Source organism: Ursus americanus, chromosome 10 (assembly GCF_024610735.1).
Source record: "Ursus americanus isolate L20-20 chromosome 10, mUrsAme1.1.p, whole genome shotgun sequence".
NCBI classification, from domain to species: domain Eukaryota; kingdom Metazoa; phylum Chordata; class Mammalia; order Carnivora; family Ursidae; genus Ursus; species Ursus americanus.
The window spans coordinates 51,173,452-51,245,540 of record NC_142136.1 but is presented as its reverse complement, the minus strand read 5'-3'; the positions used below and the strand labels follow the sequence as shown (position 1 = coordinate 51,245,540).

The 72,089-nt window shown below is 42.6% G+C and overlaps 1 protein-coding gene across 1 annotated transcript; it reads right to left on the bottom strand.

Moving 5' to 3' along the window:
• Positions 1 to 17,437: 17,437 nt before the first annotated feature.
• Positions 17,438 to 48,044, bottom strand: TNFSF11 (TNF superfamily member 11). Its single transcript, XM_045811051.2, has 5 exons — positions 47,639 to 48,044; positions 41,335 to 41,502; positions 23,005 to 23,050; positions 22,826 to 22,924; positions 17,438 to 18,914 (listed from the first exon to the last, which is right to left on the bottom strand). The coding sequence occupies exons 1-5, from the start codon at positions 47,867 to 47,869 to the stop codon at positions 18,493 to 18,495; spliced, it is 966 nt and encodes a 321-aa protein (XP_045667007.1). The 5' UTR covers positions 47,870 to 48,044; the 3' UTR covers positions 17,438 to 18,492.
• Positions 48,045 to 72,089: the final 24,045 nt, after the last annotated feature.

Sequence of the window (72,089 nt, the reverse complement as noted above, 5' to 3'; positions counted from 1 at the left end):
CTGCTGTGAAATCCTAATCTTAACTGTGTGATGTTTTCTTACATCTTGACTTGAGGTTCCGTCAACGTGATTTGCTTTAGCCAAAAGAATGAGGTGCAAATTACAATGCAACCTTGTTTTATGGGTTTTCATGTTTCCCTCTTGGGGCTCCTCTGTCACCTCATAAACTATATGTTTGTCTATCCCACTAGGAAAAGCAAGAAGGGTGAGAGACACGTGGAGCAGGGCCACCACCAGGCACACGGACCTGCGGGGAGGAGCGGAAGTGCCCAGCCCAGCCCTGCCCCGCCTCCACAGGGCCAACTCCAGCTAACCTGCACTCCTGGGAGCTATGATATTAATGAGTCCTGTTTTAAGCCACTTAGTTCGGGGGCAGTTTTTTATTTAGCAATAGCTAAATAATACATTAGATGAGAAAACTAATTGCTCCAGGTCACAAAATTAGCATGCCAGCCCCATTTCAAACTCAGATCTGGTTGACTCCAAAAGCCTATTCTTAACCTTGAGACTATATTGTTTTTCTAATACCGTCCTTTATGCAATCATGCTTCTCCTGGATAACTAAGTTATTTTCTGTGTTTTGCAGTTGTAAATAACGATTCTTTGGTAACCATCTTTTTACATGTATGTTTATCTTCCCTTTTGATTTCTCCAGGCTAGAATTTCCCTGTCAAAGGATATGGACTTTGATGAGGAACTCGATGCATTTTGACTGTGTATTTTTTTTATAACATTTTTTAAAGATTTTATTTATTTTTATTTTAGATAGAGTGAGAGAGAGAGAGCAGAAGAGGAGCAGAGGGAGAGGGAGATAATCTCCAGCAGACTCTGCGCTGAGCACAGAACCCAAGGCAGGGCTCGATCCCACGATCCTGCGATCATGACCTGAGCCTAAACCAAGAGTTGGCCACTCAACTGACTGAGCCACCCAGGTGACCCTTGACTGTGTAATTTTTAAAACATATTTGAATCATCCAAGTAATTTTATAAATTTTAAAAAATCTTAGTAGTCAAATCACAATATATATCTGTATGAAATCATCATATTGTTTACCTTAAGCTTACGTATGTTCTATGTCAATAATATCTGAACAAAGTTAGAAAAAAAAATGAACTTCCCCAGTTCTATTAAGGATTTAAATACTATAGCTCATAGTCCACATTATAATTTTAGATGAAATATACAATGCATAAGAAATTACTCTTAAGCAATATTTATAAAATGTACACTGTGGAAGCTTATAGTTCCTTTAAAGATAACCATGCAGTTTGATGCAAGATGCACCGTATCTGTGCTTCTAAACTATACTCTGTATCATTTGCTGCACCCATAGTCAAATATAAGTTTCTTCTTACAACTGGAAAAATGCAACCCACTTCTATGGAAATTTATTTTGAGGAGCCATTTTTAACAATGAATCAGGACTAAAATTTAGTTTTTTTAAAAAATGGATCTGTCTAAACAAGACACTCCCTGAAGGTGAAGCTAGCAACAGTTGGATGGCAGCAGAGAAGTTAAAGCTGACGAGAGGCTAATGTTTTTCAGCAATCCTGTGTCTAATAAAATGCACGTCAAACACAGGGGCCCCTGAATAATGTTACTTTGCCACTGCAACCTCGGTAAAAAATATAGATAGATGTAAATGGCTCCCTAAAGCCAGCGCGTGACCCCAGGGCCTAAGGCAGGATTTATTAGTGTTTATGTTCACTTAGCATAATGACTTCAGCCCTAGAACATCAGTGCCAAACCCTTCCTCCCAAAGGGTAGTGATCAGCAAAAAGCAATGCAAGAAAGACTATCCAGGTCTCCCTACAGAGGGAGGGACGAGGAGGCCGAACGAGAAGCTCGGAGGCTGGGAACCGAATCGCCGTTGTTTTTTGTGTTTTGTTTGTTTGTTTGTTTTGTTTTTAGAATTTTTATTTATTTATTTGATGGAGAGAGAGACAGGCAGCGAGAGAGGGAACACAAGCAGGGGGAGTGGGAGAGGAAGAAGCAGACTCTCAGCATAGGAGCCTGATGCGGGGCTCGATCCCATAATGCAGGGATCACGCCCTGAGCCAAAGGCAGACGCTTCACGACTGAGCCACCCAGGTGCCCCATGAATCACCGTTGTTTTGACACTGGGACTTGGCTTGAATGTTGCCTTTCGAACAGGGCAGGGGCTGCACCCAGCCCACCCCAGCACCAAGCCCACCTTGCTTTGCAGCAGGGTGCCAGGCTCGGCCATTGTGGGGAGCGGGGCGCCCGAGAGCTGCACGGTCTCACCAGGCCCTGCACCCAGGCCCCCTGCGCTTGGGGATCAAGGCTCTGCCCGCTCAGACTTTAAGTTCTTAGTAATTGTATCTTTTAATTAATTTGTCCAACAGCTGACAGTTGATGGATCAAGGGAGCATGCGCTGGGGGCTTGGACTGTCAGCTTACCCAGGGTCCCACCTGCCACTACCTCCCCACTCCTGTCCCTTCTGCCTGCCTCATCCTTTCTGGCTCTCCACTGGAGACTCCTGCAGCCCCCACCCTGAGGACCAGGTCGAGGAAGGGGGTGGACTGGGAGGGATGGGAAGCCCACTTTTGGGCCCTGGGCCTCCACCCCAAGCAAGCATCTGGAGAGAGAAGAGGAGGTTAACTTGCCCCATTGTCATTTTGTCCTTGGCCCCTGTGTGGAAGGTTCCTGTGGCTCTCTCACCCTCTTCCCATACACGTCACTAAATTTCCCAATTTGGTATCATCCATGGTCAGAAAGGTCTGGTCTGAGTGTTGTCTTCCTCTGACTGGTCACTACCCCCTCTCTCAGTCTGTCCCAGCAGTGATGGGCCTGTCTGTTCACTCACTCTGTATCCCTCCAGCCCCACAGCACTGAAGGTAAGTCAATCACTCAGTTAAAGTACTAGGATCTTCATGTTAGAATGAGAAGACTGCACCTGGAGGTCAAATGGCATGTTCAGGGTCACAGAAGAACCATGGCAGAGCCTAGACCTAAACCAGGTCTCGTGAATAATCCAAATTGCAGATCTAGCCCTCTTCCCACTGCAGCATCTGCTGAGGCCCTTGATGTTGCTGAATGATGTCGAAGCCTGGCTTCTGCCTGACCTCTCCTGTCTAAGCATAATGACTGCATTTTGCTCTCATTAACTCCTGCTGCTGGCATTTAGCCAGGATACGCACAGAAAGTGGGAGACAGAGTATATCTGGCCATGGTATTGTACATAAGAGAGTGTTGAGTAGTGGCCTCTGGCATATAACTAACTGCCTGGGTTTGCATAAAGGCTCTGCCACTTACTGGGTGTCCTGGGCCAAGTTGCTGAACCTCTCTGGCCTCAGTTTCCCCATCTATAAGGTGAGGGGAATGATAGTAGTTATTTTGCAGAAACATTAGACTTGATGGCACTCGACAAATTTTTCAAACATGTAAATTATCATTATATAATAATATATAATTATCATTATAATACAATCTTCCACTATTTCGTAGCTTGGCGGGGATGGGTGAGTTCCCATACAGCCTTACCACATTTGAGTATGGGTATTTCCGATACTAAAATCTGACCTTGCCGCAATAACCTTCTGCTTGCTCTCCCTACGCTCTTCCCCCTCACCCACCTCTGTATCTCTACTTAGCCTCTAAAGCGATACTATGTAAGAAGTGTAACCACCCTGGGACGGCCATACGGTCAGGAAGCCTAGGCCATTTTGAGAAGGTGTTTGAAGATGCTGTAGCCAATAGCCAGCGTCAGTTGCCAGCCACGAGGGAAGATATTTCTAAATGATTCCAGCCAAGGGAGTGCTTTACACAACTAAGTTTGGGGTGGTTTGTTACACAGCAGTAATAACCAGAACAGCGGTGAAGATATTGAAGTTATCAAACACATCAAACACAGATTAAGCAGTGTAAAAAATAGATGGGGGGTGGGAGGGGGGGAAGTGCAGCAGAAAAACTAGAACTTAAGAAAAAGAATCACATAAAAATTCTGGAACTAAAAAACAAATCATTGAAACGTGCATGTTGAATGGGGTGAGCGGCAGATAAGAGGCCTCAGAGGCTAGGATCAGTGAGCTAGGTGACAGATCAGTAGGAAATGCCCAGACTGACGTGTGGGGACCAAAAAGGATGGGAAAGTACAGAAGAGCATAGGGGGTGCCTTTGGGACCAGTAAAAAGGTCTAATATACCTATAACTGGCATCCAAGAAACGGAGGGGAGAGAGAGAATACTTTAAGAAGCAGATTTGGGAGGAAAAGCCAAAAGAACACAAGAGGCTGAGCATCTGACTTCTGCATTCAGGTTCAGTGTGGTGTGCAAACAGGGGCATTCTCTGGACCTTGAGCAGTGACATGCAGAGTTCAGAAACACCCAAGAACGAACAAGGAGGGGGAATTCATGACATGAGAAAAGAATCTGGCATCTGAGTATCCAGAGGAAAAGATGGAGCTAACTAACATTGCCGGGGGCTGGGTCTAATTCATCTTTTTAAAAATGTCAGTGACACTTGGCACCTGCCTGGCACAGAAGAGATTCTCAGTAAAACATTTACTGACTAAGGAGCATCTGTTCCACAGAGAAGCGAAGGCTGTTGCTTGTCTTTAGGCTGGCTATGGAAGAGCTTCCTGGGGAGCTAGACACCCTCCAGATGCTACCTTTTGGGTCCTTTCATTACCTTTAGACTTTTTAAAAAGATTTTATTTATTTATTTATTTATTTATTTATTTATTTATTTATTTATTTATTCAAGAGAGAAAGCATGAGCAGGGGAAGGAGCAGAGGGAGAGGGAAAGAGAGAATCCCAAGCAGACTCCATAGTGAGTGCAGAGCCCTCGAAGGGGCTCAATTTCATGACCCAAGATCATGACCCGAGCTGAAACCAAGACTCAGACCCTTAAAAGACTGAGCCATTCAGGCGCCCCTGAGTACCTTTAGTCTTACTTTTTACTCTTGGCCGAAGATAATACTTGAGAGGAAGATACAGAGTGCTAGGATCTAGGAGATCATATTGACCAGATTCCTTCATTCTCCTTCCCTTCGTCCCTTCCTCCTTCCCTCCTTCTCTTATGAAATATTTTTGGTTCACTGCGCTAGGTCCCATGCCCACAAAGATGCATAAGACACAGCAATCACCATAGTAGTGAGGGGAACACACAGGTACATAAATAACTACAATTCAGGCTTTGAGCACTAAAGTCCCATGGGGGCCCAGAGAAGGGGCTGACTGATGGATGGCCCTGAGAGTAAAGAAAGCTTAGAGCTGTAGCCTCAAGGATGAGGAGCAGGTGTGAGACAGGGATGGGGGAAAGTCCGGCCGGAGCAGCGCACGCTCACAGAGGTGTGGACATGGCTGTGAGCTCCACAGAGCAACAGCCGGGGCTTTGGTATGACTGGGGCACAGTATGGAGAGGCCACAGGGTAGAGATTCCAGGAGAAAAGCTAGCAGAGAGAGGTTGATGCCAGTAGCTATTTTGCACTTAGTCTGTTGGTGCAGAGAAATGGTATGAGGCTTTGGGAAGAGTGAATGACATGACTGTAACTGTGTTTTAGAAAATTATCCTGCCCGGCACCGTGGAGGAGGATTGGGAGCAGCACGGGGGTGGAGGTGGTGTAGGAAGAACACACTAGGGCTTGGCCACATCCACCTGCTGACCCGAAATTGACTGTTGTGCCTTTGAAACTCATTTCTTAGCCATTTTAATGACCAGTTTTTGCAGTCGTTCAGGGCAGTCGTGCAGCTGACCCAAAGCAGTTAAGTCATCTAGGAAGGCATCGTGGCTGTCGACCTCATGTTATAAGTAGCCAAACAAGTTTGGAAGAACAAATCCTGAATAGGGCTGGTGTTGAAAGACCGGAAAGCTTTTATACTGGATCCTCAGTGTATTGGCTTGAGCAGAAAATTTAAGGAGGATTTCAGATTTCAGAAACATGTGTGCATATCAGAAATCCAGCCCCAAAGTAGTACTTGCAAGCCAAGTAAGCAGAGTAGCAAAGGTTCAGGTGAGGGTCACACAGCTGTGAGCAGATAGTGCCCAATGGAGTTTGCTGCAGAGAAATCTTCCAGTTTGAGTTCTGCACACAAAAGTGGCATGAAAATCCTTAACAATATAAGCTAAGCATATAGCTCCCTCTGCTCTCGTCTGACTTCTGTCTAGAAGCCGGTTTGTGGGAATTGTAAAACTTACTCTCTGTGCCCCTGGGAGCCCCTCAAGGGCACTGGTGGAGCCTGGGCCAGTTATGCTTATTATTCCTTCCCTTAACATTGTTGTATTGGAATTTGACACCTGGATCTGCTGTGAATGTTTTGCCAACAGCAAGAGGGTGAAGTCAACACACGAAGGAGAACAGATCAAAGGGAACCAGAGGAAGCAAATTTGGAGCCCTGATGGACCACACCTGAAGCCTGATTCACCACTGGATTTCTTATTATGCAAGGAAACAAATTTCCTAATCTCCTGATTGTTCAAGCCACTTTGAGTTCAGGTTGTCTGTTATTTACAGCTACAAGCATCCAAAGTTATACCCACCCAAATACACATAGTAACACATGCACACAAAATATCTCTTCCCTAACCAACCCTTGCTGTCTGAAATGCTTCCCTTAGTGAGCCATTCTTTTCACTGGGGAATTTTCTCTCTGCAAAATACACATACCTCTAGTAGCTCCTCTTTAAATCTTTTCCTTTTTCTAAAAATGTGTTTAAATGTGCTTACTATTTTATTGAGTCCTTACCAAATGCTAGACCCTTGGGGCTGTGATACTTTGAGGTTAAGGGAAGGGGCCAACAGATGGGGATGGTCTTTAAAGACTTGCTTACAAAAAATGAAAGAGAATTATCTAGGTCACTGTCTTCTTGGACTTTCCTCACTTTCACCACGAGGCTCACCACAGGCTGATGGGCTCCACCAGGAGGAAAGAAGAAAACAGAGAAGTGCCCAGTGGAAAGGGAGAGCAAGGTGGGTTTGGCCCTGAGACTCTAATTCATTGCTACTTGCCTGCAGGAAAGAGAAAGTGATCCATTGCCACTGTGATTAAGGTGTACTTTTTTTGCCTTTCCCCTTTCTCTTCCACTTTAGAAAAGGGAAAGGTTGAAAGAGATAAACTCAGTCTTTAGAATGTGAAACCAGAGTTCAACAGGAGAAAGAAATTTTGAAATGTCAGATGCAAGTAGGGTTAATTTAAAGACTAATGTGTCACCATTGAGAGCAGGGCATGCGTTGAGCCCATGACCACTAAAATCTTACCCAGAAATGCTTGTTCATGTGGGGATGGCACCAGAAGGGGTATGCATGAGCTGGAGGAGGAAAGCAGCTTCAGGGAAGGTACTAGATGCCAATGTGGTCAAATTGTGTAATTGGTCTGAGTAACTTCAAGAACAATGACCCTATCCAATCCATATTGCAATGTATTCTTCCTGACATGTTTCCACATTTGTTTTACTTGAAGTCTCAAGAACACAAGACAGGTGAAATGCTATGATTATTTGAATTTGTAAATAAAGAGGTGGAGAAAGATTAAGTTATGAAACAATTGTTGAAGAGGCAAGTCTAGATCTCTATTCTCCCAACATCAAATTTGCTCACCTTTCCACTCTGTCCTACTTCCCTGCCTAGGGATGCTACGTAAGGAAGGTACTCCACCTGAAAAAGCTCATCATGCAAAAGTGGCCTCTTTGGCTCCATTTCCCTTTCCACCCCTCACCCAATTTTAGGTAGCCCCAGTGAGAATGGGGGCAAAAAATTCAAAGAGAAAAAAATTAAGAGCTAAATGACAAATACTGGGCTGTGGATGCCCACAACTGACAGAAGACACAGGTAAATTCATTGGCCACATAGTCAATAAACGTGTATTGAGTTCTTCTTTTCCCCTGTCATCTGCTAGGCACCTTTGGGAATAGAAGAGAAGCACAGAGAACACACTATCCCTATACTGAACAGCACACACTCTTCTTAGAAGGCAAGACCAAGACCTAGGAAGCAATCAAAAGGTGATGAGAGATAAGAGAAATTGGGTCATAGATTCTGTGGTTAAAATACAAAGAACAATAGAAGCTCCCAAGGAAAAGATGCCTGGTGGACTAATGGGAAGGTGGGGCTCACGAGGACTTTAAAATGGTGAGAATCTGGCCAGCTGAAAAATAGGGAGGACATTCAGGCAGAAAGAACTACATTGTCACATTGTCTGCAGCATCAGGAGCACAGAACTAAGTCTGGTAGTTCTACATGCAAATCCCAAACACATGCATGTGTGCACACACACACACACACATGCACTCACTCTGGATATCACTTATTATTTATGAATCTATAAAATGGGATGACAAGAGTCACTACCTAGAATTGTAATGAGGGTTAAAGAGATTATGTGTGAGAACAGCCCTAGCATAATGCTCAATATATAGGAAGTTCTCAAACCTTTTGGCTAAACCTGAAGGGAAAAGAAGCATGTCTTGCAACAGCTCAATCTGCGATTTTTAACCATGAGATGAATGCTGGCATTGATATCCTAAAAGAGAAAAAACAAATCTAGATATTTCATAACCATCAATCCAGGCAAAGAAAAATGCATGAAAATACCTTAATAGACTATTGATAATATTGACAATTTGATGTAATACAGTCCATCATTATTTATGGTGGGAAGACTAAAGATTACAGAGCTCTGTTTTACAGAGCCAAATTGGGTGGGCTGGCAGGGCAGGTGCCTGGGATAGTTGAAATGTAAGAAGATAGAGATGGAGAGAATATATTTACTTCTCTGTGTGCCAGGAGGGAACTCATTTTGGCCCCAACAGGCAGGTGCTTCTAACAAAAGGGAGATGATCAGCTATTTGGGGGGATTGTGATGAACTTGAAGAATCCTTTTACTGAGTGTGATATGCAAGTTTGGGCCAGATCGGAACTGTTCAGGACCACCCAGAGGAGGCTTAATGCTGCCACCAGCAGCCCCTCCTCTGCCCATTCACATACATTACTCTCCTCTCTTAAACAAAACTTGAACAGATATTTTTAGTCATTTAAGTGGGATAAATTAGTCTACCCCCTGTGGTGTGGAACCTGCAGTCTAATGCAACCAAGGTATTGAATGACTCATTCTTTCCATGTGCACCAAAGACCCCACAGATCTCTCTGAGTCCCCTATAAAAATAAGATTATGTCATATAGGACTTTAAAAAAATAATTTAAAGGCTATACACATTAATATTAACAAGGTACAACAAATTCTGAAGGATTTGATTGTAAAGCACAAACAAGAAATGTTTTCTAACCATGTTTGCTTGTTTTCCTCCTTTTAGCCATGGTGTTGGGCCAGAAGCCTACCCCTCTTTTCAGTCCAGGAGATGCGGTCGACATTATAACCTGCGTAGTTGGATTTCTATGGGCCAATACGTGAGGCTTAAATAAGAATTCCTAGGGGCGCCTGGGTGGCTCAGTCAGTTAAGTGTCTGACTGTTGATTTTAGCTCAGGTCATGATCTCAGGGTGGTGAGATCAAGCCCCATGTCAGGATCCCTGCTCAGCCAGGAGTATGCTTGTCTCCCTCTCCCTCTGCCCCTCCCCCTGCTCATCCTCTCTCTTAAATAAATAAATATTAAAAAAAAAATCCTAGGTTTCGAAACAATAAAGTTTCTATTCTAAAGGAAAGCCTTTATCACCGACCCTTATGTCACAAACAAAAATGTTCAGCTTTGGGTTCCTTTTGACATTTAAAGAGAAAAAGCAACAAAAAGCCTTATTAAACAGCCCTGCCATAAGGATACCATCTTTGCCCAAGCAGCTTGCATGCTAAGGGAACATTTCAATTAACTTGTCTCTGTCTGTCAAGCTTACTTCCTTGTTGAGGGCAGAAAACAAGGTGAACAAGTTGTCAAGTCATCTTTAAAAAATTAACTCTGAACCTCTTGGGTTTTAAGGCGTTCAGGAAAACATTCTCCTTTGAAGCTGTCCTGCTCCCTCATCTTGTCTTCTAAAAGCAGGGAGAGTGGTGAAAATACAGGTGTTAGGAGGAAATGTTGGATGCTAAACCTGGCTCCTGCAAGGTGGTAGGCCCTAATTCTGAATGCAAGCTAAGTTCAAGGCTGTGAACAGTGAAAGGCAACACTCGGGGGAGAAGTCACTTCTTCCCGTTCTACAAAGCCAGTTCCTCCAGCTGATGCACTTTCCACAAGCCTCCAGGGCTATTTCAAGAACAAACAGGCCTTACATGATGGGACCCTAGATTCATTTAGCACCAAAAGCTGCAATATCATTTCTCTTTTGCAAAGATTAGTTTTAATGCTGTTTAACATTGAATTCAGTAACAATAGTCAGGGACATTTTGAAAAGAAGAAAAACATCCATGATCCGATTTCCCTACCACAGCAACAGTCTCATACGTGTCTATCCCCTCTGGGATCTGTCTCATGCATTCACATTTTAAGAAAGTTGCATGTCTAGGGAATTTGTATCATTCTGTATTTTACTTGTTAGTTGTTTTCCCAGCTTCAGCCTTCCTGATGGCTTCCCTGTCCTTCCATGGAAGCCGTAACTCCAAAGAGAAGGATATCAGGGTGACTGGCTCCATTAATAATTGGGATTTGGAAAACACAGTAGTTCGTTGAATGGGGGCCTCAGAAAGATATGTCCACACCCTAAACCTCAGAACCTGTTAGGAAACAGGTCAGTGCAGTTATAATTAAGGATCTTGAGAGGAGATCCTTTTCTATTATCTACTATTATCCAGGAGGCCCCTAAATCCAACGACAGGTGTCCTTATAAGAAGCAGAAGCAAAGAAGACCCAGAGAGAAGAGAAGGTCACAGGAAGACAGAGGCAGAGCCTGACATTAAGGAACCACAGGAACTCGGAGAGCCACCAGAGGCTAGAAGAGGCAAGGAAGGATTCTTCCTTAGGGCCCCTGCCAGTGCCAAGACTTTAGATTTCTTTTTTTTTTTTTTAAGATTATTTATTTATTGTTTATTTGAAAGAGGGAGAGAGAGAGCACAAGCAGGCAGAGGAAGAGGGAGAAGCAGGCTTCCTGCTGAGCAGGGAGCCTGATGCGGGCTCGATCCCAGGACCCCAGGTTCACGACCTGAACTGAAGGCAGATGCTTAATGGACTGAGCCACCCAGGCACCCCTAGGTTTTAGATTTCCGATTCCAGAAATAAGTGAGAATTAGTTTCTGTTGTTTTAAGCCATCAAGTCTGTGGTAATTTGTTACAGCCCCTACAGAACACTGATGCAGTTTATTGGCCTTTCATAGTGTCAGGGACAGGACTGCATGGCAGCTTCTCAGCTCTTCCCCACAGGGGGAGCCCATCTGCCTGTCAGACCCATTCTGCCCGGGGAACGTGGACACTTGGGGTTTCTTTCCATCATAGGGCTCCCTGGTGTCTTGGCACTGCCTACCTGTCCCCCCCCACCCCCACCCCCAGGCTGCTGGGATCTAACCCTCTTCTGGGGATCCTGCCAGTCCTCTTTCAGAGCTGAATCCCTGCTTGAGCCTCTGGCCACACACTAGAATCATATCCCTGAACTGACTTGGAGTCTGACCCCAAGGTGCGTTCCTCTTTCATTCCCATGAGCCAGACACTCCTCACCACTCACACATCACTGACCTGTGCCTGAACTTGGATGCAATTTGCCTTTTGGATCACGGGCCACTTGTGTTGGCAATTTTGTAGAAGAGAAGTGGATGGAAGGTGTTACCTCTGTCCCCAGTGTATAGCTGAAGCTCTGTGGTTATCTTTTTTTCCCTTGATGTTATAGATAATGTCTCTCTGAACTTTGGGATTTAGGCAAACTCCTCTAGAGACCCCTCCCCTATTTCATGACTTATTTCCTCATTTAGGCATTTTCGATAAGTCTCACATTATTTGTGCTTTCCTTAGAGTTATGTGTAAACTTGTCTTTTTTACCTTTTAGGGTCTAAGATATTTTCCTTCTAAATTTGAACACACTACTTTTTTTTTGAACATTTCAAGTAATTTTTTATTTTTTTAGAGAGGGAGAGACAGAGAGAGAGGGAGGGGGAGGTGCAGAGGCAGAGGGATAGAGAGAATCTCAAGCAGACTTCCCGCCCAGCGCAAAGCCCAATGCAGGGCTCGATCTCACATCCCTGAGATCGTGACCTGAGTCGAAATCAAGAGTCAGACACTTAACTGACTGAGCCACCCAGGTGCCTCCATGTTATTTATCTTTTATTTTTTTTAACAAATTCCGCCCTCCTTTTTAAAATACAATTGACACACAATGTCACACTGTTGCATTAGTTTCAGGCGTACAAGATAGTCTGTAAGGCTCTGCTGTGCTCACAAGTGCAGCTACCATCTGTCGCCACACAGCACTATTACAGTATCATTGACTATACTCCCTATACCGTGCCTTTTATTCTAGTACCTTCTTCCATAGCTGGAAACCTGTGTCTCCCACTCCCCTTCATTCATTTTGCTCATCCCCCATCGGCAACCATCGGTTTGTTCTCTGTCTTTATAGGTCTGACTCTGCTTTGTGTTGAATAATATACTGCTTTAAACCTGACCTCTGTGTCCGCAGTACAGGCTTCCCTGCCCAGAGAAGGTTTAAGGACGCCACCTCAACGTGCCAGCACCTTCACCCAGAGCTCATGGCTGAGGCCGCAGGCCTCCTCTGCTCCTGCTTCTGCAGGTCCCTCCATTCTGCTTCTCACAGTGTTTGGGCAGGTGCTGCCTTTCCACTGACTCCCACCAGAAAGGCCATAAAAACAAACTCCTAAGGCTGCTGGTCACTTTAGCAAAGATTTCAGGGTCACAGATATGGTTCCGATCTCTCACCGCCCTGCCCTTCCTGCCATCACCCACGTGACTGCCTGCAGCCCCCTTGCATGCAGGCAGAGCTCCTTGCTAAACAGCAGCCCTGCACGCCTCCCTGAGCAAAGCTCCGTGAAGCTGGGCTGCCTCCCTCTGAGCTCTGAAACTTTGGGAAAGTCACGTTTTCTCCATCTTGTTCCACATGCCTCTTAACTCCTAATCCTTGAGCAAAACCACATTTTCCATTGGAAGGAAGAAGCAAATGCAAATCCTGCCGTGGCCGTTGGCAGAGACAGGCTGCCCTGGTGCATGGTTGGGAGCAGAGAGGGAGAGACGTCACAGGGAGGGGAGGTGTAAGAGGGCACGTAGCAGCCTGTTCTAATCCCAACATAGTCTCGTGAAAATCAACAGCCAACACAAACACTTCATACTTAATTGAATCCAAATATGATTTCCTTCAAATTTCAATGAAACAAACCCTCACTGTGTTAGATACATTCAGCAGCACCCTTGCGCATGCTTCTATTATGGCATTGATCTATTCTGGTTTAGTTATGGTTTGGTTTTCAGATTTTATTTCATTCTTGAACTCTATGTCCCTCGATAACTATACTGGGTTGAATAGTTTGCCAAAAAAATCATGTCCACCCAGAACCTGTGAATGTGACCTTATATGAAAATAGAGTATTTGCAAATGTCATCAAGGTAAGATGAGGTCACACTGTATTAGGGTAGGATCTAAATCCAATGACTGGTATTCTCATGAAGAGAGGATGATTTGGAGACACACAGACACATGAGGAAGAAGGTCCATATGACAATAGAAGCAGAGATTGGAGAAATGAATCTACAAGTCAAGGAATAAGACTGCTGAACCCATCAGAATTCCAGGGAAGGATTCTTCCCTAAAACCTTCAGGAAGAGCATGGCCTTACCAACACCTTGATTTCAGATATCCAGCCTCCAGAACTGTGAGCAAACAAATTTCTGTTGTTTAAAGCTACTCAGTTTGTGTAATTGTTACGTATTACAGCCCTAGATATTAATTTAATATCCATCCTAGTGTCTCCTATAATGCATAGCACAGTGCCTTGCTCTATATGACCATGCGTGGCAGCTATAGAAAAAAGATAAAATATGTGTTTGACTCTGGGGACCAGGGGTGTAGCAATTGGGATGGAAGATAATAACGGTGGCCCCAATTTGTTGAGCGCCTCCTATGGACCAATCCTTACAACCAGTCAATGCAGGTAGGCTGACTCCTGCTTCACAAGGCAGGAAACCGAAATCCAGATGATGGCCAGCTGTCCAAGGTTACCAGGCAGCAGAGCCCAGACTCCAATCCTGGGTCTAGCTGACACCCAGATTTATAATCTCTCTTCCAAAAGATGTGTACGTTTCATGAGGAGCTTTCTCTCCACCAACATGAGATTTTTTTTTTTTTAAGTGGTGTCACATGTGGGGCTTGAACTCACGACCCTGAGATCAAGACCTGAGCTAAGATCAAGATTTGGCTGCTTAACCAATTAAGCCACCCATGTGCCCCCCACCAACATAAGATTATTAAGATCAGAAATTTAAGAAAATGAAGCTTGTGCAGAATCCATAGAAAAAGGGGAAAATATGGGTTTTGCCCAAGACAGTGACATACCATGATTTTAGGACCCTCATAAGAGAGCTTAAAATATCTATTAGGTTTCTTTAGGAGAAGTTACTGTCTCTGAACCCCAGGTTCTTAGTTCTGGGTGCTACTAATGGAATAAGTAACTACTAGCTCATTCCTTTGCCAAAAGGTGGGGACACCTTCAAATTTTCAAAACAGAAGATTCTACAGGCTTTCTCTGTAAACATTGAAAGTCAGTAGCAATATAAATAGTATTATAACTGGTCCACATCTGATAATATCAAGGAGATTGTCACCACAAATAGCTGGAGTACTGGTCAAGATGTGGTTACGACAAGCTCCTGAAAAGAAAATAATCAGTCAACAAAGGAGAGGGGAGGTGAGGGTAAATGATTAGGAAATAGAATTTTTCAATTATGAGAGTAGAAGAGTAGAGGTATCATAAAAGTGTTACTAATCAAAAGGATAGAGTTCTGTTTTATAGCTAAAACCTAACATTCACTGTGTACAAATTTTTTATTGTAAAAAGTGACACAAGCCTAAATCATAATAATGTGAATCAATAACTAATTAGCATTTATAAATGCAGCTTCTGGGAAACATATTTCAATTTCATAGCAAGGAAGCTAGAGAATCGATTAACAAAGCCGAAAGTGAAGCTAGCACTTGCTGGGCATGCCCCGAATGACGCCACAGGCTAAATGTGCAACTGCAAGCCGAGTCAGAGGTGTGTCCCCAAAATGTACAATTGGAGCCCCGTGCCACTGTCCCAAGCTAAATCAACAGGCAGACACAGAAAGACAGCATGAGACATGAGATGTTCAGGTTTCCACTGGAATCACTGGGGAAACAGGTCTTCTTCCCTGGGAACTTTTCTACAATGGCCTGATGGGAACAAATGAGACAAAAGGAAGCAGAAGGAGAGGGAGGAAAGCAACTCCACCAAACAGGAATGGCAGCACGTGTCGTGTTTTGCAAAATCCAAGTGTGCGTGAATCTGGTATGTGTGTAGAAGCTGACTCAGGAAGACAGAGGACTTCAAATTTTGCATGCTTTCCTTCCTTCGGATTGGGCATGTGGTGGGAAGATGGAAAGGGGATGTTTACAATGAGCAGAAAATTCCATTAGCCAGAGCATCCAGGATGTGTTGGTTTCCTGACATGATCTTGTCAGTCCTCAGCACACTCCCTCAGTTGTTGCCAAGTGTCGACATGCTCTGGTCCCATCCCAGTCGGATGCAGCAGCCTCCTTCTTCCTCACAGGCCACCGGAGAAACCAAATGGTCCTCTGAGGCAAGGGCCAGGGGTTAGGGGAGAAAAGGAAAAGAGAAAAAGATTAAAGCACGTAAGAAAGAGTGGAAGTAGGAAAAGGGTGAGTGAGAAGAAAAAGCAGTAGTGTGTGTGGGAGTAGTGTGTGATGGGCAAAGTTGGGTATTGAATCCTGCATTTTAGATCCTCCTACTCAGATCCTGGAAAGCCTTGAGCATCACTAGAAAAGAAAGCGCCTTTTCCATACCTCCATACCCTTGGCATATCCACTTTTTACAGTTGACTCCTTCAAGGCACAAGCCAGTTCACACCAACATTTCACTAAGTCATAGATTCATTCCAGCAAAGCTCTGAAACCCCAGCCTACCAAGTTGTTAACACATGCAAATTCACATTTCAGTCAGGCTGAATTTTCAAGGCTTTCTATAGAGGGTCGCCCTTAGCATGGCCAACCATCTGCCACGTTAGTTCCCCAGTCTGGCTCATGCCACCATGTATTGTCTCACAAGATCCTAGGTTCTTTCCATCCCTAGACTTTGGATTGTAACTCGTCTTTGAGAAATTGCAAGCTAGTTGCCTCTACGTTAAAAAATAGTAATGGGTATTCTACTCTCTATCCACTTTGGGAGCCTTTCTGCCCACCTCATATTCAGCCCAATTTAATTTCTAGAACTTCTGTGATTCCCAAGGTTGGGTCCAATGGCGCTCTCTCTGATGCCACAGCCTGCTCTACATACCCTGGAGCTTACCTACCACACTCTTAGGAGGCTCCTCCCCACTAGAATGGAAACTCAAGGTCAGGAAGAATGCCGTGGGATCCCCAGTGCCTGAAACAGTGCCTAGCGCATAGTAGGTGTTCAGTGAATAATGTGGAACAAATGAATGAATATCATTCACCTGTGGAAATGACAGAATCACATTATAGGGGCCAGGGCAGCTAATAAGGTTCTTTATATAACAAGATTTTATGTCAACGGAGAGTGGAGAAATTCTGATTGCATATCAAAATTCATTTTTCCTTAAGCCAAGGCTCAGCAATGGGGCTATGCAATCATATTTTGTGCCAATCTACCTCAGATTTACTGATAGGTTTAAAACAATAGGAGTATTTTGGACAATGATTGAGTCCTACAATCACAGCTTTGCTGTTTAAAATGTATAATTTCTTCTTTAACATCTGCTATGTCTTTACTCCTTCCATTCTTCACAACCATCAAGAAACATTTACCCACGAATGTCAAGCGCCTTAAATTATGGCCTCCTGTGCCTTCCCAAGTTGCTTGTTTTCGGCTATCTCCCTCAGGCGAGTAACCAGCGTGGGTGGGGACAGCTCCCCACGTAACCTTCCATGAGGTGGAGTGTCTAGTCCGTTGTGAATGATTCCTCACTCTGGTCAGCTGTAAAATATTCAGGGGTTCCTCCAGGTCAATTGTCCTGCAGGGCATTAGAAACGCACCATTTTTATCTCATGACCTACGCATAACATAAACTTTTCTTTTTTGAGTGAAGAAGCCTCTATTTTCTATCTGGCTCCATTCTTGCATACATATCCCTTATAAATTATTTTTCAAATTCGGAGGTTCATTAATTTAATTGAATCTGTTCCTAAGTTTTAATTAAATCTGCATTTCTCCCAGTAACCTTTGGAAAGATGGAAGCCACAACAGCATATTGGAGAGAATGGGATCACAGCGTAAGACAGACATGAAAGAGAAACACAGCATCACAAGGCAGGTCTTCTTATAAATTTATTTTTGTACCAAAAAAATTTAACATTCAAAGGCAATGTTTTTACTGTACAGTATAAAATATCATCTACTATAATAAAAATGGGATTTTTTTTTTTGCTGGTAAGCCACTATTCTATTAAAAAAACACACAAAATTTACAATTTGCAGCACTTGTAGAAAAAACACCTGTTCGATAATTATATAAATACTCTTGACAGATTCCAGTAGCCCATTATGTATACTTTTTGGCAATGTCAGCTTTCTAAAGTCAATGAGCTTCTAAATTTGAAAGGCACCTGGTGGCCAACATCCTGCTTATTATTCAAGGCAGCCATTTTAATTTTTTTGCACAGACTTGACAAGTCTGAAAAATCTATTAAGTTAAAAAGAGTAAAGAAGTATAATACAGTTGATATTAGCAAACAACATTTTTTTCCCTTAGCTGCAAGTTTTCCCCAGGGGATTTACAAAGTGCACCAGTTAAATATGTCTGTACATTTAAAACATTAAATATGTCAACAGCAAGACATTTTTAAATATTTTGAATCAAATACTATGGCACAAATATAATTTACAATACTTTGCACAGAAAACATTACATCTGAAATATAACTTTAGATATTATATAAAAATACATATATTTTCTCTCCTCATTAGAAAAAGTATTTATTTGCAGGTTCCAGCATGATGTAACAATTCAAAGGAACTTCACCTTTCTGATGATCATCTATTGACAATTAGATGACACCCTCCCCACGTGAGCTGCAAAGTGGCACGTAACTACAGGCTAGATCCAGAGAATTAACCCCTCCCCTAGCCCAAATGCAGTTTCATATAAAGGCAACCATAATTGCTCTAATCTGGTATAATTTTAGGAATCCATTACAAAATTTAAAAGCCATTATGTAAGAAAGCCTTTAGACTGTAACACACTTTACTCCAACATCTCCCATCGGCTGTAAATACACATGCTCGCTACAGAGTCAAAAGCATGGAAAGAGTCTCCTTGTACCATTGTGGGTCATACCCCTTAGTAGTCTCACATCTATATACATCTTTCTTGGCTTGTTTAAAATTCTTTTCCATACATCCTAGGACATCCAGAATAATGCTCCACAAAGTGGGACTCAATCTATATCTAGAACTTTAAAAGCCCCAAAGTATGTTGCATCTTGATCTGGATCCAGTAGTGAAGGGTTGGATACCTCAATGCTTATTTCCTCACCAGATCGTAGCTTAAAAAATCCTCCAACGTTTATGGAATAAAAATGGAATTCGGAATTCCCTGACCAGTATTTGGTGCTACCTCCTTTCATCAGGGTATGGGAACTCGGGATTTTGATGCTGGTTTTAGTGACATATACCATCAGCTGAAGATACTCTGTGGCGAGGTCTCCTGAAGTTTCATGATGTCGAAAGCAAATGTTGGCATACAGGAAATAAAAGCCATCTTGGTTAACTATTAGTTTTCCATTGCTGAAAGTCATGTTGGAGATTTTGGCCCAACCTCGGTCATGGTACCAGGAGGACAGACTCACTTTGTGGGAACCTGAGGACAGGAAAGGCACATGACTTAAAATCTGCCCCTGCAATGAGAAGGACATCCTCACAATTCCATGAGGCTGGAGAAAAACATAACAGTTACTGTTCCAAAGGGAGAATACTTTCTCAGAATTTATTTTCTAAAAGGGCAGAAATGCATTAGGATATGTTTAGTGCTCTCTGCTAGGCACCTGGGAGAGTCCAAAGACAAAAACTCCATTTTCCTTCCCTCAAGGAGCCTACAGTACATGACCAATAGCTATGGTATGTGTTCAGTTAAGCAGCAAAGCATGAACCCAGAGAACAAAGGTGCAGATAATTGCTATGGGAATTCAAAGGAAAAAGAGTTTAGTTCTTCCGGAAGAATCAAGAATGACTTTGTTGAATTGTTACTGAGTCTGAGAACTTAAAATAGAACTCAAAATTCAGCCAGCAGAATCGGAAAGATCATTTAAGGTTGAAGACAGAGAATAAGCCAAAGGCAGTTGATACAGAAAAGCAAGAGACTAGTATAGGAAGAGAACTTCCAGACTTTGCTTCCTTCCAATGGTTCCAATCCCCGTCCAAGGACAGTTTATCTCCTGCACTCCAGAGGAGGGCGCTAGAGCGAGTCTGAGAAGGGATAACAGGCACCCCTGCCTCCAGGACCCACTTTTGCACACTTCTTTCTTTTTCATTGGAGGTCTTACCTCAGGGCATCCCAGATTAAAGCATCCAGAGCGTAAATATCACCCCAAATGTAAATATCATTCCAAATGTAAATATCATCCCATGGTCCCAAGTGAATCAAGAGACTGCAAGATTATTCATCAGAGCCCCACAAACACTAGTAAAGTAATTCCTCCAGGCTGGTAAACAGCCACCTAATCCATTGACAGAGCAAACAAAACTCAAGATGTTTCCCATCTAAAATTATCCCATGTTTCTCTCTTCTTACCCTCCTCCTGTATAATGGTCCTTCTCTCGATTAGTGACTTGTCCTTGAGTTTATCTCCTCTGATGACTCTTAGAGAAGCAGAATGACTAAGGTAAGGTCTACTCTCTTGGTGGGATGGATCAGTTAGTATTAGACCAAGGGCTCACAGGTATAGCCTGGAGAGGCAAGAAAGGAATAGGAAACAGGGAGGGGGAGAAAAGACAGGAACCTTCACCACATACCACTCCCACCGTTAGCTAGTGAATTGGAAGGAGTGTCCATATTCCCTACTGAACATATCTCTGTTTTTATTCATCCACTCATCCATTCACCGATTCATTTAGTTGATCAGTCATTCAGTAAATATCTGTGTGGGGTTTCCTATAGGGATTCACTCTGCCCACAATTAAGAACTTTATCACGCAGTATACCCTCGAGGCACTTAGCACTAATAGTGGAGAAAAAAAGAAATGGCATATAAAATGGAAAACATAATATTTTCATTGCTGCGTGTCACACAGCACTTGGCTTGAAGTTCAGTTAAGCAACTGCCAAGTGAATGCTGCAGCAATGAATGGCCATCAGGAGCCTCAACCCAACGGGGCGGACACAGGAGCCAGAGGACGGGGAGGAATGGGGATGGGCTGAGACAAGGGAGAGAGTAGTGTCAGCGAGGGAAACTGTTGGAGCAGAGAATGGAATGCACACAGCGTGCAGAGGAGAAAGGGAGGGAAGCTGTCAGTGTGGATGGATGTGAGGACTCAAGAATAGAGAAAAGCGGGAGACAGGGAGAGAAAAATACACTATGATCCAGTTGAGGGACCTCGCATGGCAAGCCTGGGTTTCCATGACTAACAAGGCATGCCGACGACCTTTTACCCCAGCCCCTCATCCCCTGTGGTCATAGTGGAGGTGGTAGGGAAGAGACGGCTCCAAACATTTAGCCTGAGTCACCCCCTTAAGAAAGCCATGTAGTCTGGCCTCACAAAATACTTCCCAATGCGTTTTATTCAGGAAGCTTTGCAAATCCATAAGCTAACAGACAATAGGAGGCAGATTCTGATTTTTTTCTTACGTGTAAATAAATATAAAACAGAGGCCAAAAATGAACATGCAAAATTACAGCCACCTTCCCCTGAAGAATCCAGTACTGGCCAAATCTGGGAGATAAATGGACTCAAGGAGCTGTTGGCTCAGCCGAAGGAGCAAATGCTATTTTCTTAAACGGAAGCATACACTACTTCATTTCACTCAGTCACAAACTCAATAACCGTCAGAAAATAACTAGGAGTTTTGCCTCGTTTTTTGGCAATGATTTGATGCTAGGTGCCTGAAGAGAGAGCTTTATAACTAAAACACGCCTGCTATTGCCAAACAGACTTTGGCACACAGGCTAATGTAATATTTATCATATGCCATTTAAAATGAACTGAAAAGATAAACGCAGAGTACACTCATAGCACAAACAGCTGATGTATCAGTATTAATTTGATTGCATTTGCTAATATGCAAAATAGTTTTCACTCAGAAAATTAGTGTAGCTTCAATGTAAGGCACATATACACATGTGCAGAGAGAAAATTTGTTTATAAAGCAGATATCTGGGACAGGATAGATGGTTTAGGAAAATGTGCTACCGACCACAGCATTGGTTTCTCAATTTCCATGTCTGCAGTCAGGAAATACCCGAGACCCGTGCTATGACAGTGGCTGCAAAATCGTGACTAAAACTTGGGTTTGCTTTTAACTCCAAGAAAAACTAGCCTTAAATCATTTTTAGAACAAAGTGGAATATGTAAAAACATTTAATAAAACTCAAATAATAGTAACAAGTTGCATTCATGCAGTGTTATTCGACACCAGCTTCCACGTAAGCACACTCTGACATTGCTTCGTTCAATCTCTGTGGCCACCCCATGCGGTAAATTCGACCTCCATCCCCGTAAAGAAACTGACACACAAATGATTCCAATAATTTGCATAAGGTCACACAGCCAGGACGCTTCAGACCCAGGCTGACTACGAGCCCCTGCTATTAAAACTACATTAATCTACTTCTTACAGGAAAATAAGAACATAAGAGCTCTGAATTTTTTTCCCTCTGACAAAGCCAGCTGGCCACAGGGTACTAATACAATGGCCTATACTGTAAAAACCATGCACTTGGGAATCAACTAGAGTGGAACTCAACTTCTAATCCTACCACCACTGTGACCTTGAGCACATAAACTATGTGGACCTCAGTTTCCTTGTCTGCAAATCTGAATGATAACCGCTTACCTTGCAGGGTTGTGGTAAGGAGTAGAGATAATGAATATGATGAAATGCCTGGTACCTACTGCATGTTGAACAAATGGCCGATAATGTCAATTGACATTCTATTATGGTGTTCTTTTAACCTCTTTGATGTTCACCTACCCCAAGGTAGAATCCCAATGGGGATTACATGTTGGAATAGCTGGGGCATTGGTTAGATGCAGGCAACAGAGCTCCGAGTTTCCTCATTTCTAAAAGATAATCAGCTCTCCAATGCATTGAGCTAAATTCTTATCCAGAGAAAGCGATAAGCCCTTGGAGGAGTAGAGGGCTACTGCCTCTTGAACATTACTTTGTTAAGTCCCTGCCTGGAACTCTGCAGGAGACAAAACCGTGCCCTTCATAAGTTGGCAGTGGGGATATACCAACTTTGGTTTGGGGAAATACAGATGAACATAACAAGGGATTGTCCTTTCCAGTTCTGCCACTTCAACTGGCAGTCATTAAAAATAAGCACCCATTCTGATGATCTGAAAATGAAGAATGATGACGTCCATTCTGGCAGAGTTGAGAACAACTGTTTCCACACTACAGATTATCAGCTGAATACCAAATGACCTTTCTTCTGGTCTAGAAGTTAAGGGCTCTCGAAATTTTAGTAACCGGCTAATAATAGTTTTGAGTATTCAAATGGACTGATAAAGGACTCTTGAAATCTTTTCAGGCTGGATGCAAATGGAACTTACCTGATGGGATGTCAGTGGCATTAATAGTGAGATGAGCAAAAGGCTGAGTATGAGGCCGGCCCCTCCTGGCCAGTTCTAACCACGAACCTTCCATCATAGCTGGAGACGAGAGACACCATGTTAGCCCCAAGAGTACTGACCCCATACAATTTCAAACGTTCATGCAGATCCATGCTTACCTTTCTCTGCTCTGATGTGCTGTGCTCTAACAATATGTTGTAATTCCTGAAATGAAAAGACAAAAATCTTATTTATATATTCACTCTTCCAGGCAAGCCGTAAGAATTTAGGACTGTTGGACATACGACAAATTAATCTTTCCTTCAAAATATGCCAGACATACATAGGCAGTGAAAATTCTTTGGTGTTCTAGGTAGCTATCAAGAAAAGTTCCACCTGGGGTGCCTGGGTTTCCAACTCTTGGTTTCGGCTCAGGTCATGGTCTCAGGGTGGTGAGAAACCCCGCATCAGACTCCGTGCTGAGTCTGCTTGAGATTCTCTCCCTCTGTCCCTCCCCCCACTTGAGTGCTTTCTCTCTCTAAAATAGATAAATAAATCTTTAAAAAAAGATAGAGAGAGAAGCTCATCCCAAAGAATCATGTTGATATGCTTAAAAAGTAGACCATACACATACCATCTATGGACAATAAGACGAAATAAAAGACAATGTAAATTATAAAACCTGGAATAATTAAACATAATTAAGAATTTGTAGCAGATACACAAATGAAGATGATGTTAACTAGGAAAACAACAATTACCACAAAATATATGACCCTCTTAAATCTTTAGGGAGGCTCTTTTTATGTTATTTCATTAGTGAATTCCTGTTACCACACTGAAGTTCAGCTCACAGGAAAGTGAATAATGCCTAGCTCCCAATGGTTAAGTTTTTATTTAAAAAAAATCACAGTGTATTTAAAGTACTATACGGAAGTCTAAGAGCTTTTAGAGTATCAATAATTAAGTTAAAATACAGCCACAAATAGAGGTTTAGAAACTCAATCCAGAGGTTTAAAAACTCAAATCAGACTAAGCCTGGGTGGCTCTGTTGGTTAAGCATCTGCCTTTGGCTCAAGTCATGATCCCAGGGTCCTGGGGTCAAGACCCACCCACATCGGGCTCCCTGCTGAGCGGGGAGTCTGCTCCTCCCCAACCCCTGCTCCTGCTCTCTCTTTCAAATAAATAAATAAAATCTTTAAAAAATAATAAAAAAGAAAGAAAGAAACTCAAACCAGAAAAAGAAAGAACACAAGTATGTAAAGAGCACGGGTCATTGCATATCTCGGTTTGAGCCCTGAGAATGAAGGATCCAATAGGTAAGTAATGGCATGCCCATCTGAATCAAGACCTTAGCTACCATTAAATATTAAGAGAGAGTGGGTGAAATGTCAGGTTTAACTTCAGTTCAAATCCCTTATCAGCCACCTACCTGTACTAGACGTATTAATAGCACCTCTATCGTAAGTGGGGGTTAGGATTAAATGAGGTAAACATGTAGACACTTAGCACAGTGTCTGTTAATTCAAATACCTAGATACTAGAAACACTCTTGGAGAGATTCCTAATTTCTCTATTATTAGGATGACCATCCATGCTAACCATTTCCCCCCAACCCCCCAGCCTCATTCCGTGATGTTTAAAAGATTAGCCATATAACCTAAGTTCTTTGAGTGTCTGGAGAGAAGGGCTTTGAGATAGATAGATAGAGAGAGAGAGTGAGAGAGATGATAGATGAATGGATGGATAGATAGATGATAGCTAGCTAGATAGATGGATAGATAGAGGCAAACACAACTTCAACTGTTAAGAGTTGGAAGGATTCTAGAGATAACACTGATTTTTCTCTCTGCCTTCAGGACTCCCAAGAAAGATAAGAATCTGTTCTATTTTTAAAGACCCTTGGAGGAGATAGCATAACTGTTTCCTGTTACCTAAAGAAGTCACAGTGTGAATGACTTTTACGAAGAACCCTGAAGCACTGTTTGTAGGAAATTTCTAGGCAAATTGTGGCAGCCCCTTTTGAGTCATGCAGTGCAATGGCCCTTACCAGGCCTTATTCTTCCCTCTCCATCCAAGATTTATTTTTCTCCCCTGCTGACCTCCAATCTCCCAACTCTCTTCTTATGACTTCTGGACTCCCAGTGGTACTCTGATTTCTGGAATTTCCTGGTTTAGTCTCCCCTGTATTTATAACAGAGATTTATAGATGTACAGTGTATCTTTATACATAGGGTGTATCTTTATACATTTGTATATACAATTTATCTTTATAGATGTGTATATCTTTATAGCTTTATATATATATATATATACACACAGCGTATCTTTATTCATTATATATATACATTTATAATAGAGATATAATATACCTTGTATATATATTTATACATGTACAATATATCTTTATACATAGAGAATATGTTTATACACTTACATATACAATGTTTCTTTACCTGATTGTTATCTCTTAAAAGATCCGAATAGGATCCTTGATGACAGTAATTTGGAAGTGTAAAGTTACCCTTCATTTTCCCTTTAGCCCTGATGTGCCTCATCCTCAGATGGGAGAGAGAGGAGGGGGAAAGGAAGCAAAGCTAAGTATGGCATATGTCTACAAATGTCTGCTTTGTGCTTTTTCTATTGAGAAAAGCATACCTTTTATTGAGAAAAACAAGGGCAGAGCTTCTGTGCTAGCTCCGTAGTTGTCAGACTTCAGCGCGCATAGCATAGTCTCCCAGAGGGTGCGTTGAAACAGTTTCTGACTCAGTAGGTCTTGGGTAGGGCCTGAGAATTTGCATTTCTACAAGGTTAGCTAGTGCTTCTGGCCTAGGCCTCAATTTGAGAACAGCAATCCCTCTGACATTCCAAAAGATTTCATAAATGGGCAAATCTGACGTTTGTTTGAAGGTTGAGACCCAGGCAAAAGCAGCAGCAGACTAAAGTCACTGATTAAATAGGCAGGGAAAGTTTGTTCTTTCCCACCTGGGAATAAACTTCTGCCCATTTAAACAGTAGCTTCTAGGTCAGAGCTGTCACAGAAACTTTTCATTACAAGAAAATTCAATAACCAGCACTATTCAGAAGCACTTTCAATGACTGCTAAAAAGGAAAACAAAACAAAACAAAACAAAAACCCAAATACCAAAAAAACAAAAAGAAACCCTGATGTGTCCTGACCCAGGATGAATTAGAACTCTAGCTAGAAACCCATCACGTAATGCTGCTTTCGTTATACCTATTCTTAGGTACCCCCAACTTGCAATTCCTCTCAGAAACCCTGCAGAGAAGTTTCCATGTGAAAAGGCAGTACATAATGTGTCTACATTATGAGGCTACAAAAAATGTATTCTTATTATCTATTCTTATTATCTGTTCTTGTATCCCTACCTCACCCCAATTTTTTTTTAACTCTAACTTATGTGCATAGATATCAGCCATAAACAGAACATTGTTCTAGGACTACATCTTGGGTTCCCAGGCCCCAACTCCAGCCAGTCTAATGCAATTAGTCTGATACTGACTTGCTATTTTTTTAAAGGAATCTCTCCAGGTGATTCTAATATAGCACAGCATTGACAAACATCATCACTAATTGAGTGCGCCCATGAATGGCTGTTTGGTGATGTCTGTATTTGGCCATAGATTTATTAGATTCTCACAATTTACATATATTCCATGTATTCGTGCTAAAAATTAAATAATCCCTTACATGTGTAGCTAACAGAGTATTTTCCCTTATATTATTGTATTTGATTCTTACTAGAATCAGAGGCTGGGTGACTGTCACTAACCTCATTTTTTGGACTGGGAAATGGAGGCTGAGAGAATAAGGACTGTCCTAATAAAGCCGGGACCTGAACCTCTGTCTCTGACTCCTCTTTCAGAGCTGTATACCTCTCTCCCTTTACAAGAAGTGGACATCAAATACACGCCTGAAAGCTGGCAGAAAAGTTTCAATAGTCCATCATGGGGTTCAGAACATGCGTCTCCAAAATAGAGCACCTCGGCATTTCAATATTTTAAGCTGAAGGAATTTGAGAAATGGCAGGTGCAGGAAGGACCCTCTGACCTCGTCCTCCTCTGAAGCAGGTCATAAGACCCTCATGTGAGAGGTCCTCTCCTCGGAACTGGCAGAGAGGAGCATCCTTATCTCCAAGATGTAAGGATGCTACTAAGAACCTGAAGGAACAGGCCTTGTTATGATTTCCCCAGTACACTGCCCGTAGCCCGGACCCTTTTGTCCTGTCACATTTTCCCATGCCTTTCCACTCTCCATCAAACCTAGCATAAAAACCGGTCAGGCTAACCGTTTCTTCAGCTCTTCATTTCTTTAGGGAACGTACATTCAATACATGCATATGCTTTTCTTTTATTAATCTTTCTTTTATCTGTCTAATTTACAAAGCCCCAACTGGAGAACCTAAGTGGGGAGAGGGGAAGAGATCTTTTATTTCCCCCCAGGGCCTGGGTGGCTCAGTTGGTTAAGCATCTGCCTTCTGCTCAGGTCATGATCTCAGGGTCCTGGGATCGAGTCCCACATCGGGTCAGTGGGGAAGCCTGCTTCTCCCTCGGCCCCTCTCCCCTGCTCATGATCTCTCTCACTCTCTTTCTCTCTCTCAAATAAATAAATAAAATCTTGAAAAGAAAAAAAAAAAAGATCTTTTTTTCTTCCCCTCTGCCTGTCAAGAAATCTCTAGGGGGTTTTTTCCTCCCTGAAGTAGGAAGTCTGAAAGGAGGCTTATCTTCACTGGGGATCTGACTGCGGAGTACCTGCAGGTTGCCTGGAAAATCTGACAAAAAAGAGCCTTGATATCAGGAAATATGGTCTCAGAATTCCCAGGGTCTTCAGAAAACAGGCTCAGAACTGGCTGAGTCAGGTTCAGGGGTTGGCTGGTGAGCCCAAACCAGGGCCTGCAGACGCTGGGCACGAGGGCCATCACGTCCCCAAATGTGACTCTGCCAAGTCCACTCCACACCGCGGGAGCTGCTCCGTTCTGTCATTCTTCTCAAAGAACAGATACTTTGCTATGTATATACCAAGCACGGATCTTTCTCGAATGCCCCCCTCATATTTTTAATTTTCAAGGTGATAGGAAACCCTTCTGAAGGGGTACTGAAACTTCACCCCAACTCGCAATTCCATTTATTTTCTAAGCAGCACATTTACACTGATTTTCATCCACTCTAGTCCTCTACTTCTGTCACACTAATTAGAGTGTCTTAAAATGTACAGTTCTTTACTCCCAAATCTTATCATTCAGACATTGCTTCTGGTTTCTTTGAATTCAAAAAGTTCTGATCATCTCATCTGGGGAAAACACTACAAAGGATATCCCAACTCTTTTCCTCTGAACAAATTATTCAGATGAAAGGGATCTTTTTTAGAATATTATGTGTGTTTATCTTATTTTAAATCCAGCTGTTAAGTTGTGTTTCTTTTTTTAAAAAAAAGGAAAAGTTAACTCTCCGAATATTCATCCTGTGCATATGTGGTCTACGATCACAAAGAAGGATGGGTAGCTGTGACACGCCTCCCCACACACAGCCTTTAGCACGAGCCAGAAACAGTTTCCAAGGTGAAAAAGCTGGGCAGGGAGTTTTTTTTGTGTGCAATTTTGTCTAAGGTCTTCTCTAAGAGCCACAAAAGAACCCGATGTCTGCTCCTCAGGGAGACCAGCGATCTGCCTTCTCAGAACACAGCACGCTTAGCATCTGCTACATGCAGGGGACAAAAAGAATTGCCCCCTGGTTTCTACAAACCACCCATGACAACTAGGATCATTACCTACATAAGTTACTAAGAAAACTCACATGAATGAAGGAATTTATTTTATGGTCACACTGTAACAAGTAGGTTTTTCAGCAAAATTATGCATTTTTAGATAAGCATAATTTGGGCCTCAATTATCACAGCCTCATTTAACCCTTCAAAACAAAAAGGAAAAGCGAACTACTGGTAGGCAGCCAAAGAAACTGCGGCCAATGCAAGGAAACAAGAAACCCTCTGACATACTGCCACCTAGTGGACGCTGTCCAACATTGACGAGCCTGGGATGCCGCAGCCAGGCTTGCAGATTGGAAACTGCTCCGGCCCCCGCTCCGGAGTCTAAAAACAATAGAGCTGAGGAAATTTCACAACATTTTTTAATCTTCTCATGTGGCATTTTCCTATTTAGACTGCACTAACGTTTCATCTTTGCTGTCAGAGTACATCTGAACAGACAAGAAAACAACCGATATAATTTTTTTTTCAATTTTGACTTTTATTTCACTCATAGAAAAATGTTGTGATTTCACAATTTCTCCGCCAGGAAAGAAAGCACACAAAAGATGGATGTGATTGTGTAACTGTGGTCTCTAGGATTGCTTCTTTTCAACTTCTCCCGAACTCAACATCCAAGGAGCACAATACCCAGAGTGTGGTAGGGTAAACTGGAAGAGTGCAGACCGGGTCTTCCGTCTGTTGGCACAGGCTCTTTGAAACATCTTCTAAAATATTTTAGGGTCTTTCACCAAACATAGGGAGGTGGGAGACATCTCAGACCTGGCTCAATTTTGATAAATCAAAGCCACTTAGGAGAGATTGTACTCTATAAGAATAAATACAAACACCTCTGAGTATTTTCCACTCCTTTGGGGAGTTCTGAAAATTCTGCTCCAGGTAATTTCAACATTTACAGCACATGTTAAGCCTGCTTTTGCAAACTCAATTGGACAACTGCCCCAAACAAGACTTTGATAGCCTTCCAATTCAACATCGAATGCTATTAAAATGGTCTTATTGGCTTGATTGCAGTGTTTTATTATCTTACAAAAGGACAGAGGGAGATTTAAGCTCCCACTGAGGACATTCCTATCTGCAAAAATTTCCCGAAAAGGTCAGGTTGCTGGAGGTTGGGCTTCTGAGACTGAAGATCCCACCTGTGCATTGTGACGTGAATTGTGTGATCTATGTGGTGCCTGTCAGTCATAGCATAGAAGAAGCAATTTGTACAGCCAGATGCTTGGCAAACCACTGGCACAAGCTCAGAGCTGGGTTCTCAGGTGGCTGCCTCCCTCCCCTGTACCCGCAGCAGCTGCAGGGACATCTGGCTGGTTGAACAAGGATTTAACACCCCGTTTGCCAGATATAATACAGGGTTCATACACTTGTTAACATATGTAATGCATTCATTTTAACATCTTAATGATACTCTTCCTGTAATTCTTCTCCAACCAAGTCACAAGAATAGTGTATTCATCAGGCGAGTTAACACATGAATGCCACACGTGGGTTGTTTCGGAAAATGAAGAGCCATTTCCCATTCCTGCAGAGAAGTCCTGCCGACTTCCACCTCCTGAACAGCTCAGAGAGCCATCCCCTCCTCTCCGCCAAGGACAACTGCCTTCCTGCCTTCCAGCTCTCATCGTTTCTCCTTAGGATTACAATAATAGCCTCCTACCTCCTCTCCCAGTCTCTTGCTGTCCCCAAACTGACCCACGGCTGCCGGAGCGTCCGAAAGGACATGGAGAAGCACATTCCTTCTCCTCTGACAATCCTCCAGGAGCCACCCACAGGCTTCAGGAGCAAGTACACATTCCTCACCTGCGCTTAGAAGGCCCTGCAAGATGTCCTGGTTACTGCTGCAGGCTCTCTTGCTGTTCCTCCACTGAGCCCCCAAACCCCACCGCTGAGGCCCCTGTGGGACACCCCAGGTGCCAGCCCCACAGAGCTATTTAGAGTCAGTATGCTGCCCTCTGGTTCGTACCGACTTTGGCCCCGAGTGCTCTCTCAGACAGATGTCCTGCTGTCTTATCAGTAGCTCGTCTGTATTTGTAAAGATTTTATTTGCTTGGTATTCTTGGTTTACAAGGCACAGAAAGCATCCCCACCCGCAGAAGGAATACCCAGGTGTTGTGCAGCAACTAAAGAGACAGAATTAATATAGATGTCTCAGCCTCTTGCTTTCCTCCCTCCCCTAAAGCTCACACTAACCTTCTAATCCACAGGATATGGGGGAACACTTTACAGGCACCAGGATGAAGATGGGAACCCCATAGTTCCTTACGAACTGTCCGTGGTACAGTTCAAAATAGCCTCAAAGCAAAGAACTTTGAGAGCAGGATCCATGGAGCATGCTGTCACCTAAATACAGGTTATGAAGGGGTCTAGCAGAGCCTGGGTTTCTCAACCCACAGGCCTCCAGGGCACCAGGACAGGAAAGGAGCACCAGGGAGGGGGAAGGGCAGCTCCTGGCCATCCCCACAGGGGGTGGGGGCGGGGTGGGGAGCAAGAGGAGGAGGACTGTGTCCCGTGGTCCAGTGGCCCAGCTAGCAGCAGGGAGGGGAGCCGGTGGATAGGGCACTGGGCCCACTAATCCTGAAAGGAAGAGCCATCTCTGATTCATTCGCAACTCTACATTTTGATTCTTAAAATTCTTTATTTCTTAATATAGGCTACTGATTTACAGAATTCACCCAAAGTTTTCTCAATATGGATTCTATGCACATCCCATACCCTCAGCACCCCACCTCTTAACCCCCTAATTTGTTTGCCTCCTAACTAAATCAGCCACCACCATCCGATGACCACTTCTGGACATTTCTCGGTGAAGAACTTTACCAAGATGTGCATTGGTCTCCCCCTCCCACCCAAGCACCGTCACCGGGGGCTCATTTCTCTCAAAAGAAGTCTGCTGATTGGAAAAGACAGGTCTTTGCAAACAGAAAATGTACTCTCCCCACCAAAGGGCTGAAGAAGCGCGTGCCCTTGTTTTCCTAGAACAGAGTGATGTTTCCTGGCAGCCTGCTGGCTGTGCTGGGAAGAGAAAATTAGTTTTTATTGTTTAACCTTCCTGGTTTAAATGAGGAACCTTCTGCCACAGTTAAGGGTCCCCTAGAGTTTTCATGAAGTAGCCTTATGACAGCAGTATTAGTCTTCATAAAGAGCCCAATCTCAAAATGGCTTGCACTATAGTACTCATTTAAAAAGTCTCATCTAAGGGCCTGGCAGGGTAACTGCTGTGTGACATCTTGGGTGAGGCTATTTACCCTGTCTCTGCTTTCTTCTGCCACTTGAAACAATAATGCCACCTTACACTGGCAGAGCTTTGACATTCGCAGAGCCTTGTGGCCTCTGAAGAGGGCTAACCCTCACAGACCCTCCCCCAAAGTCCTGGACTGCTAGGACTATGACTCCAAGCAGAACAGAGGTACCAGGCCAGCCACTGTGGACAAAGGAGGCCAGAGAGGAAGGGGCAGGGTGGTCAGTCAGGGTCGTCCAGCCTCAAGATCCTTTAATGTGTTCATGCCCCAAAGGCAGAAAACCACTCCCCCAACCAAGAAGCAGGACAAGCATCACAGTTGGGAACGACCTCAGCCCTGTTGTGAATCTTTCTGAGCATGTGGAATGTGGCTAGCGGCTGGCAAGAGCAAACAAATAGCCCCCTCATGACAGCAAGAGCAGAGATGAGCAGAGCTCACTCACTCCTTAAACTGGTTCTTCGAACTTTCACTGAGCACCTACTGTGTGCCTGTGACTGGGGAGAAAAACTAAACAAAAGCTCACATTTGAGGGAGTCAGCCCCACACCAAGCTCCTGCAATGGAGGCCCTGAATGACAGGAGGGAATAAAGAAGCTCTGAGCATGTACAGGAGAAGCTTCTAACCCAAAGGTGGACAGGCAGGCAACAGTGGGGGCCTCCTCTGGGAAGTAATGCCTGAGCTGAATTTTGAAAGACAGAGAACCAACTACACAGGAAAGGCCTGGAGTAACATCTAAAGGACCACACATAAACACCTGTCTTTCATTCACCCATCCATGCATTCCAGAAAGTGTTCTGATGGCTGCTGGGGGGTCAGGCATCCTATGGGGTGCTGAGGGTGTTGTGTTTCCAGGAGAGAGATCATCTTTGCCCTCACTGTGCTTCGGATCACAGCAGGGTAGCCGAGAGGGGAAGGGCTCAGCCAGGTTAGGGAACTTGTAGCATTTTACTGTGGTGGGGCCCCTGGGCACAAGCTTGGTGGGTGATGGAATGGCACGCAAGGTAATGAGCCTGGAGAGGCAGGGGTTGGAATGACGGTTTCCAGAGCACAAAAGATTCTGTGTTATGTGTTCAGCAGCTCAGACTTTGTCCTGTTGGTTCCAGGGGTCCACTGAAGGATTATTTAAGTAGGAAAGTAAGGGACACACTCAGATTCGCATTTTCAGAAGTCACTGAGCTGTGGAGAGGATGGACTAGAGGCAGTGAGACCACAGACAGGGTGGTCACCTGCAGTGACCCAGGCAAGAGACGATGCCGGTAACACCCGCATGAAGGTGACGACAGTGGGGACCAGGTAGAGAGAAGCAGTTGAAGGTTTTGTGAGGAAGTAGAATTCACGGGATGGGGGCCAAGTAAAGAGTTAATGACGGAGAGCATGAGACGATCTTCTGGCTTCTGGGTGGGGTGATGGAGATGATGGTATGGTCCTTCACCACAAAAGCGTTCGAGCAGATAAGAAGCAGGAATAGGCAACTGGGAGGAAGAGGTTCTGAGCTCACCAAAACTTTCTGATGAATATGAGCCCCCTGATTTATAGTTCTCCTGATCATATTTACCCCCACCACCCAGAGCTCTCGAAGGGCGAAGCTTGGGGGCTAGGGCAGCACCCTAGGGATGAGGAAGTGATGTGGGAACAGACCTCTCTCAGACCCTGAATCTCAAAAGGTTCAAGCAAACATTTGTCCCATCACCTTAGCTGCAGACCGCTCTCTGCAACTTTCAAAACCCACATTTCCATACCACAGCCAGCTCCTAGTCTTTCCATCCACCACTTAAACTCTCGGAAGGCTTCCCTGCATTCCGCTGGTTCTCACATCTTCTTAGGATGCTTAGCACACCTCCTTGGTCCCAGGTGCTATCTCCATTCCCACCCTGAAGCCTTCCTTTAAAGACAGACCAGTCCTTCTTGGAGAGGATTTCTTTTTTTTTTTTTTTTAAGATTTTTATTTATTTATTTGACTGAGAGAGACAGCAAGAGAGAGAACACAAGCAGGGGGAGTGGGAGAGGGAGAAGCAGGCTTCCCGCTGAGCAGGGAGCCCGATGCGGAGCTCGATCCCAGGACGCTGGGATCATGACCTGAGCCGAAGGCAGACACTTAACGACTGAGCCACCCAGGCGTCCCCTCAGAGAGGATTTCTGAAATCACAAAGTGTGCTCCTGAATTACCAAATCTTTGTGACCAATCTGGTTTATTTACTTATTTTTTAAGCAAGGTCTCCAAAGCATTCCTAAGATGAAGCAGGTTTGGGAAACACCTTTCTAGGGAGCATCACTCATTCCAGTTCCACAGGCTCTATTCCTCCTAGGATGAGCCACTCTGTGGGGAGCAATCCAATCTATCCTTTGCCACCTTCCCTTCCAGCCAAGGACCCCGAGTTTTATTCACTCCTAAAATTGTAGGTCAAGATCCCAAGCCACACAATTAGATACTCTCTTCCAGGAATATCTTTCCTTATCTCTGTTTCTTTAAGACTGTCAATCCAAAATATCTTTTCTTCCATCCTGGGACACTTCTAGCACACAGATAAGCCCACCTCTGATGATGCCACTCACTGTTATTTCCCTCTTGCAAACCCTCCTACCTTTTGCCCTGGGCCTCCCTGGGATTGAGCACATCACAGCCAATAGCCTACCGTTGGGCCAAAGGCAGTAGATGGCCTTGGTTTTGTTGGAAAATTCTGCAGGTCTTACTTCAGCTTTCCCATAAAGGCGGTTTCATAAATGGTAAATATGATTGGGGTTGATTGAATTGCAGTTCCCAAAACTGTTATGGCGCAGATGAAATCCCATTGGAAAACCACTACATGACTAACATCTTGATTTGGGAACACCAGTGCCCCCAAACCCCAAGTTTCCTTGTGGGTTTACAAGAAACTTTCTTGGGATATATACTCATATACAAAGGCAAAGTGATAATGAATGGGGTTTAATTTTTCCCCTTGTGTTTGTTATGTATGTATTTAACTAAAAAGCAAGTAAGAAATAATGGCATATGACAGCTCTATGATGACAATTTCATAAGCAGTTAAGATCTACTCAAATTTTAGTTGATTTCTTACATACTTTAGTTTTAAAAATGGGAATAGGGGCCCTGGGTGGCACAGCGGTTAAGCGTCTGCCTTCCGCTCAGGGCGTGATCCTGGTGTTGTGGGATCGAGCCCCACATCAGGCTCCTCCGCTGTGAGCCTGCTTCTTCCTCTCCCACTCCCCCTGCTTGTGTTCCCTCTCTCGCTGGCTGTCTCTCTCTGTCAAATAAACAAATAAAATCTTTAAAAAATAATAAAATAAAAAAATAAAAATAAAAAATAAAAATGGGAATAGCCTTCTTGTAATAACCGACATCAGAATTCTAAAGGATCAGCTCTCTATATGGAGAACACAATCACTTAATCTGACAAACTTTTTGGCTTTAAATTAATGTTCTTGAATCCATAAAACCTACTAAAAACTGTGCAGGCGACAAAGTTCATGCAGGCATCACAGATGTGGAGATATATATGCCTAAACAAACCTTTGAAAGTTCCTTAATAAAATGCATGCTGTTAAAGCCACTTTTAAATTTCTCTCTCTCCTGGAATCCAAATAATACTAAAGTACTTTAACTTTCAGAAAACAAAATCTGAGCCGTTCAAATTTTTCACAGACTTATATATTCACAAAGTTAACTCTGCTCAGATAGTGAGCCTACTTTCCTGCCTCACCAGGGTTTAGTGAGTATTGGAAACTGGTCACTGTCCCCCCTTCCTCAAGCCTTGGTGCAAATGGTTGCTTAGCTAGAGATACTAGTGTGCAGCCTCGCTTACAGCCGGGCGTGGTCCTATGAGTAACTCCCAGCCAAGAGGATGCTGCCAGAATCGATCGTGTCTCAGCCCCCAGGTACCACTCTCGGCCTTTTCTCTCCCTTTCTCTGTCTGGAAACGGCAACAAATGGAAAAGCCAACTTGGCCCAAGAGATGGAAGGTATGGAAGGTATGGAAGGTACCCGTTGAGGATGGAGGAGCCTCCCTGCTAGCCCTGGACGGCTTGCCCCCGGATTATTGCACGGGAGAGGAAAAACTCCGCCTTACTCAGTTCACGAATGAGGGTTCTCTGTTACAGCAGCACGGACTGTGCCAAATAACAGTGACTAATTCCTTAGGGATCAAAGCGTTGACTATCTTTGGGTACACCGTTCTTAATATAAGGAGACGGTTTTAATTTACACTGTGACTCCTGTAGGAGAGGAGATCAAATGTGCACTGATCCCCAGGGAATAAAACAAGAATTCCAGGTGAGAATTAATTGTTCAATAATGATGGCTCTGGTTTTACTCCCCATTTTCCACTAAGCCTTTGGAGGCTCAGAGGCTTCCTGCCTCCAGGAAATGCTTAGTCAAGAATATGCCAACAAAAGATAGTTATTCGTAGTCATTATCATCTTTGGCTTTTCATATTCTGTAGTGAAACTGCACAGACCAGAGGAAAACATGCCTAAAGGGAGAAGTCTGGGTGGAGATAACTTTCAACAAAAATTATCCATACTTTTGTATCTGTGCTGAGGCCTTACTGCCTGAGGCTACAATATTAATAATTATCGATAAGAACATTGGTGAAGATGTCAGATCAACGAGAAGCAGGCTACTAACACTCTGGCTTTATGAGTTGGTTGATGACCTACGTTTATTTAAGAATATTAGTTCACAGAGTTCCATAAGTCATCAATCATTTATTTGTTCTTTTCTTTCATTCTTGAGTCACAAAAACATTGTAAAAGCTAATATTTAAAAATCCGTATGCATGTGAATCTTCATGCTGCCCTCCCACACCCTGGGGGGTCAACTTGAATGCACTGAACATCGCCCATCCATCTCTCTCCTCCACGTCATTCTTTCAAATACTTTTCATAGTAAGTTTCAGGAAGTTTTTGTACTCAACGTGAAATCAACAACCGGGCATACTAAAATCACCCCGAGTCACAGCCCGGAGTGCTCAGTATGTATATTTAGTGCCTACACACATGGTTTTCCACTAAGACTGACCAAGGGATCTAAGGGCCAAGTGCCCCTGCTCAGGGCCTGAGCTCACCACTCCACTCTTCAGGCTAGCAGAGGCCAGAGAGGCTGCCAAAGCTGGAAACAAGAATTGCTTTATAAATTGGACACCATATTTGTACTAGTGTTTTCTTTATTGTCATAGACTGTTATGATAGACTTTGTAAATTGTGGTTGGTAGGGTTGGATCACTAAGAGGCTTTCAGAGTTCTGTGCTAAAGGGGAAAAAAAGCCAAGAAAGCCCAGCCACAAACAAAAAAAGAGGGGGAAAAACAGCATTACTTGTCTGACCAAAGACGGGCTGGGTAAACACCACTCTTTGCACACATATAATGTAATATTGTGCTTATGTCTAGCATTTGTTACCACGGGATGGGTTTGATCTTTCAATAATGATTGCAACCTCACATGTAATTTTGTTTTACGGGTTCACTCAATATCTATATTAGAACTAAAACTAAGATACGAACCTACTTATGAATGCCTGATACATCCATTCTATTTTCAGCATTGGCAAGAGAAATGAGAAATCTGATTATTTTGGCAAGATTTAGAGAATGTCATATTAACCAATAATTCTCATCAAAGGATAACACAGCTGGCAAATCACTCTTTGGCAAGGGTAAGAAAAGAGTAAGTCCTTGGGTACTGGAGAAGTTATGGCAACGTGCCCAGCACGGTATGCGTGCTTATTAAACATGGCTTGATTCTAATGATAAGGTATGGATAATTCTCGTCTCCTTCCTAAAGTTCCTCTTGTCTGGGGGAAGAAATGGCATCTTCTACCTCCAAACACACAAGGGTACATCACGACCACTCCTTACTCCCAAGGGTTGCCTGTGTGTAATCTTATTACCCACGAACAATGGGTAAAATCTTAGAGCCCAACAACACAAAAATGTGCTATTAGCAAAATAAAGTTCTCATCCTGTGAGTCATACCATTCTGTAAATATAATTAAAACGGTGTGCCTCTAATGAGAAGAGTTGATTATTCTTGTCTTTCTCCTCTGGCTGGCCAGGTACTGAATCTCTTAAAACGAGTGTTGCTTTTTTGGAACGCGGCACCAAGTCTGCAACACGTTCCTAAAATAGGGCAAATTCTGCCATTCTTGCTCATTTTAAGTACAAACTGGTCTGTCAGTCCTATGTAGACGGTCACTTAGAAAGGTCAAAGGAAATGGGACAGTGAGCATGTGTTAAGTTCTGATCGGGCAGGAAGGGGTGGAAACTGAGGTAACGGAAGGTGTGAGACCGGAGCAGTGATCGGCCACTAATACTCCCGCCAGCTGGGATCTGTCTTCACTTAGGACATGAAGGAAGGCTACTACTTTTTAAAAATAGTAAACAAATCCTCCCAGTACCATTTTTGAGTCTATGCCCACTTATTTAAAATAATGTTATATTGTACTAAATTGCACACACACACACACACACACACACACTCACACACAACCGATAAAATCTACTCTAAGGTGTTTGGTCTCCCACGGATCAGGACTTTGCATAGTTACGTCTTTACCTTGTCAATGCCTCTGTAGAATTTTCTAGTATTATCTCTATAAGCTTTGTACGTGCCTTGTTAAGTTTATTTTTAGGGCTGTTTAAAAAATATGAATTGAATTTTTCATTTGTGTTTCCTAGTTGTTGTTTGAAATGGGGACAGCTAGTGATTATTACCTACTAATTTTTACAAACTGATTGATTTTGCTTGCAGCCTTTTAGTTCTTTCAAGTTTACCCAAGTATACAATTATATCACATGCAAATTTTGCCTTCTCCATATATGTGTATGTATATATACATATATTTTCTTATTTTATTCTCTTGTACGATTGCATTAGCTAGTGTATTCCGAACAATGTTAAATAATGTGGGGGACACTAGGCATCTTTGTTGTGTCCCTGACTTTAAGAAAATGTTTCTGTTTCTCATCATTAGCTAACTTTTAGTTTGCGGTATTTAGAAAAACATCAGGAGGGGCGCCTGGGTGGCACAGCGGTTAAGCGTCTGCCTTCGGCTCAGGGCGTGATCCCGGCGTTACGGGATCGAGCCCCACATCAGGTTCCTCCGCTATGAGCCTGCTTCTTCCTCTCCCACTCCCCCTGCTTGTGCTCCCTCTCTCGCTGGCTGTCTCTATCCCTGTCAAATAAATAAATAAAATCTTAAAAAAAAAAAAAAAAAAAACATCAGGAACCCATCTGGTTCTGTTTTCTAATGGATTTTAAACATCAGAAATAAATTTGAAATTTTGTCAATCACTTCTTTAATATCTACGAGATGCTAATGTTTTTCTCTTTTGACCTGCTAAGATGAACCACTTTTGCATTCGCCTAAATAAATGTTAATGGTGTCTGTTTTTCTTAATACTTTTTTGTTTTCAAAATTATCTTGGCTGATCCCATTCTTCCAGAAAAAAACTTGAAGGATAATTCTTAAGAACCAAGAGACCTGTGAAATTAAAAGCTTATCTCTTCATTGTAAGGAGATACAATATGGGTCAATTCACACAGAAAATTAGGAGACAGTCACTTACCTAACCACAATTACCTTAACTAGGGGTTCCGTTTTTAACTAATAGATTATCTCTAGTACATGTAAATCATTGTTTATAGATAGATTGCCCAACATTTGAGAGATGGGATAAAAAATCAGACCAATGAAAATGAAACATAAAACAAAATAATAAAAAGAATAGATTAGCAGAGTTGCTGTTTCCATAGTTCAAAAATTACAATATATCCCAGAGGGGAGGGGGGTGGGGGAATGGGATAGACTGGTGATGGGTAGTAAGGAGGGCACGTATTGCATGGTGCACTGGGTGTTATATGCAACTAATGAATCATCGAACTTTACATCAAAAAATAAATAAATAAATAAATAAATAAATAAATAAATAAACAAAAATTACAATATAAGATAAAAAGATCAAATTAAGCCCACGCTTTAAAATATGTGTCTACTGCATAAAGCCAAGCACCTATACATTAATTATAACAAAAATGTAGTATTACCAGTGTGCTCTTATAGATATTAGAGCAATATGTGTTTCATTGATTCTCTGATGCATTTTTTTTTACATTTTAGTAACTCTGAAATTACGATGCAAACAGAATCTATGATGATCATGTTTAATATATTTTTCATGATTTTATTTATTTATTCATTAGAGACAGAGAAAGAGACAGAGGGAGAGGAAGAAGCAGACTCCCGGCTGAGCAGGGAGCCCGCTGTGGGACTCGATCCCAGGACCCTGAGATCATGACCTGAGCCAAAGGCAGATGCTTAACCAACTGAGCCACCCAGGTGCCCCTGTGTTTAATATTTCTGTCAACATTTCTTTCTTTCTTTGTGATGCATGAAAAAATGATGTAAGTTGAAAATTGGTGGTATCTTAGATTTGACAAAATACAGCAAATAGCAACTTAATGGGTTATACAAAACAGCTTCATCTCCCTACCTCTACCTCCCACACATATCCTCTTTTTTTAATTGCTATTATTATCTGTGGATTTTTTAAAAAATTGACTAAATTAAAATGCAATTTAGATTTAAGGAGTTTGACAACTTTAGGGTTTACCCTAAGATGATCAGAGATAGCCCAGGGAGCTGCAAACTAGAGGCTGGGATACACGGGCGGATGCAGGAATCCACACAGCTGTGCACGCGAGTACGTGACGTGCGCAGGCAGGGACGCACCGGAGTCCCTCGGTTCTACCCAGTGTTTGGTGGAGTCCGTAAGTAAAATAATCCCACGGCTGCAAAATTCTCAAGTGACTTTATTCAGAGAAGTAGAACACGCAGTGATTCATTGCAATGTTTCTCACTTGGCGCTGTCGGTATAAGAGAAGTCACTGGCCTCCCCCACCCCATCTCCTCCCTGCTCACTCAGCTCTCCTGGAAAATGAGAAGATGGACACAGAGCTTCCACCTTGCCAACCACATCACTCCCTGCACTGCTTGCTTACCTCCTCACCACAGATGACAATGGCCCAGTTACAAGTATTCTTAACAGAGTCCTGGATCAACAGATAGGGAATAAATAGGAGACCCTACCGTTACAAAACCAAAGGTACAGGAAATAGCAGTGAGTCCTATAAACTGAAGGAATGGTTTCTAGGGCAGGGAATTCACACCAGCAAACTGATCCATTGACTACCACAAACTATCTTTGTCCTCCTTCAATGTATGAATTTAAATGACTCCTCTTTAAAAAAGAAAAGAAAAAGGAAAGAAAAGAAAGGAAGGAATATGTGCGTGAACGTCTCTGGCCACCATAATAAGACACTACCAACTTCAAAAGGATTCTATTAATCTCTTTAAAAAATTCTCTTTAGCTCTTTTACAAATTATTAAAATGAAAAAGAACAAAGTCAACAGCACTCAGCCAGTATTAATTTTCGGTATTAGCAGGGCCAGTGCGGGCCCTTGACTTATATCCTCGTGTGGACTCACCTTTTGTACAGCTGCTCGGAAGGCCTGTTTAATGCTCTTACACGAATCAGGTATTAGTTTTGTGTCTTGACTCTCCAGAGTTGTGTCTTGCAAATCTGCGTTTTCGTGGAGTTTGAAAATTCTATTAATGCAGTGAGTGTCATCTTCTGATATTCTATTAGGATCCATCTGAGAAAAAAAAGTCAGGACGTAGAGTAATTATCATTGATCATTCTGCAATTTAATAAAGTGTGACTGACTTAAGGACCAAAACAATTCATTCTTGCAAGAGTCTTTATGTCCCCAGCAATTAGGAGTGAGTACAATTACCCTCAAGTTGGTGAAACATTGACTTCTAATTCATTTTTATGAGTAGCTATGATTCACAACACAAGAATACACGTGCCAATCGTGGGGAAATGATCAAAGTCGTCTGCCAACGTGTAAGTCCTCATAGAAGGGAGGAGAGTCGAGGAAAATCACGTGTGGTCAGTGCAGGTAGAGAAAGCTCTCTCTCTTTGAGTCACACCTAGCATGCTACATAGGGTGAGGAAACTCACTTGGGTAGTCAAAGCATGAAGCCTACAAAAACCAGGTGAAATAAACACCATCTTTAGCCACCATGTTTGTCTGGCCTTTTTTTCCTTAATCAATGTATATTGATTTCCTTAATCAATGTATATCAGCCAAAGAAGGGAGGGAGAAATCCATTTCCTAGGGCCCCCCAAAAACCTAAAGCCAGAAGCATAATTTCCCTTTGTGTCGAAACTCTCATCAGTGTTTCTTACCCTGGAGTGGAACGTCTGTCAGGGGGCGATCGTTAGTGTCACATGGGATGAAGAGGGCTGCGTGGGGTGAGCGGGCTGTATGGATACGTGCTGGGGGAAGATGCGAAAACTCCTATAATGCAAAGGGATTGTCCTACCCAAAATAGCCCCGTGGAGTTCTTAGCTGATTGTCTGCATACACATCTCTTTAAGTATTACTCTTTTCTTGAAATTGTCTGCCCCTTCCGTCTGGGGTTCTGATAAGTCCTTGTAGCAGTTTCAACTGCTAAGTCAAGGGTAGAGATAATTAGCTATCAATTGTCTTAATAACAACTGTTTAACTTACTGTCCTCTTCTTTCAAAAACTCAAGTTACCTTGTGTGCATTTGCTCACAAGCAGGTACGGACTGGATGAAGAAAGGAAGAATTTAGAAGTTTCTACTATAAGCTCAGTGAATTAATACCAGGTCTCTCAGTGCCTGGTTTATCTTCTTAAAAGTAATCAAAAGAGATGTGGAGGTTTATTAACCAACCATCAGAAATAAACTAGAAAGTACTCTATCCATATCTGAGATTCTCAAAATGAATGATAACCTTTCAACACATGTACCCTTATTATTTCAGTCTTGCATATGGGAGAGGCGTCCTTCACGAAGCAAAACTTTGCAATCCATATTTATTTTTCATATTTTCTTTAAAATAATCAGTACAAATCAGAATATGTGAGTTTTTATATAAGGAAAGCTTTTCAACCACACTTTATTTTTTTTAAAAAAAGCTCACTTACGCCGCTCAGTTTCCCACAAAATCAGAGAAGCTCGGGCAGCTGATATGAAGGGTCATTGGGTTCAGACCTCAAGAAAGAAGAATCATGCCAAGGCCTCAGTTGGCTCACCACCAGAAAGCTGCCGAGCTACAGGAACAATGCGGTGTTCTCGGGGAAATGCCTGGGGACCCTAAAATTGGTTGAGCTCCAGGCCTGCTGACAGAGTAAGCGCCATCAACCGCGAGCAGCGGTCCGCCATGCTGTCCCTACTCAAAGAACACACTCGAGCACCTGTAGCTGTACATAGCAAATGAACAAATATAGATTTTCGGCTATTAAAATGTCTCGAAATTTCCTTGGACACCAATTTTAATTTTTTTTCCCACAAGCAACAGCAGTTAGTACAAAACTCTTGTGACAATAATAATGGCTAATGATCTTTTGCAGAAAACTGGAATGCAAAGATTTTGTCCCCTCTCTCTTAAAAAGTCTCCAGGCCCCGGTGCCACCCCCAGCCAACTGAACCCACGTCCCTGAGGGTAGGGGCCCACTAAATCTCTCTCCCTAAGGGCTTCAAATGTGCGCTGGAGAACCACTGTTTAGGAAGGTAACACGAGAACTAAAACATGTATAAAAGTCACCAATTGTTTTTCCAAAAGAAATCATGAAAGCGTGGCATAGTTAATTTCGATAAAGTTATTTATTTTGTTTACTTAAAGGCCATATGTTAGAAATGTCTTGTTAACCTGCAACCAAACATCTTTCTTGTTCCAGGGTCTTGTAGCAATGCCTTCCCAAAAATGGAGACCAGGAGAAAAGAGAGGAGTTGAGGAGTGGGGGCCGGCAGACCACACACACCAGTGGGGCCCTCTGCTCTGGTAGTCTCCATGCGGGAAGACCCAGGGCAAGGTGTGGGGCACTCCACCATGCTGGTCCAGTGGCGGAACCAGGACTCTCCTATCCCACACCCTCTCTCCAGACACCAGAGTCGGGCGAGAGAATTTGTATGACTGAAGAAAATGCTACTTTTTAGTCTAGTTTAGCTACTCATTGGATAACTTCCATATTGCGAATTTCTAGCACTGTGACTCATTGAAAAGCCTCAGCAAATTGAACATGCCAGGCACTGGGCTTGACGCTGCCAACGACGTGGTGAGCAAACAGGCAGTCCTTCCCTTCTTGACTTCTTGTACTCCACGGAGGAACCCAGGAGCTCGTCCAAAAAAATCACTGTCGATTGAGTTACAAATGAATTCATTGTACCTAGAAATGTCTGAACATATTCCATAAACCTTGAATATCTGATTTAGAAGGCTTTAAAAATGCATTTATCAGATGATGTAGTTCATATGAAATCAAAGTCTTTAAAACAAACAAGCTTCCTTGAAATGTAATCATTTGTAGGGTTAAATGAGGCAGGATGCTTGACATTTGTGCTACTTTGTTATCTGTTTTTTCAAGCCGGCAGCCTGCACCCCTCCACACCAGAGCTGCAGTGGGGACGGCGCTCCTGTTTGGGTATCAAACAGCCAGGGAGGCTGGTGTGCATGCTGGGGGTTTGGGGGAAGGAGTTCAAAGGGCAACGGAGATTGAGTTTTCTGAAAAGCTTATCTTGTAGCTAAACTCCAAACTTTGAATTTGGTTATATGGATGTTAAAAAAAAAAGACGACGACGAAGGAAAGAAAGAAAGAGAAAGAAAAAACACAAGCATAAATTTTACAAGCTACTTTTTGGAAGGTCTTTTTTTCTTCTTCTTTGCAAACCAAAGTATGAATACTATGTGGTAAATATATAGCACAAACCACACGCTATTTTTTCTTTGGCAAGGTTGGCGGAGGAAGAGCCAATCTACTTTAGATCTAGTACTTTTTTTTTCTTTTCAATCTGGGCACAGGCAATCTGCAAACATTTGGGAGGCTGATTCATTTTTAACTATTAGAACATGAGTTGAGAAGGGGAAACATTTTTTAAAGTCAATGTAATTTTTACACTATTCTGGGCATTCTTCTAAATGCATATAAAACTAAATTAACTGGGTTTTTTTTCTTGAGGAATTACATAGCAACCCCCCCTTTAGACAAAAACAATAAAACTGGCTCTTTTTTCTCATTGGTTTACTATAAACTGCAAACATGTTACTTGATCCTAAATGATTTCATTCCACTTCAGATGCATTCAGACACACCAAGTAGTTGACACTCTCAACTCTTGGAACTAAAAAAAAATATCTCCTATTTGGTACCAACTTCTAATCTAAAGGAGCTGATGTGAGTAAAAATGTTACATTAGTGATGGGTCAAATCGAGTCTATTCTCTCAGCTAGTAGAACTTAAATAGGCCTCTGGCATACATAAAAGTGGAAAGAATTGTAGAATGAACTCCCACAAACCCAACACCAAGCTTCAACAACTCTCAACCACGGCCAATCTTGTTTCATCTATAAGCAACCACTTCCCTACCCCGAACCCTCCCCAGCTATTATTTTGAAACAAATGTCAGACATCATATCATTTCACCTGTACCTACTTCGGAAAGTATGTCTAGATGAGTAGGACTCCTTTAGGTATCAAAAGTAGATACCATATACTCAGTAGAATGCAACCAAATCTAGTGATGTCTTCCTATGAACACATTATTCCTGATACTACTTCTTTCCTAAAGAAGATGCCTCTTTAAAAACGCAGTACAAAAATGGGGTTCGGGAGTAATGGTTAATATATTTGACATCAGTCTTAGAGAAACCCATTCTTCATGGCATTTAAGAAAACTGTACCTATAAAATCTGATGACATGAAATCTACAAATGAAAATTTTCTAGCTAAGCTTACTAATTGGCCTGTTTACTTTGGGGAAAAGGTGTTGAGAGCATCACTATTACTCCTGTAACGTCAAGTCTGCTAAATTATGACAAGTAATCATCAGACGGACCCCCCAGCCTACCAGACCATTAATATTGCTGTGGAGAAGCAGAACGGTCTGTCCTAAGAGCCCAGCATGCCACTCTTTTCTACATGGCCACACCCGTTTCCATGGTTCCCACCAATCTAAGCTGTTCATCTTCCCTGAGCTCATTCATTCCCCACTGCTCTGCCGCTGCTGAACACTCACTTCACTATTACTGCTACGAAAATGCCATATCCCTAAGGTGTTAGAAACGATAAGAAGCAGTAGAGAACAATTGCATCTTCTGTCCTTTTTCTGAATGCTGCTGTCTTGTTTGACTAAGAATTTTAAGTCTTTTGTTACAGGTCCCTCCATTATCGGGCACCATGCGAGGCACATAGTAGGTGGACATTGTATGTTGAGTTAATGATCCTTCACTCACATTCCATAGCACTTAATAGTGTCATCTGCAGTGCGGGCACTCAGTATACACAGACTTTACATGGGAGGAGAACAGTGGGTGGGAAAATGGGTCAACTACTCTTTCTGGACTGCAGCATGGTCTGATGAAAGAAAAATATTTCATCACTTCCATATAGGTGTGTGTAATCTTTGTTGCAAAAGTTGTGTTTTTTTAAGAAAAAATATCTCAATAAAGATTATTTTTGTTAAGATGCAAATACAAGTGTCCTAAAGTATTGCTCATAGTATTTCTACCTTTTTTTAAAGTAGATAATCAAATTTTCTCTATAAAACACAAACAGTGGATAATGAATATTTAACAAAAAACCTATGATTACAAGTAATGGAGTTCAAGGCTCTGGCACATGTCAAAAACCCATACAACCCAAGCAAGTCCATATTGTGATGCATCCAATTTGGTTTAGAAATCACCTTTGAATCTGAAAACCAATGAAGTCCAAACCAGCTCTCTTTTCCCATAAAAAAAAAAAAAATTGCACAGTCAGCCCTCCACTTCCTCTGAGAAAGAGTTCACAGCACCAGACAAGAACATTTGAATGAATCCAACCAACTGCACTGCAATTTCCAAGAAAACACAAGAGCATAAACCACCAGAAAGCATAATATTACAGATTTACCCCTTCCTTTCTACTATCTTTCTCTGCAGTTCCCAGCCCTCTTTCTCGTGTTTTAGGAGTTTAGTTATTTGCTAGATTGTAGCGAGGCTGTGTCAGGGGTGAGAACTTCACCACCGTCACACGCACCTTGCTTCCTTCCGCCCACCTCAGCGGGAAGGCACGGGGTCCTTCCCTCTTTTTGCACTCTGCGCGAGCGAAGCCCCTGTCCCGCAACCAGGCTTCTCTGGTCGCGCTGTGTCACTCGGCCCCGTCTGGCGCCTTGGGCATCTCCACTGGGTGCTGCAGGGGCTGCCTGCAGTGCAAGCACGGCGCGCGACCTTCGGCTCTGCGCTCCTCTCCAGCCCGGCGGCCCGGAGCCCACCTGCAAAGCGGCCAGCCCCAGGAACCAAACACGTCCAGGTGGTGGGCGGGAAGGGAAAGGGTTGCTGCCTAAGCGCTCAATTTTTTTTCCCTAAGTGGTCGTTAAGTTAATTCTCAGATCCAGATTAGAAATGAAAGGGGGTGTAGGGGGAGTGTGCAATCATCCCTTAGAGGTGAACGGCCAATGCTGCGTCGCGGGGGAAATTCAAACGCACCGGGCCAGGCGAGCCGAGCCTCAGCGCGCTGCGGGGCAGGGGCGGGAGCCGAGACCAGAGGCTAGCGCGCCCGGCCCCGCGCCGGGCTGTTCCGGAGCAGGACGCACCCTCTTTAGAGTCACATTCTCCTCCTATATGCAAGATCTGGGGAGCCGAGCCGGGCGGCCGGACTCAGTTTCCCACGAGTGCGGGAGGAACGAGGTGGGCGGACCCCCGGGGAGGCGGGCACTCACCTGGGCTCGGAAGTAGAGGAACAGGGCGACGCTGCAGACCACCTGGCCCAGCCCCAGTCCCAGGAAGGCCACGAACATGGAGCGGGAGGCGGCGGCGGGCTGGTGCGGCGCGGGCGGCGCGGGCGGCGGGGCGGCGTGCAGGGGGCCCTCGTGCGGGGCGCCCGAGCCTCCGCTGCCCATCTCCTCCGAGCCGCGCAGGTACTTGGTGTAGTCTCGGCTGGCGCGGCGCATGGCGCTCGGCCCGCTGGCTGCGGCGCTCGCCTCCCTCGCCGGCTCCCTCCCTTGCTCCTCCGCCCGCGACAGACTCTGAAGACGGCGCGGAGCCGGCGCGGGGCCAGGCGGGCCTCGACGTGCGGCGCTTAGAGCCGGGCGCTGCTCGGGGGGCGCGCGGGCGAGCCGGCAGGGCGCCCGGCTACCCCAACTCTTATAAACCGCGGACGAGGGCTGGTCTCGGGAGCCAATCAGCCCCGGGCGAGGCTGCCTCTTCCACTCCCACCTCTGGCCCTTCTTCCTTCCTTTCCCCTCCCTCGCTTTCTTACTCTCACCGAGCGGCCTCCTCCCCATCAGCGCTCTCAGAGGATAGGGCTGTGGGTCGTTGCAGGGGTGCCAGACGCCGCTTGCTCATCCTCAGCGGCCAGGAGATGGGCCTGGGGAGATGCAGAGGGTGCCTCAGTTAAGGATGAGGATAAAGGTGGCATCACGGACACTGCTCGGGCAGTTAGCATCCCTGAGCTTCAGTTTCTCCCATAGGAGTTCGAAAGTTGGACTGGGTGATCTCTGAAGTCCTTTCCCCTTCCCCTCACCCGGAAAAAAATGCAGCAAGGAATATCTTTCGGGGATCCTGAGGGTGCAGCCTCTATCATGGTTCCCAATATAGATTCCGAATTATTTTGGCAGCCTTAGAAATCCAGAGCCCCCGTCCCAAATCCCTGTTTCTGCACCCTCAAAGTGGCTTGGAGTAGGGCAGGTTTTGACTGTGGGTGCAGAGAGCCTCTAGGCACCAACTCTGACCTGGGAAAAGAAAACAGTACAGAGAGAAGGGGAGGCTCCGGTAGCTTCACGTGTAGGGCCATATATTACGTTCCGACAGGGTTCCTCACATGCTATTCCCACTGCTTGACACTGATTTTCCTTCAGTACCTAAAGATAAGAGGGGTGTATGTCAAGATGTAGGGAGCCCCAGGAGATCATAACTGTGAGCGGACAAAGATGAATGTTACACAAGATCGAAGGTGTAAGTTAAATGTTAGTTTCATTGCTAAAGAAAACTTTCAAGGGTTCTTAAAAAGCCCCTATTCGGAATTATACCCCTCCATGAGAAAATGAAAATATGGACTAGACTCAAATTCTGATACGTCTTCAGCAGGAAGTAAGGGAAGTAGGTGCTGGACAATTGAAACACCTACAAAAATTCCACAATGGCGGGAGTTCTAGGGTTCATGAATCCTTTTGCACTTTGTATCCTCCTTCTGCATCATTCTCTGGTTGGCACTTGTATAGGCAAGATTTCTCACAAATGACACATCCCTATGTCGGTAAAGCTCGAGCGCTCAGGGGACACTTAGAACACAGCACGTGTTGGAGAAGAGCGGCTGGGTTGGATTTAAGAGAGCGTCTGGACAAATGGAATGGTTGTTCAAATTAAAAAAAAAAGATGCTTTTAGCATTTATATGTGTATGTATAACGAATTCGATAGGAAAAGAGGGGGAAAAAATTTCAAACTCCAGTATAGAAATAATTAACATTAATCTTCTACTCCATGCAGACCTCTCCCTACTTTTTTTGTTTGTTAACTTTGAGGATGTTATTTTCCGCCTCTTTTTCTTTTTTATTCTTCTTTTGGAAAGCAATTCTATATTTCATCTCTTTTGTGAATCTTTATTAGGATCAAAGAAGTGTAAAATTCAGTATAACAACTAAACCCCGGGGCCCATGGGTGGCTCCTTGATTTTGGCTCAGGTCATGATCTCAGGGTCCTGAGACTGAACCCTGTGTCAGGCTCTGTGTTCAGCGTGGAGCCTGCTTGGGATTCTCTCTCCCTCTCTCTCTGTCCCTCCCCCCACCTCGGGCGTTCTCAAGTACACACTCTTTCTCTCTCTCTCTCTCTCTAAAATAATAACAATAACAATAATAACAACTAAACCCACAATGACCTCTCGGTAATCCCTTCTATTTTTTCCAGTGTTTTATACATGTTTTTGTTCCTTGCCATCATCCTCAGATGACAAGAGGGTCCCTCAAACCTCTGAATCATGTTTAGGTATGTTTGACCCAGTAGCTCCACATATTAGACCGTATGTTATATGCCTACAGAATTCTCCATGTGACATTCCTACTGCTCGGCACTTATGTTCCTTTGGTACCCTAAAGATCCCATGTCATTGTATTCTGGCAAGCCTAACTGGATTGGAAACCACTGTCAGTCCATTCGTTGCTTCTTTGAAGGTAATGAACCTTTCCAGCCTCTTTATTTGCTTATTCATTTGCCAGCATGCCACCCCCTGATCAATATATAAATTCCACATGTTCCAGAACTTTATCTGTACTATTCATTTGTATATCCCCATGTCCTAGAATGTTGTCTGGCATATAGTAGGTGCACAGGAAATATGTGTTGAATAAAATTATGATTGAAGGAGACTCTGCCACTATCCCAGTCCAAGCCACGCTGCTTTTTTACCTAATTAATCATGTCACCTAACTGGTCCCACTGCCTCCGGACTTGCTCACCCCTGAACAGTTCTGCACACACTGAGTGGGATTTCCTTCTAAAGCAGAAAGATATATCATTTCTCTACTTCCAACCCTCTGATGGCTTCTATGTGTCATTGGTATGAAGTCTAAACTCTTGAGAAAAGACCCTCCAATGGTCCTTCACAATCTGGCTCAAGACTCCTGTTCTATTTCCGTTTTGAGTATTTCCCTTCACTGTAGTGTGCTTGCCTCCCTCCTCTCTCAGCTGGATGTCTCTCCTACTCCTCCTTCTTCTTTCTGCTCCAGTGTCATTTCTCCAGGAGTCCTCCTCTCCTCCCCTGACCCGGGGGGGCTCCTTCTGTTTTATGCCCCCACCACACCCTTAACTGCTCCTACCATGACACGCATGCACTCACTCACAGATACATTACTGGAAACCCACCAGATACCACACACCAGGCTGGATCCCAATGACACGGTGATCAAGATAAACATGGAGCTTACAGTGTGGTGTGAATGTAACGTATCAAACAAATCATCAAATAATTAACTAAAACTGTGATGAGCGTTCCAAAGCCAAAGTGCAGGAATGATGAGAACAATTTAGTAATGGGAGGAGGGGCCTGACCTATTCTGGAGAGTCAGAATAGACTTCCTAGGCAAAGATAATGGTTAAAACTAATCCCTGAGCACATGCACCCCAATGTTCATAGCAGCAATGTCCACAAGAGCCAAAGTGTGGAAGGAGCTGAGATGCCCTTCACCAGACGAATGGATAAAGAAGACGTGGTTCATATATACGACGGAATATTACTCAGCCATCGGAAAGGGTGAATACCCACCATTTGCATTGGTATGAATGGAACTGGAGGGCATTATGCTAAGTGAAGCAGAGAAAGACAATTATCATATGGTTTCACTCATATGTGGAACATAAGGAATAGTGTGGAGGACCACAGGGGAAGGGAGGGAAAACGGAATGGGAAAAAATCAGAGAGGAAGATGAACCATGAGAGACTCTGGACTCCGGGAACAAAACTAAGGGTTACAGAAAGAAGGGGGATGGGGGAGGGGTTAACAGGGTGAGGGGTAGTAAGGAGGGCACGTGTGGTGATGGCACTGGGGGTTATACCCAACTAATGAATTGTTGAACACTGCATCAAAAACTAATGTTGTACTATATGTTGGCTAATTGAATATAATAAAATAAATAAATAAGTAAGTAAGTAAATGTGAGGGAAAAAAAAAAAAAACTAATCCCTGAATAATAGCTACCCGGGGAGAGAGTGACCAGGGGCTATCTTAGGCAGAGAAACATTATGTTATTATAATTCTTTGTTTAATACATCTTCCCAATTGAACATGTCTGTCTTCTTGTGAATGCATAAATAGATTTATTATTACCTCAATATATCAATTAACCAGTTACTTTGTCACTAAAATTGCAGAATAATTAAGTCAGAGCCGTAGTGAACTAAGGTATTAAGAGGTGTCAAGATCAAAAACACAATTGAAGATTCAAGTTTATGTCAATGCTCAGCTACAAACAACACGATGATTAGATCAACATTTCTCGTGCTGCATTTCCTGGTACCCTGGTGTATTAAGATGAAAATCCTTTGGAGTCAAGGGACAATTTATTGGTGCATGTAGTTGAAAAATGTAACATTAGGTCTAGATTCAGGCATGGTTGGACACAGGCCTTCATCAAATGCCTGTCCCTGGAGCCAGGGGATTGAGTTAACCCAATCTGAACCCATGGGCTGAGAGAAGAGGTGAGATAACTCCCAAAGGAAAGTTAAAGTGCAGATATCAAACATGAGGAATTGATACTGTGTTGCTGGGCAGGCAAAAATACCAGTTACTCACGACCAGTGACTCTGCTAGGTCAGCGGTATTCACGCTCCTTGGTTTCAGAACTGCTTTTTATTCTTAAGAGTTAATGAGGACACCAACAACACAGAATTGCTTGCACCCTCCCCTTTCTTACTTCTATACATTGGGTCATTCAGTCTTTTCTGCCAGGATTGACCTTCCCTGAATTTTTCATCTGATTACTTCTCAGATGGATCTTATCAGATGGACCAGGCTTATCTTCAAACACACAGTTATGGCCCCTTATCTTTATGAAGCTTTTCTTGACACCTTTCCACAGCAGGCACCACTTCTCTATGATTCTTTGTTACACTATATGTTATATGTTGTCATATCTCTGAAACCTTTTTTATAATCTTTAATTTACTTCTCTATCTAACCTACTAGGCCATTAGCTCCTGCGGGACGTTATCTTTGTATTCTTACCGCCTTAACACGGTGCTTAAAGAATGTTTGTAAAATGAATGAAGACATAAAGAAAAAAATATGCAAGATAAATACCATATGATTTCATTCACATGTGGAATTTAAGAAACAAAGCAAATGAACAAAATAAAAAAGAGACAAACAAAAAAAACCAGACTTTTAACTATAGAGAACAAACTGGCTGTTGCCTGATGGAAGGTGGGTGGGGGGATGGGTGACATAGGGGAAGAGAAGCACTGAGTAATGTATAGAATTGTTGAATCACTATATTGTACACCAGAAACTAATATAACTCTGTGTGTTAATTATACTGAAATTTAAAAATCATAATAAATTAATTAAAAATAGAAAAGAATATGCAAATGATTCTGACATTCTAATAACAGAGAGCTGGACTGGGGAGAAGACTAAGTGTTAAAGGGAAAAGTACCCAAATAATATCACTCTCTAAATCTCTCTAAATACTTTGATAGCCTAATTAGATTAGGAAAACTTATACAGCAAACTTGCAGGTATAATATGCCTGCACAATAATGAGGAATGTATTTTTTAATACTAATTTTGTAAAATGTTAATATCAAGCTTATAGAACATAACAAAACTTGGACTTGAGTGACTTTCAGATTTTATATAATTATATAGCAGCAGTTCTCAAACATTTTAGTCTCAGAAACTTTTACTCTCTTAAAAACTAGAGATCCCCAAAAGCTGCATTTTTTTTAGAGAGAGATGGGGGAAAAGAGGGGAGGGGCAGAGGGGGAAGGAGAGAGAATCTTAAGCAGGCTCCACACTCAGTGCTCAGCACTGAGCCCCACACCGGATCATGACCTGAGCAGAAATCAGGAGTCAGACGCTTAACCAATTAAGCCACCCAGGTGCCCCAAAGAGCTGAAAATTTTAATGTGGGTTATAGCTATTAATATTTACCGTTTTAGATATTCAAACAGAGACATTTTTTTACTTGTTATGGTAACAATATGTAACATATTTTATGAAAAATAACTATCAATTTAAAAATAGAAGTATTGGCGAATAGAGTTGCATTATTTATGTTCACAGATTTCTTTAATGGAAGACAACCTTCTGTCGGCTCCTGTATTCACTCTGATGTGACGCATTGTTTTTCTACACGTCAAGAAAAACAATGCGTCACACAAACATACAATTAGAAAAGAGAGGAGTATTTTCATTGCCTTTCCTGATAATTGTGGACTTCTCCTTCTCTACTATACTAAAACTCAACAAGTGGTCATTTTTTAGCCATTATTTGCACTGTGGCATCTAAAACCTTCAGTGAAGCTTTCCTCCTCCATTACAATAATATCCATTGGTCTATCTTTTTCTTTGAATCCATCTCTTCCCCAGGGATGACTTTATAATATCAGGCATGGTCGTTTGGAAGATATTCATTCACTGAATTCTACAGATCTCCCCAATGTTTACATATTTCATTATATCATACCCCAAACTCACATTCAACTAATATCACCACTGATATCATCAGGACGGTTTTTAGTGTTGGGAAACCATTAAGTTCACAGTGGCAGTTAGGAGTTTTTCGAAATATTGCTGGAGAGAGAGATTTACAATAAGCACAAAGAAATTATAGACTTCAAGATATTTGAAACAAGAGTTACACTGAAACTAAAGCTACAACCCAGCTCCATTTTTGATTGGATGGAAGTGCTCTTCACCTTAGCTGCATATTAATATCTACATTAGCTTTTTGATACATAATGCCTATTATGCAATTTTAAAAATTATGTGACATGATAGGAAGCTGGAATGTGTGGTTCATAATCAAGAGGGCGGGGGAAGCATTCAACAGAAGTGGACCAAGAGATGACCCAAATATTGGAAATAGTAGGCAAGGATTTTTAAATAACTATAGTAATTATGGTAAAGAAAATGGAGGAACGGGTAAAGAAAATACATAAAAAGATAGAGAACTTCAGCAGAGAAATGGAATGGTTTAAAAATAATCAAGCAAATATTCTAGAAAATAAAAATAAGACATCTGAAATTAAGAATTTGTTGGATGAGCTTAATAACAGACTAGATACAAAAAGGGGGAAAAAAGCGTCCATGAATTCAAAGGCTCTTCAATAGAAGACTTCCAAACTGAGGCACATAAAAGAAAAATAATTAGAAAATAAAATAATATATCATTAAAAATATGGGGCACATCATCAAATGGTCTAACATATGTGTAATTGGAGATCGGGGAAGAAAAGGAAAGAATAGGGAAGAAGCAACATATGAGATGATTATGTTGAGAATTTTCCAAACTGAATAAAGACAGCAACTCATGGATTGAAAAAATGAGAAAACCCCGAACAAGATACATACAAAGAAGTCCACATTTAGGCACACCACAATCAAACTGCTGAAACCAAAGCATAAAGAAGAAACTTTAAGACCAGTCAGTAATCCATATTTTTCTTTTCCTTTCCTCTGGAAGTCTCAGGTGAGTCTCATAATTTCTTTGCTAACACTTACATAATAAAAAGTTCTCTGGTCACTTTAGTCCTGAGGACACACTCAGATTGCTAATTACATGAAGGAATTAGTTTAATAATAAAATTTTTGATTCCATTTAAAGTTGAATCTTCTTCCCTCCCACAGTTCAGAACTACCAGTCTGGGGAAATGACCATGGGCTAAAGGGGCTGCTATGTGGGTGGGGTGGAGTAGGGAGGGGCAAGGGATAGGAAAGGTCTTATTTGACTGGTACAGTTATTACCTGGGCTGGTGCTCTTTGGGCTTGGTGAATGAATATCAGAGCTAATTATTTCATGGGGCACTTTGATGTTTCTTTGAAAAAATTCCCTCCAGAAACATCTGACTGAAGTTCCCTTTCCCTTTGATAATTACCCCCTCAATTTCTGCAGCTAATAGTATACCCCCTTTCTTCCTTCTGGCCACAGCCTGTCTCTGGCTGGAAGCCCTCTTGGATGAAATCTCTTTAAATATTATCCTCAGACTGTCTCCTCCTTGGCTGCCCACATCTTGTCCCCAGTACACACTTCTGCCTTGTTGTCAATGAAAACATACTTTGCTCCCAGTACAGCTTCATCTTAGCTCTGCCACCAAACAGGCAGCTCCAGCCACAACCATTTACTTTTAGTCTTCTTAGACATCAGAGAAATCTCAGGCTCTGTCTTTTCAAACTTCAGAACAAATATCAAGCTCTCCAACTGGTCCCTCACAAAGCCCTCTCATAAATTCTCTAAACAAACCATCCCTTGATTACTTCATTCTCAACCATTTATATCCTTAAACTGGTTTCCAGGTTCCTTCTCTACAAGTATCTTCTCTGAGCTATGGGAGTTTTTCCACCTAGTATTTTGGTCTCACTTTAACATGCTGTTACTCAAGGAAACGGCCACTTTACCATATAGTGTAATTAGTAAAATGTGCTCTGGGAGCACAGAAGAGAAGTTGTTAACCTAGACTGGGGAGTTCAGGAAAGACTTTTTTTGGAGAAGCCATATTTTAAGATGAGACTTGTGGGATGAGTAATAGTTATCCAAAACTAGTAAAAACACACATATAAAGGCCCAGAAGCAAAAGAGGATGCATTCAAGGAACTGCAAGAAGTTCAGAACGGCTTGATTGGAGTGTGAGCAAGGAATGGGTAAACATGAGACCAGGAAAATAAGCAGAGATTGAATCATCAAGCTTTTTGCCAGTCATGATAAAAATTTAAATTTTATTCTAAGAGCAAGGGAGAGCCATTGAACGTCCCCCCCGCCTCAGAGAAATGGCATATTCTGATCTGCAATTTAGATGCTTTGGCTGTAATGTGGAGAATGAGTTTGGAGGAGGGTAGTGGAAAGAGACTGACAGAGCTGGCTGGGAGGCAGGGAGCTGGTTACCAGACCAATGCCAAATATAGGCAAGAAACAACCACAGTGGTGGAGATAAGTGGTGGAGAGAAGTGATGGGTCCCACAACCATTTAGGAAGTGGAGTGCATTGGGTATGGTGGCTGACTGGCTGTGGAGGGTGAGGAAGAGGAAGGAGTCCATGATGCCCCACAGATTTTCATTTTCTGCAACTGAGGGACGCCCTTCACTGAAAGGTGAAGCCCTGGAAGAGGAGTGGGTCAGATGCGCTCCATGTCCCACCATAGGTCTGAGTGCACCTGTGAAGTTTTCTCTGCCACTTCTGTTTATTCCGTTGCCTCTTATTCAACCGTCAAGTCTCAGCCTAGGTAATATCACCTCCTGACTTTTCCCAAATCCCTGGGTTTTTCTAAGAGCCCTTCTCATGTTCCTCACTCACATTTAACCTGTCACCTTCTTCATTACTTCATTACTTCATATCTTCAGTGATTTCAGCTGTTTATAAATGAGTGTCTTCCCAATAGACCATAGGAGCCTTGAGGACATCATTGTATTCGTTATTGTATCCTCATCACCTAGCAAAATGCTTGGCACACATTAGGCACTTAATCAGTGTTATTGAATAAAGTGGCCCTTTTAATCTTAAAACATTGAAACAACGGCATAGATGCAAAAATACGTATGATGAGATGTTTCTGAGTGAATACATTTCAGAAGTGACCAGTATGGCGGATATCACCTTCACCACCATGATAAACATGTATTGCATCCTTATATGCAAACGAGGCAGTATTAGCCTCCTGGGAAAGGTAGAACAAAAGGACTAAAAACTAAGGATACTCCCATGAGACTTTGTTCGAACTAGTACGTATTGAATGCCTGAACAAATAGCATATCCATTCTGACTATAGATCTTATGTTCTTCGTTATACCAAACTGACTCTCATAAAATAGTACGTGGATTTTGTCAATGGTCCCCATGCAAAATAAAGCATAGAAATAAGTGATCATTAACATGTATCCATGCTGTATTACAAAGTGAACACTTTAGAACTCTGTCCTAAAACAAAATGGTTAAAAAGAGGGACTCTGGGGCCATATGTCCCGTGATGAAATCCAGGCTTTTCCACTTACCAGCTGGGAGGACTATGTTTCTTATGCCTTAGGTCATTTAAAAAAGAAAGCAGCATCTACCTTAGGGGTTGTTATGAATACAGTCATTGTATACAAATCCTTAGGATGGTGCTTAATATATGCATGTTACCTTCTTTCATTCTTCTTTTTGTCATTGTTATTACTATGACTACTACACAGCATCACTTATCAGCCATTCAGATTGCTGTCAACGTCTATGCACTTCACTCAATAGTAACTAGAAATCTTAGAAGAATAGTCATTTCAGATTCTTATCTTTAAACAAATCCAGTGTGCATGAAAAGAGACAGAAGATGGGCGCCTGGGTGGCTCAGTCAGTTATCGGCTCAGGTCATGATCTCAGGGTCCTGGGATTGAGCCCCAGCAGGGAGCCTGCTTCGCCCTCTCCATCTGCCTGTTGCTTCCCCTGCTTGTGCTCCCTCTCTCTGCCAAATATATAAATAAAATCTTTTAAAAAAAAAGAAGAAGAAAGGAAGAAAGAAAGAAAGAAAGAAAGAAAGAAAGAAAGAAAGAAAAGAAAGAAAAGGGACAGAAGAATGGAAGCAGTAAAGAATACCCAACAGCAGCTAGAGGTGCTCAGCAAGGGCCGTCAAGAGAATTACCAAACAAGGAAGGAACACACAGTAGAGTGACAACAGGGTCACACACTAGGGTGGCTGCGGGGTCACATGGCCGGTGCACCTCAGTGGTGCAATGACCTGGCTCAGTACCATGGTGCTGGCAATGCCAAGACCTTTAGAAAAGGTTCGAGTGCATCACTATGCCCTCCTTACTCAAGCAGATACTCTATGAAAGTATTTCTGTCATGATTGATTATAATTCTTAAGCAGCGGGTGTTATAAAAGGTAAACTTACTTATTTATCTGGAAAATTTGCTCACTTTTCAATGGTTGAAATATTTTGGAGAAAGAAAATCATTGAGAAATGTTTAGGATCACTTTCAGGAAAGAAGTCATCTATTTGGCCATGTTAATAAATCCAAACAGTTTTTAAATTATTGTTAGCATACTGCAGGACAAATGGGCAGATGACACCAGAGCTTCATTTCGTTTTTTGACACTTGCATTTACATTTGACATTTACTCTTTCTATATACAATTCGAATGGAAAATGTGTGACTCATCTGAAAAGGCATTTGTGAGAATATGGAATTTCTTAATATTTTCAAAGAGCCTTGTACTAAATTTTACCAACTATTGCGGACTAGGGGGAATTCACTGAGAACATCCATTGCCTTCAAAGGCAAATGTCTGTTGTTGGCATTTTCAAGCCCAACATAGACAGAGGCTTGGTAGAGATGTTGTAGGCTGGATTAATTATCAGATAGGTAGTTAATCTGGATAATCTTTAAGGTTGTTTCCAGTCTTGAGATACAAATTAGCAACCTTAGTGGGCATATGCTGCAGTTTGCAAAATGCTTTCAAACGAAAAATAGTCCATATGAAGCCATATGTATTTGTTCATTATCTGTATCAGCACTGTCCCATAGAACATTCTGCCATGATGAGAATGTTCTATACTGGTGCTGTGCAATATGGTAGCCACTAGGCACGTAGCTATGGAATGCTCGAAATATGGGGAATGCAGCTAGAGGACTGAATTTCTTCAGTTCCTCATCGGTCACTGAGGCTGGTGGCTGCCATATTGGAAAGCACAGATCTAGACGTACTTTTCTTTATTCTTCATTTATATCTGCTTATTAGTATTTTGCATTTAAAACATTGTTTCAGAGAAACAGGATCAGTGTTGCCCAATGACTCCAGAGGCAGCCTCAGTAAATAGAGCTCTTGATAGAGCTGAGAAGAAAATTGAGTTGCATTCCAATCCCAGAGCCTAGCGCAGTGCCTGGCACAGAGTAGCGGTCAAAAAACATTGTGCAAATTTATTTGAATTCCTTGAATCTCTTAATTCAAAGTCAAACAGTCAGTTCATTCAATCTCATAGGCTTCTTTTAAAAACAGTGCCAGTTTCTTATTTCATCTTCACTGTGCCAAAAGTCCAAGGATAATAAAAGTTCAAGAACTTCATGAACCAGCTCAGCACATGAACTCAGAGATTAGTCAACAGCTTAAACAAACAAGGCTGACCAGCTGGTCCCTGCTCTATTTTACCACAGTCTGGGGCAGGGACAAAAGACATTTAGGAGAGGACTTGTGAGTGTTTCTCTCGCCTCATCACCCATCCCCCTCATTCCCAGCCCATCAATTTAACCTGCAAAGCATTTGGCTAATGGTAAGTGAGATGGCAGCTGGTCCTGGGACCCACAACTGTACTCAGGAAAATCTCTCTCTATGGCACCCAGGTGAGCCCACAGCACGCAGGGCCCCTCCCAGGGAGACACAGCATGCCTCAGCGTGCTGCCCCGCCATAGACCTGAGCCACGGGGGAGCTGACTATGGCTGCATGGGCTCTCACTTTTTTTGTTGTTTAATGTCCAAGGGGGGCAGCTCTGCAATACCAAAAAGAGTTTAGACAAATAAACACGATCAGGGCACACTATAATTAATGGGCTCCACCACACAGCCAAACTGCCCAGCTTCATAGTTTCAGACTTTTTTGGATTCACCATACAATTTTGCTTTTTCGGCAACTGCTCCATTTAGAAAGAGAGCAAGGTCCAATCTAGGCTGGGATTGAGTAGATGGCCCATCCAGTACCTTCTGTAAGAGCGGAGTCTTGTGTGCAGTGTTTGCTGGGATTGTCGCTACCCTCTCTCACCGGTGTACAGAGTCGGGGACCCCAGACCTCCAGACAGGAAAGACTGGACACGCCTATGGCCAGAAGATGCCATAGTCAAAAGTAAACAGGCTTTGTTACAATTGAATTGTGTACCCCCCCAATTGGTATTTTTTGAAGTCCCAGCCCCTAGAATCTCAGAATGTGAGGTGTATTTGCAGATACGGTCTTTATAGAGGTAACTAAGTTAGAATGAGGTCTGATATGACTGAGGAAGAGGAAATTCCTTATAAGAGGAAATTTGGACACACACACATATAAAGAAAAGACAATGTGAAGACACAGGGGAAGACCACCATCTACAAGACAAGGAAAGAAGCCTGGAAAAGATACATCCCTCGGGACCTCCAGAAGGAACCACGCTTCCTAACATTCTGATCTTGGACTTCTAGCCTCCAAAACTGAAAAAACAAATTTCTGTGTTTTAAGCTAGTCTATGGTACTTTGTTATGGCAGCCCTAGCACACTAATACAGGCTTCTTCCAGCCCCTTCTCCGTAGGGCCACAAACTTCTTAGAAGGGGTATGATCTCTTTGCCTGATAAGTTCTTCTACTGTCTTGAACATAGAGTGTTTCTTCCCAGTGTTCTCCTCTGCCCCTGGTTGGAGTCATTTTTCCTCCCCTAGATACTTTTATACCAAATGTTAACAAATAAGTTATAGCAATTCATTGATATCTCTGTCTCCGTAATTTAACAGATATTTAACGACAAGAGGTATTCCAGTCCAGATTACCCGTTCCCTAGATTCACATGCCCTTCAAGGAGAAAGGGGAGCACCTTTCTCCACAACTGTCAGCGAGGAAGCAGCCACCCAAATTTACTGAGGAGCTCATTTCAAGTATTTGAAAACTTTTTTCACGAATGATCGTCTTATTGTGTATGGTGACAACTGTTTACTAGACTTATTGTGGCGATCATTTCACCATCTATAAATATAGACAAATATCAAACCATGATGCTGTATACTTGAAACTAATATAATGTTATATGTCAATTACACTTCAATAAAAAAAAACTGTCAAGGTCATCAAAAACAAGGAAAGTCTGAGAAATGGTTACAGCAAAGAGTATCCTAAAGCGATATGACACTAAATGTAATGTAGTATCCTGGATGGGATCCCCAAACATAAAGGGGACATTAGGTAAAAACTAAGGAAATCTGAATAAACCATGGGCTTTAGTGAATAACATTGTATCGATACTGATTCATTAATTATAACAGATGTGTCATGCTGATGTAAGATGTTAATAATAGGGGAAATGGCATGAAGGGGCATATGGGAACTCCCTATTATTTTCTCAATTTTTCCATAAATTTTAAGGCTGTTCTAAAAATAGTCTATTTCCAAAGAAGACATCCAGATGACTGACAGACACAAGAAAAGATGCTCAACATCACTCATCCTCAGGGAAATGCAAATCAAAACCATGAGATATCACCTCACACCTGTCAGAATGGCTAAAATTAACAACACTGGAAACAACAGGTGTTGGCAAGGATGTGGAGAAAGGGGAATCCTCCCACACTGTTGGAGGGAATGCAAACTGGTGCAGCCACTCTGAAGAACAGAGTGGAGTTTCTGCAAAAAGTTAAAAGTAGAACTACCCTATGATCCAGCAATCGTACTACTAGATATTTACCCAAAGGATACAAAAATCCTGATTTGAAGGGATACATGCACCCTGATGTTAATAGCAGCATTATCAACAATAGCCAAACTATGGAGAGAGCCCAAATGTCCATTGACTGATGAATGGATAAAGAAGCTGTGGGATAAATAGATACAATGGGATATTACTCAGACATCAAAAAGAATGAAATCTCGCCATTTACAATGATGTGGATGGAGCTAGAGTGTGTTATGCTGAGTGAAATAGGTGAGTCAGAGAAAGACAAATATGATATCACTTATACGTAGAATTTAAGAAACAAAACAGATGAACAAAGGGGAAAAAAGGAAAATGAGGGGCAAACTAGAAAACAGACTCAACAATAGAGAAGAAACTGAGGGTTGCTGGAGGGGAGGTAGGTGGGGGATGGGTTAAATGGGTGATGCGGATTAAGGAGGACACTTGTGATGAGTGCTGGGAGTTGTATGTAAGTGGTGAATCACTAAATCCTGCTCCTGAAACCAGTATTACACTGTATGTTAACTGACTAGAATTTAAATAAAAACTTGAAACAAATGAACAAAAAAAAAAACAAAATAAATATATACATATATAGATTTACTAAAGTTTTGTATAACTGAGTTCTAGTTACTCAAGATTTTCTAAGGATCCCATAAACATAATGATTTTTTTTTTTTTTTGCTTAGGAACGTAGTATTTTATTATTTTTAATTTTTTATTTTTTATTGAAGTATAATTAACATATAGTGTTATATTAGTTTCAGGTGTACAATACAATGAACTATAATAAATTTTTAATCATTAAAAAAATAAAGTCTATTCATTCACAAAAAAGTTCTTTTTTATATTAACCCAATCCATCACATTGTAATTTTAATTACTTTTCAATATTTTTATTATAATATTTTAATTTAATATAAAACAATATGTATTTATATAAAATACATTAAAATATAAATATTAAATTTAATATATTAAAATAGTATTATATGATGAAAATCAATGTAAATAACTCAGCACATAAATTATATACATACATACATAAATTGTATGTGTATATTTATATAAATATGTTTATATTATTTAGATCACACTGTACGTGCATATTTGTGTCCTTTTTTTACTTGATATTATTCTAATATTCCTCTTCATCAATAAATACTCTTTATAAATATCACCCTTATAAGTAAAAGTTTGACCCTATTTTTTTAGTTGTCATGTTTATTTTAACACACACAGCTATTTGGCGACACTGAAATCATTAAGCTTTGATTTTAAATTACAAATTATTTATACATCAGATAGCTTCATCCTACCCTTAAAACCCACCCAGTTGCTAAAGTTCCTGGGGTGAGGGTCAAAGATAGGAAAAGTAGGGTTCCAGGGAGGATGCATGTGTTAAGTATATCACTTTTTTCTTTAACTTTTGAATTTAGTGGTTTGTTCTTTAGGGACATGAAATATCCATGGTATCAAAACAGCCACAACAAAGTGTCCTACTTTCAACTTTAATGAATATACCCCATAATTTACTTCGCCCTTGCCCATTGCTGGACATTAAAATTGTTTCTAACTTTTGGCTGTCATATGCAATGATATGTTGAATTTTACTGGCTATAGACCTTTTGCTGATTTCTGTGTTACATCTTTAGGCTATATTCCTAGAAGAATTACTAGATGAAAAGGTAAAATTTCAGGGCGCCTGGGTGGCACAGCGGTTAAGCATCTGCTCTCAGCTCAGGGCGTGATCCCGGCGTTCTGGGATCGAGTCCCACATCGGGCTCCTCCGTTATGAGCCTGCTTCTTCTTCTCCCACTCCCCCTGCTTGTGTTCCCTCTCTTGCTGGCTGTCTCTCTCTCTGTCAAATAAATAAATAAAATCTTAAAAAAAAAAGAAAAAAGAAAGAAAAGGTAAAATTTCAGGCTCTTGATTCATATTAAGCTATAATTTATACTCCTTCAGCCAACATCATTTTCAAAGAGCATAACCTTTCATAATCTTAAAGTGTGCCATTCAACTTCCTCCTCCCCAGATCCAGTAACTTCAGTTTCTTTAAACTTTAAGCTCCTCTCAAAGGAGTGATAAAAACCTAGACTCCCAAGGAATGTATCATCTGCCTTGGGTGGAGAAGCTTGCATACTGTAAGCCTCTTCAAATACAATGGAAGAGCTTCTGGAATCTATTCTCCAAGGATATCACACACAACCTTCACAGGCTGATCTTAATATATTCTCTCTGCAGACCTTGGAAAGGTCTATTTTAATAAGAAAGAAAGAGAGAAAGAAGAAAGGAAGGAAGGAAGGAAGGAAGGAAGGAAGGAAGGAAGGAAGAGGGAGGGAGGAATGTAGGAAGGAAGGAAAAAGAAAGGAAGAAAGAGGGAAAGGAAGGGAGGGAGGAGGGAGGGAAGGAAGAAAGGAAGAAAAAAGGGAGGAAGGAAGCACACAAAGTAACCATAGACTAAACGAAAAACTAGCGTGATTGTGCACAAATATACAGACAGTGGGACTGAATTATCAAATCCAGACGATACCGACTCCTATGTATTTACATCTATTAATAGACATTTATTTATTATTCAACAAATACGCACTAAAAGTCTGCTACACGCCAGGCACGGTGGTAGATGTGGGGCATACAGTGGCAAGGAGCATAGACACAGCTTCTAGCCACGTGGAGTTCAGTTTACGTGGCTAAGTATGTGTAAGCGGCACCATGATGAAGTCAGATGGGGATAACACAATGCAACCTGACCTTCCTGGTGCCAGCCCAACCAGCCTCACTCCCAAGCCCTCCCGCACTTTCAGAAGAGAAGTCTTGGTGAGTTTATCTTACTTTCTATGCTTTGCATGCTACAGAGAACAATCAGAGAGGCAAAGCCCTGGATTTAACTGAGACACCAAATCTGAAAAGAGGAGAGGAGATGGCCCTCCCAGCCCCTTTCAGCTCTGCATTCCAATGAAGGTAGATGGTAAACAGGTAAACAGGAAAACTCATCACCACACCGACCTGCTATCTGCAAGGCCAGACTGGCAGGTTTTCTGTGCAAATAGAGCCTCCTTGCTGTGTGTCTAGAGCAGGTTTTCTCTGCAGAGCAACTGACCAAATCCTGGGGCTCTGATGAGAGCCCAGACCTTCGTGGACCCCAGTGATCCTGCCCAGGGCTAGTCTGTCCAGGGGTGTTTTCTGTATATTTCTTTGCTTGTCTGTTTGTCTGCTCATTTGTCTTTCCTCCAAATCTTTAGCAATTCAACAATAAACATCAGAAACCTAACTCCACTCAAAACATTCACAAAGCACTGCAACCATGCTAATGGCATTGAAGCGAAGGAAGTGGGGCGGGGGGAAGCAGGGTGTTGGTGGGTGTTCCCAGTTCCTATGGTCACAGTCGTAGCCACAGCCTTAAAACACACAGTATCGGGTTCTCAGCTAGCCCCCTCGGCGGGAAGAGCTGGGAGTTTCTGACCTCCTTTGGGGTTAAGGCTGCTGGTCTCAGTCTGTGCGTAAGCGAGTGGTCACAGTCCTTAATTGCAAAGGGGAAGTGGTCAGAAAACACACTCTGTCCTGGCGAGATTGATAACTTGTAAGATATCTTGGAAAGGCGCCAGGAAGTAACAATGAGGTTGTATGTGAAACTAAATATACATGCATCACTTGCATGTTTGCTTATAATTTCCAACATACTCTGAAAAGAAAAAAACAGCAGAAGAAAAGGAGTTTGAGACGGAATCCATAACACAAGCCAATAATATTCTCTGCCATTTCCTTTCTTTGGTGAAGAAACAGTACTTCGAAATAGTAACAGTTAACATGAAATCCAACCCTGACTATGTCCTGGTTACTGGACGATGCACTTTCTATGTATTGACTCAGTTAATTTATCCTAACAGTCCTTCAAAATAGCCCTTTGTCCCCTTTTTACAGACAATGAAACTGAGGCCCAGAAAGTTAAGTCACATCCCAAATCCCTAAATCCTAATAAGGCATAAGGATTTGTCCCCAGCCAGATGGTTCCAGGTTCCATGCACTTAACAATTACACCCAGTTGTCATTTAGAGCTGAAGAACTTCCATCATGTTCAAAAGGAATTTATCGCAGGGAAAAGGGATGTAAATTCTGGATCATGCTGTTAATGAAGTTGTTGCTGTCAAGACCAAGTTACAAGGATCAGGACTGCTGTTACACTGGACAGTCACTCTCAGTGAGACCCATGAGCTGGGAAGCATATTTCTTTTGTGCTGCCTTCACATTTCTTAAGAAGAAAACCATTTAGAGAAAAGAAATAGACTTTGATCATCTGCAGCTTCCAATCTGACATGGCACGTTGCTTCTGTTTGGGGCCGCCATGTTACCTGAGCTGCCATTTTGTTACCTGACCTAAGGTGGAGGGATTGTTGCTAGGGTATGCTGTATTATCAACTCCTGGAGTTCAAAGTAGTTCAGTCTAGAAACAAAATAAAACCTTGTAAGTGAGTAGACAATGAAATGGAGACCACAAAGCACACTTAGGCCCATGCTTTGTCTTCCAGGAAAAACATAAGAAAGAGTTTCTCTGCCTTTATGAGCTGGTTCTGTTTAAAGGAAAGCCAAGGACAAGGCTCCTGTTCTTTGCTTCTTATTCCCGAAGGTTAGTGGATTTTTTTGGAGCCTGTTTGGAAGCCTTCATTAAGGTCACCTGGGAACTAGATTAGAATCTAGCAAAAACTTAGTGAGTACCGACAATATAAAGACCATTCTAGATGTTACTGGAGGACACATACAAATTGAAAAGACAAAGCCCCATCTCCCAAGAGCTCATGGGGATAACAGTCATAATTATCTCCATTTGAAGGCAGACTGGGAAATAGGCCTTGGGACTTTGAGTTAGAGGAGAAATAATTCTACTTGGAGGGAAGGGAGACATGTCTTTGGGGAATGCAATGTTTGAAGTGGACTTTGCAAGTGAGTAGGATGTCAGTAGACGAACAAGGGAAAAGATGGTAGTTTCAGGTCAAGGAAACACCCGGAGTAAAAGGCCAGGTGTGAGGGAATGCTCAGTGAAACCTGGCTGGAGGGGGTGAGCCAGCCTGGGGGTGGGCCCGGGATGCGTCCGTGTGAGAACACATGCCTGCATGCAGGGAGAAAAGATCTGGGGCTCTAGTGAGGCCCAAAAACATAGGCCAGGGCAATGCCATGCGAGGTAACAGATTAGCAACTTTCTTCTGCATGTCAAGACAGTGGGTGGGATGTCATCCAAAATCCTAAGCAGTGGAATGATTCAATCAGGACTTTAAGGAGCTTTGAAATGTCTTGGAAAAGTGCACTCCGGGTACAGTCATGGTGACCCTAATCATCAGACCCGGAGGATAACTTGGGCAAAAGTGTCCTTGGAGTCTGTTTTTGGCACCAGTGTGAGACTACGGACTTCAGGACAGATGGACAGGGTCAATTTGGCCCTGGCTGCTCCCTGGGGGATAATATATTCAATATCTCACTAAGGCACGCCTGGGTGGCTCAGTGCGTTAAGCGTCTGACTCTTGATTTCGGCTCAGGTCATGATCTCAGGGTCGTGAGCTCGAGCCCTGGCCCTAAGGGGCCCAGGGTGGAGCCTGCTTCAGATCCTCTCTCTCCCACTACCCCCTCTCTGGGCTCTCTCTCTCTAAACAAAAAAATTCTTAAAAAAAATATTTCACCAATAGTATGACATGGCACACAAGCAGATATTATTAAAATTATCTAGAAACCACTAACCCCACGTGATGGACTCATCCAGTTTCATGGAGCAAGAAGCCCAGGAAGAGATTCTATTACTGCACAGTAGGGACTGTAGAGCGTGGTGGTAAGCAGAGCCCACACTCCGGACTCGGACACCAAAGTTCATGCATGAGCTACAGACCCCATTCTCGGGATGACCCTTGGCAAATTGCGTAACTTTAGTGAATTCGTCAGCTGGGGCTACCATAACCAAGTACCACAGACTGGGCAGCTGAAACACAGAAATGTATTGTTTCACAGTTCTGGGAGTCTCAGATCAAAGTGTCAGCAGGGCTGGTTTTTCTCTGAGCAGGGAAGAACCCGCTCCAGGCCTCTCTCCTTGGCTTATAGATGGCTGTCCTCGTGTTCACACGGCGTTTTCCCTGTACGCCTGTCCCTGAGTCCAGAGGCCAGGTTTCCCCTTCTTCTAAGGGCACTGGTTTATTGGATCGGGCCCCACCCTATTGGTCTCACTTTAACTTGATTACCTCTTTAAAGACCCAGTTTCCAAATGCAGTCACATTCTGAGGTCCCGAGGGTAGGACATTAATACATGAATTTTCAGGGGAGGGACACAAACACACACCACTCGGTTTCCTCATCTGTGAGATGTCACTCGTAATATCACCCACTGTATGTGTTAGGAGAAGTAATGGCTCGAGCTTCTGAATTGCTTGTAACAGTTCCTGGCACATAGTAAATGCTCAATAAATTATAGCTACTCTTACACAAGTGGACAAAAGGATGCAGAATGTTCTCTGCCCCTGGCCCTCTGTCCTGCTGGCTCATACCTTGCTCCCAAGGGGAAGCTGGGCTGATGGATGTGTGAGCAAACCATCAAAATCCCATGACAGCTCATTATGAATGTGGTCACGGTGACTCTCAAGTCCGTTTTGAATGTATGCATTCTTCACTGAGCAAAATTTCCTGTTAACAAATGGCAAAAGGAAGCAGGAAATACTTTTTATGTCTCTCCGCTGGAAGATACCAACCTCACCACACTTTTCAGTGCAGACTGACAACAGTCTGATCAATGAACTTCTACAGCCAAGGCCAATGGGAGTTGCCACGCTGTGGCCCCCGCTGCCGGAGCATGGGCGCTGCCGGCGGGAGAGCCAGGGCAGCCCTGGGAAACAGACCGTGTTTCTCTGCCAGTGCCGAGTCAGCAGCAGCGTGCAAGGACGGTTATTTGTGGGAGGCACAAAGAGTGGCTATTATTTTAAAAGAAATTCTCATAGAAAGAATGTTGGATTTAAAATAAATAAATGCGCTCATGCAAGCTGAATAAAACTGTAATGTAAGTCAAACACCAAGCATTAGACCACGTTTATCCACTACTCATGGAAAGGGCTATTCCAAGTTCTGTGCTCTCAGTCCTTTTCGGGACTCACATGCAAATGACTGCAGTGAAACAGAAGGCTTCTAGAAGAACAGTTCATATAACTGATAATGCCTACTTTAGAATTTTTGCAGTGTAGCTTGGGCATGGCACAGCGCTCATTTTATTGATAAGCAAGATGCACATATATGCTTTGCCAATTTTTTTTTTCACATTTTCACATTTCCGAAATTGATATTGTATCTTACAGCAGATGCGATAATAAAGCATTGTGTCATAGTTCGATTGGCGGCCCTTTTTTATTTCTTAGTGGTACATAAATAGCGCCGGGCTAGTCAACCGTGACACAAATTCGAAGAACTGGGGTAGTGATTGTGAATTTATTTGAGTTTCCTTTGGGATAGAGCAACACGACTTGCTTCATCGTCCTTATATCTTCCTATATTTCTCCTTCTTGTCCTGTATTGTGGCATAGAAACATCCTCAAGATGCAAATGCAGAAAAAAAAAAAAAGGACCCAGAGCGATTAGTGAAGGGTGGTATCACACTGCCAACCGCAGGTAACCTAGACTCGAAGACAGTGGAATGGCTCTGTTATATCAGGTAGGTAAGGAACGCGAGATTGTAAAGGAATGGCCGTTGAATTGCTTGTGTGAGTGTTGGGTGCCGGTGAGTTTGCATCTGTAGTGCCACGTAGCCTGGGAGTGGGAAAAGAGAAGGAAGCTGAAGCCATACGAGCAGGAAGTCCGGGATGTAAAAAGCCTGGAGCCTTAAAGCAGAGTCAGACTCCTGCCTTTTTATTATGCAAAATACTGCCCCCAACTCAGATTGTCAGCTTCATACCCAGAGCTCAGCTCTACAAAGGGCACCACGCATTTTTCTTTTCTTCGTTCCTTACATCCCGAAGAGCTGGCCATCTATTCAGTGCTTAACATTTCTTTTCTTAAGAAAACTTTGTAACATATTCGTGTTATGATGTCTAACATATGCTGGTGGCGAAGGAAAAAGAAGGTGGATACATTTTCATCCCCAAGCTCCAGAGAAATTACCCCAGCAGAACTAAGGCATCCAGCATCATGGAAGGTCAAAGGAAAAATTGTAACTTGTTCACAGAAATTGAGAAATGACCAGTCCTGTACGTATTGCTGCTTCCTTTGAGTGAATGACTCTTGACTCTTCTTAAATCTCTAACAATGTAAGACAGACACCCATCTATTTAAGATCAAAAAGGAAACAAGCATATTTTAAAACAGAGAAAGTATTGGAGAGATTCACCATATGACCCAAGGGAATGCACGCTTTGTGTTCCTCCTCCCGCTACACAAAATGGAAATATCCGTACCCATTTAAGAAGGTGTCTTAATGCTAGCTTAAGAAGGACAGCATCATTGAAGAAGAAATTTTTTAAATGGAAATAACGTTAAGTTCATTTGTTGCCACTTTTCCTCATTTTTCACATTTTCTCCTTCCTATTTCCCGTCTGTGGAGGAGGCTTCCTACCTATTTCCATATTGTGTCACTTGCCACATACACAGATGAACAGATATCGCTGGGAACAGCAAATGCTAAGCAGTGCGCTAGGCTCTAGGGATATGATGCTGAAGAAAACAGACAGTCTTTGCAATCGTGGAGCCTAAAGCAGTTGCCAGGACAGCAGCCCAATTCCCCCACCTAGCTCTTCCGTGAATTTTCTCAGTGAGCATTTCTCCTTGAGTTTGTAAAGCAAACAAGAATGTGACCCTTGGTGTTTACAATAGAAATCCTAGTAAAACGGAATTTCCAGTGAAGAAGAGCCTGTCTCTCATCTCTACCTGGGGCCGAGAATTTTCTCTTAGCATCCTTCAAGCGTCACTGTGATGCAGTTATGAATGTGAAAAGTGCCTTATGACCAATGGAAATCTGTAGCAGTTCCCATTGTTATTATTATGATAATTATTAGGATTATTAGCTATATCCCCAGCACAGTCTTGTCGAGACTGGAAGAGTTCGTGATTTCGTTATTCTTTGGTATAGTACACTTTCTGAAGCTCTCATCTGGACATAAATGGGGAATTTTAACAGCCTCGGGACTGAGATAGAAGAAAAACAAAATGGAAACACAAGTTTAAAGTGGAACCAAGTGGAGAAGAAGGTTTCAGTCAAACGTGAGGTGTAAGGTCTTGCATCAGGAGCGATTTATTGAGCGATACACACTTTTACTGACATTTTCACATCCCGTAAAATCCATGGATTGTCTTAGGAAATGTGATTTGCAATGAGAAGGAAGGACCAGGATAAGCGGTCTATTATTTTATATGTCATTACAGACTTGGGATAGAACCACAAACCAGAAACAGAGGAGCCAGACAAGTTCACGACCCATCAGCCATACCGCTATCAGCCCTTATCATTAACTATACTTTCTCTTGCCTACTGCCAACAGCCCTGCTACAGGAGAGTTTGCCTGAAAAATCATGCAATGAGTTAGATTTTCTGTTTTGCTACTGTTTGACTATAAAATTAAAAATTTTTTTTTTATCATCAGCTATCCAGTCTAGAGCCCTGGGCAGCCCTGTGGCTGAGATGTGATTGGAAAGCTCAGGACTCCTTCTTTGTACAAAACACTGGGGCATTTTCATCATCTTAGAGGGGTCCCACAAAGAGAGCTTTGGGTGGTATCTTTTCAGCAACTTGGTATTCCTTCAAGAGACCTCTTAACCCACAGAAAGGGTGGGAGGGTTAATGGTAGGTTGCTAGAAAGGGAGATGGGTTGGAAGATAAATAACTGGAAGAAAAGATATAGTATATGTTAGAGATCCTGGAGTGGGGGTTGGGAAACCAGGCTCAGCACACTCATGTGGACTTTTGTCCACAAAAAGTAAAGGGAGAAGGAAGGAAGAAGAAAAGGAAAGAAGAGAGGGAAGGAGGGAGAAAGGAGATCAATATTAGTTAATAACCCACTGGTGTGAACCCACAGGTGATAAATGCTACAAAGTCACCCTCCGTACTGGTACCACTGCGTTGGCAGCAGGAGCCT

Excerpts from the sequence above, each read along its gene's own strand:
- TNFSF11 (XM_045811051.2), bottom strand. The coding sequence starts at position 47,869 with ATGCGCCGCGCCAGCCGAGACTACACCAAGTACCTGCGCGGCTCGGAG. Across the intron at positions 41,503-47,638 it reads TCCTCTACTTCCGAGCCCAG|ATGGATCCTAATAGAATATC; the intron begins GTGAGTGCCCGC and ends TTTTTTTCTCAG. Across the intron at positions 18,915-22,825 it reads TGCCACTGACATCCCATCAG|GTTCCCACAAAGTGAGTCTG; the intron begins GTAAGTTCCATT and ends TCCTGTCCTCAG.